Source organism: Hibiscus syriacus, unplaced genomic scaffold (assembly GCF_006381635.1).
Source record: "Hibiscus syriacus cultivar Baekdansim isolate YM2019G1 unplaced genomic scaffold, ASM638163v2 tig00110940_pilon, whole genome shotgun sequence".
Taxonomy (NCBI): domain Eukaryota; kingdom Viridiplantae; phylum Streptophyta; class Magnoliopsida; order Malvales; family Malvaceae; genus Hibiscus; species Hibiscus syriacus.
In genome coordinates, this window is record NW_024062923.1 from 1735782 (window position 1) to 1807323 (window position 71542).

Sequence of the window (71542 nt, forward strand, 5' to 3'; positions counted from 1 at the left end):
CATTGATCAAAAACAAGAAATAACAAGAAACAATAAACAAGAGAGAATCAAAGAGAAAACATCAAACCTCAAGTTTGAGAATTTTCAAGCAAATTCCATTCAATATTCATTTTTTGCTTTCATGAACACTTATTGTACTCAATTGTATTATTCTTGAAGTGTTCTTTCTTTGTTCTAGAATTGTGCAAACATCTTTCCTTGTGAGGATTTTCTTGTGAGTTTGCAAAATTTGTATTGTTCTCTTTGGGAGAGAGTGTTCTCAAGAATTTGGGGTATAATTCTTGAGGGATTTGTAAGGTTACTCTTTGTCCTCAAAATAAAGACAAATTAGTGAATTTATGGAAAGTCATTAGTGTGGATAGCTAAGGTAGTGGACGTAGACTTTGGTTGAGAAAGTCGAAAAACTCTAAATCGCTGTGTAAATATTTTTTTATTTTCTACAAAAGCTTCCACCAAAATTTTTATTGCCAATTCACCCCCTCTTGGTCGATTCCGTCGATCGATTAACTCAATAATTGGTATCAGAGCCTCACTCATTTAAAGGTTTAATTACCTCTTGAGTTGATTCGGGAAGAGTTACATCGATAATCAAGTCATCAATGGCCTCCACTTCAAACTTTAATTCCGGTCTCGATTCGATGCCCGTCAACAAGCCTCATCAATGGAGCTAACTATGCCTATTGGAAGAATAAGATGATGTATTTCATTCAAGCAAGTGACATGGGAGCATGAAATGTTGTAGAATATGGATATATCAAGCCTCTCACTCATCCACGATTGTGGAGTGAAGGAGAGACAAAAATGTTCTATCTCAACTCCAAAGCCATTCATATCATATTTTGTGCTCTTGGACCAGATGAATACGGAAGAGTTTCATCTTGTACAACCGCCAAAGAAATATGGGATAAACTACAAGTCACTCATGAAGGCACAAACGAGGTAAAAGAATCTAAAATTAGTCTTCTAACGCATAACTATGAAAATTTCAGGATGAAACCAAATGAAGATATCAAAGCTATGACGGATAGATTTTCAACGATTGTCAATGGTCTCAAATCATATGGAGAGATCATTCCAAATGAAAAGCTTGTGAGGAAGTTAGTTTACTCCCTTCCAAAATCATGGCAATCAAAGAAGACGACAATCATCGAGGCTAAAGTCCTTAACTCTTGAAGAACTAATCGGTTCACTCCTCACTCATGAAATGATGCTTGAAGATGAGGTGGACCTCGATAAGATTGACAAGACACCAAAGGAAAAGGAGAAGAAAAAGAACGTTGGAGTTGCTCTCAAATCCAAAAGATGAGAGTGATTCGGATGAAGATGGCGATGACGAGGAAATGACATTATTTGCCAAACGATTCGGAAAATTAATGAGGCCCAACCGAGGAAGAAAATTCAAACGCAATAAAGGCTTCAAAATTGAGTCGAAGGAGAAAGACCCAATCATTTGCTACGAATGCAAAAAGACGGGGCATGTCAAATACGATTTCCCTTAATTGAAGAAGAAGGGTCAATCCAAGAAGAAACACAAGGCTCATGTAGCTACATGGAGCGATGAAGAAGGTTGCGATGAAGAGAACAAGAAGTAGCCAAATTGTGTTTGATGGCCATTGGGGAAAACTCTCAGGTAACCTCTAACTCATTTGATTCAGATGAATTATCTTATGATGAGTTATTAGAGGATTATAATGGGTTGGCTTCGGATTATAAGACTCTATTTTCAAAATATAAAAATGATGTTTTAAAATTGAAAAACAAAAATAGTCTTATGTCCAAAACCAACAATGAGCTTGAAAGTAAGATTAAAGATTTGCAAATCAAAATTAATGATTTTGAAAAGAAAAATACTAATTTGCATAACTTACTTTCAAAAGTTCATGATGATCATCAAAAATAAATTGATGATCTTAAAACTTCTTTTGATAAAGTTGGAACAAAAAGATTTGAAAAATGTGAAAATTTAAAATCCAACTTTGTTAGAAAAAGTTTTAGAAACTACAATCATAGAGGTCCCCGAAGAACCTCAAATGAAAAAAATCATTAGAAGTATGTGGGTTCCTAAAGAACTCATTACTACTAAAGATAAGGATATCCTACACAAATGGATACCTAAGGGGACTAGGATTTTGGAAACTAATGAATATGGACCCAAAAGAATTTGGGTACCAAAAATTAGAAATTAATCTATGTTTGTAGGAAAAGGAGCATTGCTACAAGGCACGTGAAACAAATTCAAACTCATGGTACCTTGATAGTGGATGCTCAAGACACATGACCGGGGACAAAAACCGGTTCATAGAACTTAACGCCAAAAATGGAGGAGAATTGACTTTTGGTGATAATTCAAAAGGTCACATTGAATGTATAGGTACAATAGGTAATACCTCTTCCATACAAATTAAAAATGTTTTATATGTGAATGGATTAAAGCATAATCTTTTGAGTATTAGTTAATTATGCGATAAGGGATTCAATGTCATGTTTGAAACTAATGGTTGCAAAGTTATTGACATTGCATCTAATCAGATTATTCTTGTTGGTCATAGAATAGGAAACATTTACATGGTGCATTTAGACTCTATTGATATGACTAATTTGTGCCTAGTTGCTAAGGATGAGCATGATAGTTGGTTATGGCATAGGAGACTAGGACATGCTAGTATGAGTGTTTTGCAACGGCTAATTTAAGGAGAATTAGTTCGAGGGTTGCCTAAACTAAAATTTGATAATGATAAAATCTGTGATGCTTGTGCTAAAGGAAAACAAAAGTGAGTTTCTTTTAAATCCATTAATGATGTATCAACTAGTAGAATATTACAATTGATCCATTTAGATCTGTTTGGGCCATCTAGAACTACTAGCTTGGGTGGAAAACAATATGCATTTGTCTTGGTAGATGACTATTCTAGATATACTTGGGTTCTATTCTTAATTACTAAAGATAAAGCATTAGAAAAATTCATCACGTTTTCAAAAGTAATCCAAAATAAAAAAGGTTACTCTATAACTAGTGTTAGGAGTGATCATGGAACTGAATTTGAAAATCTTGGATTTACTGAATTTTGTAATTCTAATGGTATTAGCCATAATTTTTCAGCACCTAGAACCCTTCAACAAAATGGAGTCGTTGAGAGGAAAAATCAAACTTTAGAAGAAATGGCTAGAACCATGCTTTGTGAAAACAATTTGCTAAAATATTTTTGGGCAGAAGCCACAAATACCGCTTGTTATGTTATTAATCAAGTAATGATTAGGCCTATTTTGAAGAAAACTCCACATGAACATTTTAAAAATAAAAAGCCTAACATTAGCTATTTTTATCCTTTTGGATGTAAATATTTTGTTTTAAACAACGGTAAAGACAATCTTGGCAAATTTGATGCTAAAAGTGATGAAGGAATTTTCTTGGGTTATTCCTTAAATTCTAAAGCTTATCGAGTATTTAATAAAAGAACTTTAGTTGTAGAAGAGTCTATACATGTTGTTTTCGATGATAATCTCCTTCCGAGGAAGGATTCTTGTTTGAATGATGATATAGGTGTTATAAATACAAATGACGTTAGACATGACATTGGAGAACCATCATCAAAGGAAGAAACAAAAGATGAGGAAACTCATGATCCTCTCGAGAATACAACCATTGAAGAAAGGGAAGTATCTTACCCAAGAGAGTATAACTATGTCAAGGATTGTGAAATTATAGGTGATCTATCCAAAGGGGTAACAACTCGATCCTCTCTTAGAAATATTTGTAATTATGTTGCATTTATCTCACGTATAGAGCCTAAGAATATTAAAGAAGCATTAAATGATGAACATTGGATTATGGCTATGCAAGAAGAGTTAAATCAATTTGAAAGGAGTAAAGTATGTACATTAGTTGAAAGGCCTAATAATAAATCTACTGTAGGTACTAGATGTTATTTAGAAATAAGCTTGATGAGAGTGGTAACATAGTGAGAAACAAGGCTAGACTTGTTGCTCAAGGGTATACTCAAGAAGAAGGCATAGACTATGATGAAACATACGCTCCCGTAGCTAGGATGGAAGCAATTAGAATGTTATTAGCATTTGCATGTTTTCATGAATTTAAATTATATCAAATGGATGTTAAAAGTTCATTTTTAAATGGTTTTATAAAGGAAGAAGTGTATGTGGAACAACCTCCTGGTTTTGAAGATTTAAAATTTCCAAATCATTTTCTTAAATTGACAAAAGTGCTTTATGGCTTAAAACAAGCTCCTAGAGCTTGATATGAAAGATTGTCAAACTTTTTAATTGAAAAAGTTTTTTCAAAAGAGAAGGTTGACACTACATTGTTTTTAAAGCATAAAGGTAAAGATTTATTAATAGTTCAAATTTATGTTGATGATATAATATTTGGTTCTACTAATGATGTTCTTTGCCAAGAATTTTCTAAGCTAATGCAAAGTGAATTCGAGATGAGCATGATGGGGGAGCTCTCATTTTTCTTGGGACTCCAAATCAAGCAAAGAAAAGATGGCATCTTCATCAATCAAGCTAAATACGCCAAAGATATGCTCAAGAAGTTTGGACTGGAAATGGGAAACCTCATGACACTTCAATGAGCTCATCAACAAAGCTTGGCATAGATGAAAAAGGTCAATGTGTGGATGTTAAATTATATAGGTCAATGATTGGTTCTTTGCTTTATCTAACTGCAAGTAGATCGGATATTATGTTTAGTGTTTGCATATGTGCTAGATTTCAATCATGCCCTAAGGAATCACATTTACTAGCTGTTAAGAGAATCTTTAGATACCTTAAGAACACTCCTAGTTTAGGACTTTAGTATCCTAGAGACTCTACCTTTAGCTTGCATGCCTTCTCTGATGCGGATTATGGAGGTTGCAAATTAGAAAGGAAAAGCATCTCCAGTACTTGCTAATTATTTGGAAATATGATGATTTCTTGGTTTTCAAAGAAACAAAATTGTGTAGCATTATCTACCACTGAAGCAGAATACATTTCAGTTGGTAGTTGTTGTGCACAAGTTTATGGATGAAACAACAACTTTTTGATTATGGAATTGAAGTAGGTACCATTCCTATCAAGTGTGACAATACTAGTGCTATTTGTCTCACTAAAAATCTCATCCAACACTCTAGAACTAAGCACATTGAAATAAGGCATCACGTCATTAGAGACCATGTCGCTAAGGAAGATGTAGTTCTAGAATTTTTTGATACTTTGCACCAATTAGTGGATATTTTTACAAAACCTTTAGACAAAAAAAAATTTTGGACACTTAGGAGAGAATTAGGTTTAACTGACTTATCTTCACTTAGTGTTTAAAATAATTTTAGCATTTTTAAGAATAAATGAAAAATTCTTATAATAATAATTTTTGATTGCCCACCACCGTCACTCTTAGTGGGTAATCTTTAAAGTCCTATGTAAATCCCAATTGGGTCTTAGGTATGCCCTGACCCAAGATTGGGGGAGCCACCTCTGACCTAAATTTTTATGTACCAAATTTTTTTTTGATTGCATTCTTTGCTAATAGTTTGGGGGAGTTTATGTTCTTTGGTGAAAATTAACTTTATGTTCTTTGGTGAAAATTAACTTTATGTTCAAATGTAGTTTAAGAATTAATTTGATTGATTGAACATGATTAATTTTCATTATATGAGTTGCCAATACCACTAGAGCCAATTAATTTAGCATTTTGAGAGTTTAAAACGGATTTTTGACATTTTTGTGTTTAATGCATCGATACACTTAACAGTGCATCGATGCATCCTTGAATGTGCATCGATACACCATGAAAGTGCACCGATGCACTCCTTGAATGTGCATCGATACACAAGGACATGCATTGATGCATTCATCGGGTTTTTGGTTAAAAACCCTATTTTCTCTTTATTTTCTCATACTCTCTTAAACTCTCTCAAACTATCGTCGTCCCTCTTCCTCTCTTCTCTCTCAAAATTGCTCCATAACCTTCATTTTTGATCGGAATTCATTCATATTTCACCTCCATATCTTGCTTTTATCATCAAATCATGCAAAACATCACTACATTCCTCTCAATCCAAAAATTTCAAGGTATTTTTCTAAAAACCTATCTTTTATTGATTTTGATCTTAGGACTCATTTTAATTAGTTCTAGGATGAACATTATCGAGCTTTGATTATATTATGATTTTAAACTAGATTTTATAATCAATTTCGTCAAAACAAACAATTTTTCAAGATTTTTCTGAATTTTGAAATTAAAAAAAATGATATTTCAAATTTATTGATGTTTTTGACTTGATTGTATTGTTTGCATGAAAACTATACATATATAATAATATTTTCAAAAGTTTTCAAAATCATGCCCATTAGGATTCGGTTTAGAGAACCTTGAATTATTGAGGACTCAATTGAGTTTTGGGATTGATTATTGTGCATGTGTTTCAATTGTAGGTTTCTTTCCTTATTCTGATACCTTAACCATGTCCAATCCTAAACGTCCTAGGACTTCATCGAGTCGCCCGACCTCCTAATCTCATTCCACCTCCACCTAATAGTCTTATAGGATCCTATTTTAATATGCCTGAACGTCGTAGAGACGACTTGTACCATAGGTACATGGAGTCTTTCCAATCTTATAGAATCCGGGAAGAGCATATTCCTTCTCTTCAAGTCATTATAGATATTGACTTCAAATACCTTCTGATTCTTAAAACTTGAAAGTTTGATAAATGTTTCACCTCAAACCTCGTCTATCATCAGTTAGTCCTCATTTTCTACTCTAATGCGGTATGCATTCAAAACCAAATTCAATGTGGGACTATAGCAATTAGATCCTATCTTTTAGGCCAATATATTAATATTGACCCCGAGACTATAACTTTCCATTTTGGGCTAGATGATTATATAATAAGAATGAAACTATGGAATATCCCTATGTTCCAAACTCTAGTGTTAGTACTCTATGATCTCATGACGATCGTTTTCTTCATTTGATGATCTCTTGGTGGTTTAGACCATCCGGAGGTAGGTACTCCACTATTCGTGCTAGGGATTTATGGTGAATGCATTGTATCAAGAATAAGAACAAAATAAATCTGCCCCACATTATATTTAGTCAACTAGTGGATATCATAAACATTGTTCCATCAAAACATGTCGAAACATTAGTTTATGGATGTCTTCTTAGTAACCTTTTTATCAAAACTCGGTCTAAACATCTCTCTCGACAATCTCATTCCTCTCCAAAACCCATTAATCTCATTTCATTGAAGAAAGCGGATTGGAAACAAGACGAGGAAACCGATCTTTGGGTCTTTCGACCCAGTAAACAACTCCGGGAGTGAGTTCTTCACGAGATGCTCGTAGCTCCTCTCGTGCTCCTCCTCCTCCGGCACCGACTGCAGACGATGATCCAAATTTCAGCAGCTTAAGCAAGATATCGACGATCACGTACCAGATGATGAGCCTGCACCAGAACAAGCTCCACAGAGGATCAAGTGCTCCATATTTTCGTTCGTTTTTTGGAGATATTTGATCTACGGTATGCTTCCATCGAATCCCACTTGACTGCTATTCATAAAGCAGTAAATCATCGTTTAGACACTTTGGAAGCTCGACAGATGGAGTTTCAAAGGGAGATGCTTGCACGTATGGATGCTCTTACTCTTGAGATGCAAGCACGATTTCCCTCCTCCTTTCGATCCTTCTATGGAAGAGTAGACTTTGTTTTGTTTTGGAACAACTTAGAACTTTAATTGTTAAAACATTTTGAATGCTTTGGGATTGTTTTCTTTAGTTTGACGTTTGTTTGGATTTATGATTTATATGTTTGGATATTTAATCTTATTATCTATATTTGGTTTTAACGTTCAATTTGAGCTTAATGTTTATTAATTTTTGCATCATTAGACATATATGACCAATTATCCTTTACATGTTTATGAATATTGTTTATGAAAACTAATGGCTAATCTCTCTTTTGATTGTGATCTTAGCAGCTTAATCTATTTACTTATTATTAATTGGCTATACTTTTCAAAACCTTGTTTAAAACGTTTTAAAGTCTTTTGATTTAACAAAAGGGGGAGAAGTGTAAAAGGGGAGAAGTGTTAGAGTAAGGGGGAGTAATTTTTCAAAATTTATTTTCAAAGAAAATCTTAAAATTACACAAATGTTTTGTTATATCAAAAAGGGGAGATTTTGAAAACATTTTGATGTTTCGATATAACAAATTAAGTTTAAATGAATTTTAAGATTTTACAAATGATTTTCTAAGTGCATTCGATTTAATTAATCGAATATCAAATTATTACTCCAAGTCTTTCAAGATCAATTTCAAACCTTACTAAATGTGTAAAATTGTGTTTTATACTTAATATATTTTTGAAACAATTTTCACAAAGTATTTTGAACCAAAATCAAGCCTAAAATCAATTTTTCAAAGTGATGCACCGATGCATCAATCCATGCATCGATGCACCATGGAATAAATTGAACATCGAATGCATTTCATGGCATCAATGCACATACCATGCATCGATGCACTCAGGGTTTTATGAAAACATCGAATGCATTTGATGCATCGATGCACTCAGGCTATTTGAAACATCGAATGCATTTTATGCATCGATGCACTCAAATGATTTTATTAATTGTTTTCATACTTAAACGGCTCTATTGACTCCACTAATCATCCCCAACGTTCAGAATCAATTGAAGGATTATTTAAATAAGCTTAGAAGCCATTGATCAAAAACAAGAAATAACAAGAAACAACATACAAGAGAGAATCAAAGAGAAAGCATCAAACCTCAAGTTTGAGCATTTTCAAGCCTATTCCATTCAATATTCATTTTTGCTTTCAAGAACACTTATTGTACTCAATTGTATTATTCTTGAAGTGTTCTTTCTTTGTTATAGAATTGTGCAAACATCTTTCCTTGTGAGGATTTTCTTGTGAGTTTGCAAAATTTGTATTGTTCTCTTTGGGAGAGAGTGTTCTCAAGAATTTGGGGTATAATTCTTGAGGGATTTGTAAGGTTACTCTTTGTCCTCAAAAGAAAGACAAATTAGTGAATTTGTGGAAAATCTTTAGTGTGGATAGCTAAGGTAGTGGACGTAGACTTTGGTTGAGAAAGTCGAACCACTCTAAATCGCTGTGCAAATATTTTTTATTTTCTGCAAAAACTTCCACCAAAATTTTTTATTGCCAATTCACCCCCCTCTTGGCCGATTCCGTCGATCGATTAACTCAACAGACGCAACCACATACAATAAACTTGGTTGCACGACTTTTCGGGCATCCGAATCCCTCCTATGAGCTGTAATATGCAAGCTCGTGCATACATTTTAACTTGTTCCTCAGAGGCGTCGTGACTTAAATGTTTAAAATTTGTATCCAACCAATTTAACGGTATTCGACCACCATTGAAATTAGGCGGGACACCTCCAAGATACTCATCGCACAAGGAATGTTAGTCATCATTCGCCACTCCAAAAATCACATCCCTATCTACCGGAAGCCCCAAATGTATGGAACATCCTCCAACGTAATAATGCACTCTCCACATGGAAGATGAAATGTGTGTGTCTATGGTATCTACCTCTCAACCAGTGCAGAAATAAGGTTGGATTCAAGGTTAGAGTGCCCTTCATATTTCACTACGTAACTGAATCCAGTCTCGGCTAAATATGGGCAAACACGAGTAGATATCTCTAACTTAACGTTACGAATGAATGAATCTAATATACTGTCTCTCTTAATTTAATAACTAGTATACAAATTAAAATATAAACTAATACTAAAAAATTAAATAAATAATACATTCACAATAATTAAAATAACAACACAAATTAAAATTGTTATCGTATCGGTAAAATGCTTCGAGATATGATTCTCATCTAAACGTAGTAACCCGCCTTCCATTTTATAACTGCAAAAAGTAATAAAAAATTAGTATAATAAAATTTAATAAAATAATAAATAATTAAATAATTAAAATATAATAGAGAATACTTTACCTTCTTAATATGATTGATAATATGAAGAATGAGAGAATTTGAGATTTGACTGTGGTATTTTAGGAAGAGGGGAATAGTGAGACGAGTGATAATCAATGTAGGAGACAAACGTTGTGGAATTATTCGCGCCTTCCCCTTACATAGTGACAGTTGAGACAGAACCCTGTGAAGGCGCGGATGACGATCTGTGTTTTATTGTCACCATGTCAGAAAGGATGGTAGATAAGTAATTATTGAGAGGCCTTCAAATAGAGGGTAACGATCTTGGAAAATGGACAAGTTACGCCGTCAACATCGTCCCCGGCTTTCATTGAAGTCACCGGAATGGCGGTCTTTGCATCAGGTTACCTGTGAATCATAGGTGGGTAAATGCTTAAACTGGTACAAGAAGCACTATCCAATATAAACTAAATGACTGTCGAGAGTCGAAACAAACCTTCATGCGGACAAACCAGCGCAATTGTTTCGGCGGTCTGCAGAAGAATGCTGTATACGGTACGATTATTTGCCTGCACCAAAAGTATATAGAGTAGCATTTTGAATACTGTATATCTAGTTCAATATGAACATTCTTATGTTTAGAAGCCTTAAAGTATGAAAGAGTTCAGCATTATGAAAGTGAAGTGTATGCCATAAACAAGCCTTAAACCCAGAAAGGTTGCTTGTTTACCACCAGGGACAGCAACATAGGCATGGACAGGCCCCCGAACACATTGTAACACCTGAATTAATACTCAAATGGGTTCTTTTAGTTTTACTATATCTGCTCAAAGACTGGAGCTTTCCATGATTTAATCTGTAAAAGGTTCCAACTTGAACACATTAGTTCAATTAAGCTAATGAATGATACTTAAAAGCATTTCTAAGAGAGTGCATTAATAGTTTTGAACGTATAAGAACCTGAAACAGGGCAGCTGAGTTGGGGCTCTGACAAGAGACGCTGAAGCAGAGGACAACGATGCTATCGCCATTTTAACTCGATGGTTATGGTCGAAGTAATTGAGTTTTGATTTGGGGTTGAACTTGGACTTGTTTGCTGAGATTGGTCCAGACTGGATCTAATGGGATGGGCTTTCACTTGTCTTTTAATCTTTATCAGTAGGTTCTATAATTACTTTCTTTTTCTTTTAAAGATATAGTTATTATGTAATACTATTATTTGAAAAAGATGAATCCAATTTAATCATTTTGGACCGGTCCGGTGCATCAGTATTTAATTCTTTATATATAATATGTGTTCGGGTTGTCTGTTTAATATTTATAAACATATTTATTTCATATTTACAAATATATAATTTAATATATTTACAAATAATTAAAATTGTATTTATAAATAATAAATAAAAAAACATGTTTTTATTTTTCAGATATAATAATAAAAAAAATAAATATTAAAAATTATATTAAAAATAAATAAAATAAACAAATAATTTTAATTGTCTTTTATAAGAAAAATATCAACATTATATATACAAACGAACTAATAAATGAATTATAAACAAATTTATAAAGAACTAATAAACAAACTTGTTTTTGAAAAAATCGAATCGAACATACCACTATTCAAATTTGTTTGTTTAACTGAACAAACATAATATATTTATGATGGTTTATTTACTTAACAAGCGAACACAAACAAATAGTATACGAACATTCCACAGATAATTTAATTACAACCCCTAATTATAAGTACAATATTTAACTTGTAACTCAAAAATCATATTAGATCAAATTTAATAAAATAAAATTGAATATTATAATTAAAATCCATTTTCAAAATTAAAAAAAAATAGCACTACCGTCGGTGAAATTTCGGTCCTCTGTAACTTAGATTGAACTTTAAAACTCGTAGACTACAATTTTTGATGAGCTCAAGGTAATGTGATTTACAAAACAAGAATCGAGGGTTTCATGACTTGAGAATACCTCTTTCACTCATTCTGTTCATGATTTCTGATGCATCATTTAATCTGTTTGCTCTTTCATAAATGCTGGCAACAACAAGATGCAGCTCTTTCTTATTGATGTTGGGATCAGAATCAAGCTTTTCAAACAGCGATTCGATCATCTTAAAGTCTTTTCTCGCACCGTAAAGACTAAGCATTTGGAAGTGAACTTCATCAGGAAAAACACATCCTTCTTCCTGCATCTCCCTATACACAGCATCTGCCTTGTCAAACTCTCGTAGCTTCCCGTATGCGTTTAGCACCAGCGCAATCACATTAGAATCCGGAAAATACCCCGCACTCCTCATTTTCTCAAACACCTCGATGACATTTGTGTGCTTTTTGTTCCTAGAGTAAAGATCAATCATCAATCCGAACACGGATATATCCTTTACCTCACCAGCATCACATGCCTGCCTGAAAACCCATGTAGCTTCTTCAATTCGACCAGCACGAGCAAGAATGGTGATCGCAGTATCCCTAGGGAGATTATCTGGTTGCTTAAGCTCATGAAGCAAACGCTTTGCATGAGCAACCAATCCAGCCCTTTCATAGGCGACGATCATCGTTTGATAAAGCACCTGATCTATCTCAACTCCGGAGCTCCTCAACTTCTGAAACAACATAGCGGCCCTATCCAACTTCCCTGCCTTACCCCATATCGATATTATAGTTGAAAATGTAATGGCATTCGGTTCGATCCCTCTATTTTGCATCTCTTGCATGAGATTATTAGCCTTTTCATGCTCCAACGACTTGCCATAAATCTTAATCATCGTATTATAAGTAACAACATTCTGCACGATATCCTTCCTCTGCATCAACCTGAAAAGATGGATCGCTTCTCCGAAAAGCTCGGCCTCACCGTAAACTTTCAAAAGGTATTGTAACTAACAACATTAGGCTCAATCCCCATCTTCCTCATACTCCAAAACAACCTATCTGCCTCCCTCGCCATATCAAGCTGACCATAAACATCAATCATGATATTACAAGTAGTAAGATCAAGGGGACATTTCACTTCATTCATCTCAGCAAACACTGATAATGCCTCAACAAATTTAGAGTTCTCCACAAACATAGTCAAAATAGTTGAATAGCTAACCGTATCAGGCATAACGCCAACATCCCTCATTTCCTTCACTAGCAACCGTGCTTCTCTGAACAATTTAGCCTTTCCAAAGACATTAATCATCGAGTTATAACAAACTAGATCGGGCACGATCCCTGACCTCTTCAATTTATTAAAAATCGAAATGGCTTTGGAATAATCACGCAACTTCCTTGATAATTCAATCAAATTACTAAACAAAACAAGATCACCCGAAACACCATCATTTTCCATCTTTTGAAGCCAAGACAAAGCCAAATCAAACATACCCTCTTTCCCGAAATACGTTATCAGCGTCGAGTATGTAAACCTGTCGGGTGTTAACCCTTTCTCACGCATTTCTTCGAACAGGCCATGGGCGACTGCCCATTCTTTAGCTTTCACCACGTTTCGAATAACAACGTTGTAGGCGAAGAGCGAAGGCGAGTAACGAGCTTCTTCGTTGATCCAATCGAGTAAAGCCAACGATCTTTGCCAGTCCTTTTCGCGGGAAAGGAGTGAAACCATGAAACGGATAGAGAGTTGCCGGGTTTTGTATGGGGATAGAAGGATAAAAAGGTCATTTTCGTTTTGGGTTTTGGATATCGAAGCCAAAAGCTCGTCCATGTCGACGCTGTGGTCCAAAAAGGTCGAGTTTGGAGGCGATTTGGGTCGGGGAAACCGGGTCGTTCCAGGTCTTCTCCAAATGTCTTTGGCTGGTGAAGAAGAAGAAAGCGAGCGGAGGATGAAATGGTTTGGGGTTTCAGTGTTAAGGGTATGGTGGTGTGAATTTGAGGATTGTGGAGGGGGATAAATGGAAAAGAAAAGCAATGAGATGCTGCCATGGCTTCCCATTGCATGGAAGAGAAAGATAGAGTCATCATCCGTCACACAAGGTACAGAAGCGAATACAAATTACTAGTATTATTTAATTCCGTAAACCCAGTTTGTTGCCATTATTTTATGAGTTTTTAATCATTCATTCTTTTATAAATAGATAAATAAAAAACAAAAAAAATCTTGTCTCTAATTAAAAACTTAATTTTAAATATTTTTTTTTCATTCAGATGCTTTTTTATACATATAATAGGTTATAATATTATTTTATTATTATTTTAAAATCAATATCGTTAAAAAAATCTGTCTCTAAACGAATGCATGACACTTTTCCTAATTCCTCTTCTTTTAACTTTTATTTCAAATTAGTCATTTTTTATTGAGAATTGTCCGTTCAATTTTATTTCAAATGAATTTTAAATCAAAAGAAAATTCAAAATACATGAAAAGATAAGGATTAAGAATATTTTGATTAGCCTTATTTCAAATTGATTTTTTTCATGAAGGATAAGAATCAATAATATGTTAAAAGGATATTGTGAAAAGGTTGTATTATGTACGAGAAGGATCGATTATTATTTATGTCCACAACAAATCTACAATATTTTGTATTCAATTTCTCATAATTGAAGTAAAAGTGTATATACAAAATACCATTTTATACAAAAATATAGAGTTCATTTTTTACATAATTAAGAATAAATTGATAAATATTTTTACAAAGTCATTAAATGTATTTAATAGATTTAAAAAATTGATATGAAAAGCTGAGATTGAGAGAGAATGTTGGAAATCAAATCCAACCAGGTTTCTTTGAGTCGGCAAGGCAAAGAATTGTGAAGAAGATTCATAATTTATATATCAATTACATGAAATCTCTACTTCTGGTTTTGCATTTTCAAATATAGTTTAGTACAAGTAATCATAAAAAAACTGTAATGTGAGATTGGTATAAGCATAATTGTTGTTGCTTTCGGTAGTTAAAGCAAGGATTTTACAACGAAAGCTAACTTTTTTTTAAGGGATCTTATTCAAGTGAGAATCTTTGATGGCTTAAAAACTTAGTTTTACGTTTGTTTAGTATGTAAATGCCCATTTTTACTTACTGATTTACTGTCTTTCTTTCCTATAAAAGCCGGCATGATCTTCTCTGAACAAATCTGAATGTCCAAGAATTATATATGAACAAATCTACATGATCCGATTCAAATTGAGTTTAAAAGGGAGTGTTAAAAATCAAACGCTTGACAAATATAAGTTTGTGAGTTTTTGAGTCGAATTTAGTTTTAAATTTTTTTGGTAGAGTCGAATTTAGAAATACTCCAATTCAACTTGACTCACTTACAACCAGTAGCAGCAGAGGTGTGCCCACCCTGAAATTAGATTTTCTTTATGTTAGTTGTTTATTTTACTGATGTCGTCCACCTTGAAATTTTATTTGTATTTACCCCATACAAAAAATTTCTATTATTAATACATGTGTGTCCATCCTAAAAATATTTTTAGAACTAGCACGGTTTACAACCCTACATATAATGTCTAATTTATGTATTTTGACTTGAAATTTATTTAGATTATGAACAAAATTTTATTATAATATATTTATTAATTAATTCAGTTCAAATAAATATACTTAATTCGACTTAAAAAAATTAAATAAATATTGAACGATAAAATACTATTCATAACTCAACTAAAACAAATCAGTTCACCTAACCTGACAATCGAATGTGCATCCATCCATTGTCGTCCAGTGGTTAGGATACCTGGTTTTCACCCAGGAGACCCGGGTTCAATTCCCGGCAATGGAATTGTTATGTTTTGCTCTTTTTATTTTATTTCTTTTGACAAAGTTTTTGTACTGCAATGGCGTCCATGTCTAAAAATTTGTCTGTAACAAACTCTAGCTTGAAGAACATTTTTGGAATGTGCTATTCATATATATGTATATGGATACCGTAGTAAATATGATATTTCCACGAACATGCATTTGGACTTCAATGGATTTGAAATCTGCAGGGTGAACTGAAAGCAATCATTATATACGTATAGTGAGGAAATGCATGGATGCATTAAACTTTGTATGTATGTATGTGAAGAGCCTCCATGCATGGAGGTTTTGATGGCTTGGGAAAAGGGCGGAGTATTAAGCCTACAAGAGGCAGTTGTTGGTTAACCAATTATACTGATCATGCATGAAAGTAATTTTCAAATTGCAGTAATGGATGTCTACGTTTCAACTGAAACCAATTGTGGATAAAATATGAATTATATTGTTGATATTGTTTGCTTTTGACCCACAAATTGAATTTTGATACCCGTTATACGTCTGTAGATAGTTTTTCACGTCGTTCGAGTTTGATTTGCGATTTTTCGGTGATCTTTCAGTAAATTTATCCCCTTTTTGTGATTCGTTTAATAATGTGATCAAATATGTTTGTATTTATCTTTGTTCGAGTTTTCTTGGTTAGATTTTAATATTTCATTGTATGGTCTATGATTTTAAGTTGCTAGTTTTGTTTCAATCATTATAGGAGATTGTCCTAATTATATGTTTAATTTACGATTACGATTGTAAATTGTAATTTAAGATATTTTCTATTTTAAATAAAATTAGTTATTTAAAAAAAACAGACTCAACCAAATTTCTTTGAGTCGCCAAGGCAAGGAGTTGTGTAGAAGATTTATGATTTGTTTAGCAATTACGTGAAAAAATTAGTTAATATGTTGGCAGAATAAAAGCTCAACATCAAAGATATCAAAATATAGATTATGGCAGCATTGTTTGAAACTTCATAAAGTCAATGAAAACATGCGACAACAATCACACGAAAATCAAAGAACAACACTAGAGTTGTATTGAAGTGAAAATAAAAAGAAAATTAGCAGTAATTAATTAATGCAGTAAATATTTTTACTCGTATCTTGATTCGTAATTGTTGGAAGTGAATACAACCTCTATATAATTATTTTATTGGAGATATATTTTATAAATATTCTAAAATAATTTAGATATTTATAACATTCTAAAATCCTTGACGGTAAAAATATTATTGTTTTTATTTTGAAGTTTTGAGTTTAAATACCGTGAATGTAGTACCGTGAATGTCAGGGTGTCCTATCCTTTTTTAGATCAGTATCTTTTCGATTCGAAAAAAGAGATGGAGAAACAGAGAACATGAAAAAAATTTAGAGAGGAAGGTCAAGTGTTTCAGATTTGAAAAATATATTTCAAGGTCGGAGAAGAGTACGAAGATCTCTGGTTTTAAAGGTTCTTTAAAAAGAAGCTAATGTCATTGTTTGGTTTTAATCGAGGTTGAGAGGGTTAGATTTTGGAAGGGGAAGTTCGCGCCCTGAGAATCGGACCATACTTATCCGAAAATTTCTTTGCTGGGATTGTAGTACCGACCTCTTACTTTGATTTGATTCAATTCATCTAAATCAAACTTCTAATTTTGTTTTTATTTCAATTTTGTTTTTTTTTTAATTGTCTTTTAATTTCGATACCGAATTTTATATGCTTGTGATTTAATCCTAAGGAACATGGCAAGGGTAATAAAAATTGACAATCCGACTAATCTACCTCTTTCATCATCGCACTTGGTTTATAAAATGCATATATACCGGAAATACTGGACACGTTTGAGACAGGAGAAACTATTTTCTTTGAACATTAGACACAGATGAACGTAAAATAGTATTAGTGGACATTGATTTTCCTTTTCTATTAATAATTGAAATTTGGGTGCTTAAAATTCGGGGTCTCCATCGACAATATAAAACTTGTTGGCCATCAAGCTTCCCTCAATTTCCTTTCTGCCAACCAATCTCTGCTATTCTTGATCATCTTTTATTGAAATAAGAAACTTTTCTATATATAAAAAAAACTTTAGCATTTGCTTACAAATCCCATTTTTTATTAATCAATCTTATTGCATTTTTTTTATATTTGATTTAGAGCAGTGGCCATGGAAATCTTCCAGACAGCTAGCGTTGTTCGTTTATGTAGCCACCATGACAAATTCTTAGTAGCCAACGACGATCAGGAAACTGTCGGCCAAGATCGAGACGGGTCATCGACGAAAGCGCGGTGGATAGTGGAGTTCCCGGAGTCAAGCTCGATGCATATTCGTCTCAAAAGCTGTCACGGAAAATACTTGACGGCTTCGAATATGCCATTTCTCATCGGAATGAAAGGGAAAAGGGTGTTGCAAACCTTGCCGAGACGACTAACATCTTCAGTTGAATGGGAACCCGTTAGGGAAGGCGTTCAGGTTAGGTTCAGGACACGTTACGGCCAGTATTTACGTGCGAACGGCAAGTTCCCTCCGTGGAGGGGTCACATTACGCATGATGTTCCGCATCTATCCGTGACACAAGACTGGATTCTTTGGACCGTTGAGATTTTAGAAGAACGGCAACCAGGAGCTTCGCCTCATCTTCTACCTCCACCTCCTGTCGAGACGTCTTCTCCGCAGCATATCGATTCGAATTTGGATTCGGATTCAGAGATCTCACTTAGGGGCCCTAGAGAGTCTACCCTTGAGGTTCGATAAACATGTTTTCGTTTGATTAATGAATTTATTTATGTTGTAAAAGTCTATTGGTCTGAATAATTTATTTTGACATGTAGGCTGATGAATCAACAGAAGGTTCAGGAGGGACATTTGAAGGAAGGATAATTAAGTACGAGGTAGTAGATGAAAATGGTAATGTTGATAAGACAATTGGAGAGCGAAGCTTCACATTTAAAGGCAATGGGGTGGAGGAATTGAAGAAGATGTTGAAGAAGGAGGCAAAGGTGGATGAGGAGTTCACCATCTGCTCGCACAACACTTTCAACGGCAAGCTTTATGCACTTCGAGTGGGTCTTCTTCCCAACAACTCCGCCATGCACGTTGTTCTTGTTCCTCAATCATGTAAAGGTTGTCAATTCGTAATAATCAGAGTAATATAATGTTATATTAAATTGTGTTTTTTCCATAAACTAATGATATTGTTTCGTGGAACTTGTACCAGCCGCGAAAGATCTTGGGAGTGGTTGAGTCTTACAGAAATCTCACCCGACTGTGCTGCATTTGAATCAAATGAAGCACCAACGACAGGCTACTAATGAAATGTATGCATAGGGAAGGAAATTTGGAAAAGGAATTATTTCAACCAAGGATTTTTTTTTGAACAGTTGGCAGATGTATACTGAAATAAATTTTGTAAAGTTTAAAGCTTAACTACTTTATTGTTATAATATTAAACATTTCTTAAATATGAAATGATAACTGTTGATTCAATGTTAGTTTTATGTATGATTGTAAATTATTAGAACATATATTATCTTGTAATAACTTTAAATTAATAAAAAAAATTATACCACACAATAAAAAATAAATCAAATAGTATGTATAGTCAAATCAAACTAAATTAAATGTGACTAGTAAATCTTAATTAAATTAAATTAGAATTTTTATTTGAAAAAATCACTGCATGAATCAAGTTACCTAAATGATTAAATGATTTGTTATTATCCTTTGAAATTTCATATTTGAGTACCGTAAAGATATGAACATTCATTATCAAAGTTTTGAAAGAATTAAAACATATGCTACTTGTCTTCACCCAATATATATATATATATATATATATATATATATATATATATATATATATATATATATATATATATATATATATATATATATATATATATATATAAACACTGCATAGACCTAACCTCGACAAACTACTTCAATTATACGCATATTATGTAGGGGTTTCCACTTGCGTATTGGTGTAAACAGTCGAGCTCCCTACAGAGCGAGTTGGGGGGCACCTTGTCAATTTATCTGTTTGAGCCATTCCACAATAATGCGCCTGCACCGATACTTGCGGTGTTCTCATGCAAGCTGACATTTCACGCTGGATTGAAGGTTTGGTTCATAGCATGTTGTCAACCATGAACGCGCACGCGATATTACACTGCCCACTTTCTATGTGGTCCCTACGAATGTTCTTAGTTGGAGTGTCACTCTTCTGGCACTTATTCGGCTCGCTCAGGGTATAAATGGCTGTTGTGGAGCCCACTTTCTATTATGGTTATTCTTATCCAGACTCCCTACGTTGCCTCAAGTCCGACTATTCGGGTGGTGTACAACGCATGAAGCTTTGATCGTCGGTCGCCGGTTATTCCTTGTTGGAGTTGCCTATCCACATTGTTGTTTGTGTGGGTCGACTGACGAGTCTGTCTCTCACGCTTTGTGCGATTGCCTGAAGGTACGTATGATTCTTGATTCCGCCGGTTTTAATGAGCTTGGAGACCACCATAAAGCCATGTTATTTTCCAGTTTCGGTGGATGGCATGAGCATATAATGTAATCCTTCACAATGACCGGATTCACGACTATCTTCATTATCCTTTGGAAGGTATGGCACAGGTCTTATTTCATGAGGCTCATTGTTTACCGGGTTGGCAGCTCCTTGCTACCGACGAAGTGATGCAAACCGCTTACCTCGATGCCAATGTTACAGCCTCCGGTGGTTCACCATCATTTTCCTTTTGAGTTATATACATGTCACCATTATCGGGGACCCTCAAGATTAATGTCGATGGGACATAGAGACGGAGTCAGATATTAATTTAAGGGGTAAAATATAACTAACAATAGAAATTGGAATGGGCAAAAATGAAACTAAATTAAAACTAGAAGTACTAAATAGATTTTTTTCCATATATTTTTTAATATTAAAAAATTGTGGGGAGGTGGCCCCCATGCTTCGTCCCTGATGGGGCATGTCCTAGACTCACAGATACACAGACCATCGGGATCATCATCCGTGACTGTACGGGTCAGTGGTGGAGGATTGTGTTCTTCCTATCTCGGGACCTTAGGATGTTGGCCTCCTTGAAGCTCATGTCATGCACTATGCTACGGGGTTTGCTTGGCAGTTGATAGGGACTACACCCACGTTGTCATCGAGAGTAACTCCATGCACATTGTACAACAGTTGGAGCAACACCACTCGGATCGTTTGGCTCTGCGCTTCTACCTATCCCGGGCCCGCCGTCTTTTCGACTCTCACCCACATATCTGCATTACTGCATTTGCCATGTGCGCCGGGAAGTTAATGCCGTCGCCCATATGTTAGCTACTTATGTTTCTCAGACAATAGTGCTTTTGTATTCTAATACTGTAGTTCCTTCTTGCATTTCTTCTGTAATTGCTTATGACGTTAATTTCGATTAAATGATTGCATGGTTAAATTTTAAAAAAATAGTAATCTAAATTAAATTTCAGAGACAAATACTAATTTAATTAAATTGGATCGATTTATATCATAAAATAATATCGAGAGCTGTTAGTGTAAATTATATTGGACTGGAAGGACTCTGAAAATTTTCGCAAAAGTTTTGATATCATAAAATAATATCACTTGGAAATTAAAATAAATTGAAAAATCTAAAAACTTTAAATATATATTTAAAAATTATAAAAAAATAAAAATAGATAAATATTTTAAAATATAAAAGATACATAATATATATATATTTAAAAATATCACCCAAAAAAAAATCTTGGTGAATCTTCCTAAAACGAAACCTACGTCTATTTGAACACAAAAACCAAAATTTATCGTCTGAGCTAACACTGTTCGACGCCACTTCCAGCCCACTCTCGTCTGACGCCGCCAAACAAGCCTCTCTCCGTTGTCCTACTCATCCGGTCCCTGACCCAAGGTCTCTTTTCCCCAAAAATCAAATAAAGGTAATTTTTGAAATCCTAAACTTACCTTGAAGGTTGATTTCGACGTGAGATTTTGAGTTACTGTTCGTTTTGTGTTATCTGATCTCTGCTATATTTGATTTTCTGTTTTCGGTCCTTCTGCTTGATACTCTGTCTCATCTTTCTTTCTTCAAATATTAATCTATTTCTTTCTTGCCACAAATATGCATGTGGGTACAAAAACAATAGGGAGTGTCTTGTTGAATCATATGTTTAACTCTGGGGATTTTCATTGTATTTTATCTTTACTATACGCTTTTTTGATTATGTTTTTATCTTTTTTTAACTTAATATTTTGTTAAAAGCAACAGCTTTTGAGCCAACCCTTTTGTTGGATAACTTGGTTATGTCCAAAAGTTTTTTATTGGACTTTTCAGCCTTTGATTTATGTTGCTTTGAACTGTTATCTACCCATTATCTTCCTTTTGTTCTGTTCTTCATGAACTGGTAGGTATGGCTGCAAATATGTTCGTGGTTCCTCAGACACAAGGCACTGTCTTGTGTTGCAAATGTGGTATTTTGATGGCGCCAAATCCCGCAAACATGTGTGTGACATGTTTGAGGTGTGAAGTTGACATTACTGAAGGTTTACGAAAGCATGTCACTATCATGCATTGTCCAGAGTGCGATTGCTACTTGCAGCCGCCCAGAACTTGGTTAAAAGCTCAGCTGGAATCGAAGGAGCTATTGACATATTGTGTGAAACGACTCGAGACTGATTTGAAAAAGGTTAGGCTAGTAAATGCCGAATTCATTTGGACTGAGCCTCATTCTAAGAGAATCAAGGTCAAGCTGAAAGTTCAGAAGAAGGCTCTTAATGGAGCAATTCTAGAGCAATCTTATGTTGTTGAGTATGTTCAGCAGGATCACATGTGCGAATCTTGTACCAGGTTTCAAGCCAACCCAGACCAGTGGGTGGCTTCTGTGCAGCTAAGACAGTGTGTTTCGCACCGACGCACTTTCTTTTATCTGGAGCAGGTCATTCTGAAGCATGATGCTGCTGTCCATGCCATTAAAATCAAGCAGATGGATCGGGGTATCGACTTTTTCTTTGGCAACAATAGTCATGCCTTGAAATTTGTTGAATTTTTGGGCAAAGTTGTTCCAACAGATAAGGGTAAGCGTTCCCAGCAGCTAGTTTCTCATGATACTAAGAATAATAGCTACAACTATAAGTACACATACTCGGTTGAAATATCCCCTATCTGCCGTGAGGATTTGATTTGTTTGCCTCCAAGATTTGCTGTTAGTTTGGGGAATTTCGGTCCACTTGTAATCTGCACAAGAGTGACGAACAACATTACATTGCTCGATCCATTTACTCTTAGGCAATGTTTCTTAGACAGGGACCAGTTTTGGAGGTATTCCTTTAAGTCTTTACTTAGTAGCAGGCAGCTGGTGGAATATGATGTCTTCAATGTCGAAGTTGTTTCTCCAGAATATAATGTTGGTGGCTGCAAATATGTTATAGCTGATGTTGAAGTGGCTCGTGTTAACAATTACAGTAAGTTGTTTTGCGTAAGAACTCATCTGGGCCACATATTAAAGCCTGGAGATCGTGCTCTTGGTTATGACCTTTATGGTGTCAACTCTAATGATAATGAACTAGACAAGTACATAGACCTTGTAGTTCCTGATGTAATATTGATAAAGAAGAGCTACGAAGAGAAACGCCAGAAGAAGCGCGGGAAGCCTCGTCCTTGGAAGCTTAAGTCCCTCAACATGGAACTCGATGAATCCAGCGAAGAGAAGATGGGCTTAGAGTACGAAGAATTCTTGAGAGATCTGGAAGAGAACCCTGAACTAAGGTTCAACTTATCGTTGTACCGCGACAGAGATTACCAACCATCGGAAATTGCATCCATGGCTGATGATGATGATGATGTGCCTTCTGTTCCATTGGAAGAGTTGCTTGCTGATCTGGAGTTGAGTGATGTGGAAGATGGTGAAGATAGCATGAGAGAATGATGATCAAAGTTGGAATTTTCATGTAATTTCATTTATTCTTTTTATTCCTCGAGACTTGCATGGAAGAGGTAATTTGAGTTTTTTGTTTCGTGTTCTATGTTTCTTTGAGTTTTGCTACCCGGGACTAAACCAGGGACCACTGGTTTGTAAGACTTCATAATATCTTATCATAATCTATTTTTCTTTAAGTTTTATTCAGAGTTACTGAGCTTTGAACCTTTAAATGGCAATAACCACTAATATCATTAAGCTGATCATGGGTTGGATTGGAATTGGATTGAGATTAAAATTATAGTAGTATTTGATATTTGAGTCTTAGCTCGGCTTGAAATATGTCTTGGTTTTTTTTAATATATTTTTATTTAAGGTGTAGTAATTTTTATCTTTCCTTCCCGTTTTTAAAGATTGCATCGTAATATATTTTTAATGTTCAGTGTAGAGTGTTATATATATTTCATATTGGTTTACATTTAAACATATAAAAAACCAGTAAGAAAAGCACGCCTCTAACAGTTATGAGAGAAACAATGATCCTTGGCTTATAAAGCCAGGCAACTCTCTTTATCTTTCCTTCATTAATTTCATTTCATGTAAAACCACCTCGGTAAGAAATGATTAAAAAAGTTACCACAGTTTTAACCGCTATGCCGCCTCTATTGTTTTTTATTAATGAAACCATTGAAATTAAACAGTAGATAGAGATTCGCAACATCCTCAGAAAAATTCTTAAGCCTCTACCATACTCTTCCCCAAAAAGACCTTATCATCATAACCTCTCAAGGCTTGAGTGCCAAAGCAAGTCCCACCTGGGGGCTCTTGTCAATGGACTTGGTATCCACCTCTCCTGAAATTGTAAACAGGGACTTTGGGCGCCACTCGTGCTGGATGACTGCACTTGCCTTGCCTACATTGTTCACCCGTGCCTTGACGGTGGTCAATGGGTCCAGTGCATGTTGTGTCCCCACAGTGATGGTGTTCACATTGGTAGAGAAGCTATGGGTCACCTCAGCACCAACAGCAGTATTCGTCAACGGATTCACGATATGATAGTAGGATGCGTTAACAAAGTCACCCTTTTCATTCCTGCATCAACAAAACAAGGAATTAAATTATAAATGTACATATATACACACACTCGGGAATTTCAGCTGCAGTAAGGTGCATAGAACATAATCACATACAAAGCCAATGAAGCAATTAGATCTGCATTGGAGAAGCTCAATCCAGCATTGCATTTAGTGAAATTCCCAGTCTTCATGTCGAAAGATATATCGGTTCCGAGTGCAAGAACATTTGTCCCCAGCACACCTGAGAAATTAACTACTGGGTTTGCAGTCAATCCAATGCTTGAGCTTATCCCAGCGTACTCATGCAAATACTGGAGTTCAATCTGGTATACATAGAGAGGAAATAGACATGTCCAACAGTATCATGAAGCTGTACCCACGCTAGAGGCAATTGTAACACGTTCTTGAGCTAAAAGCCAAAACAAGAAGGAAGTTTCTGATGCTACAAATTGAAATTTTACAACAGAATCACATACCTTTCCAGATCTCTGATCAGGCACTCTGATGCTAAAGATTGCCTTCAGACCAGGTGCAGGTTCATCAACCGTTATGGTGGTAAATAGCTTATAAACAAAAAACTAGTTTAGCACAACAAATAACTTATAAAAGATGGTACACATACGTATCAATAGCCAAGGAATACAAAGGGAAAGAAAGGAACTATGAACTCAACAAAAAGGATCCTTTAATTGCATAGCATTTTCTGCCAAAAAGATCAGATCCCCAAAAGTTACATCATGATCTAGTGATATGATGTTCTAAACAATGATATCAAGCACATATTATCCTAATTAAAGCACATGTTTCAAATTAGAGGGGATAATCCGTGCATGGGAAAGGTAAAACCAATTGAATTGGATATTCCAATGAGGTTGTTTTCAAGGTCAGAACCCTTCTAATGCTTGTATCAGGGGATGATAATTGATTAGTAATTTTCTTAGAAAGAAAGAACCTCGATATAGGACAAAGGATATATATATAATTGAGAAAAGAACCAGGGTTTTAAAAAACGGTCTGCGACCGCGATTTCGACCACGATATAGCGGTTTCGCCGCCGTCCGAGTTACCCGCGACGGCCGCAATAGCGTCCGCGACAGCCACAATCAAGGTAAATCCGAAATAACCGAAAACGCGACCGCGATTTGAAACCCTGAAAAGAACATCATATCTCACTCGTAAAAAAGAAACTGTAACCAGGCCAGTCAAACTTATATATCAAATAACAAATAAACAAAAAGAACAGAAAAACTACTTACATTGGAGTTAGTGCCCACTTTGATATCAGTCGTGACATTCTTATTCTTCAGCTGGGTGTTAACATCAGCCAGAAAGAGTTCACCTTTCTTCGTTCCAGCAGAGGTAATTGCCTAAAGATAAAGAGGAAAAAAACCAACCCCAAATGTTAACACAAGTTCTTAAAGCAGATCAGAACATCAAGCATCTCCCATGATACATTGCAGTAAAAAGGATGAGATAACCATGGTGAAATCTAACAACATAATAGCCAGAAACGCACTAAATTACATATATGTACATGTCTGAAGAACATATTAGCTAATAGCTAGGCCTGTAAACGAATCGAACGCACACGAACGAAGGTATGTTCATGTTCGTTCATTTAAAAAATAAACGAACATAAACGAACACGAACATAAACGAACAAAATTTTTTTTGTTCATGTTCGTTTATTAAGGAATATAACTTGTTCATGTTCGTTCATTTAATAAATAAACGAACATAAACGAACACGAACATAAACGAACACGAACATAAATGAACACGAACATAAACGAACATAAACGTTGGAGACCCTACCTTCCATTGTTCTTTCATGAAAAATAGTCGACAATGCAAATCAACCAAATCTACAGTGATAAATAGCGTAAGAGCTTATTAGCAGTGATGAAATGTTTGAAGATATCAAATATTTCGATCTATCTTTTAAAGATATTAAATGATTCACACGACTTTAATTTAACGCTATAACATTTTATCTTAGTGTTCCATGATTACATATGAACAATCATTTTCCGCTATTACACTTTTTTTCAGAAATTGCATAGAAACCTTTGTTTTGTTTTCTGGCAAATTCTATATAATTTTTCTTTTTACTGATGCTCATATACTTCCGATTTTTACCTTTATCTTCCCATCTATTTCTAGAAAGAAGTATTATGTTTTCTTGAGTTTTAGATGTGAAGATACCCACAATAACTTTACATATCAACTATTAAGTCAAATAAAACAGAGAAAGAGATGAAAACAGACATGTAAAACTTCATATTGCACTATAATATAACTTGTTTTGAATCTTTCAGAGATCGTCTCCACTCTCCAGTGAACAATAAAGTTTGGGAAAAAAAGGGGAAAATGAATATAAGTGCGAGGTGCCTCACAGGTTAACATATTGGATTTAATCTCCAAATAAAATTGGGCTAATTATGGAGTTGGTCATCAAAATATCAGATTAATATTTTTAAGATACTTACAAATTGGTCACCAAAATTGATTTAAGAAGATTGTGTTAAACATAAATGAATGAACATAAACGAACATAATCGAACGAACATAAACGAACATAACCGAACGTTCACGAACGTAAATGAACGAACGAGACCTATGTTCATGTTTGTTCATTTAATTAAACGAACAAAAAATCTTGTTCATGTTCGTTCATTTAATAAATAAACGCACATAAACGAACTTCCCGCCGCACGATTCATGAACGGTTCGTTGAACGTTCAGTTCATTTACAGGCCTACTAATAGCCTTTAAGGTCAGCTGAAATTATTCATTCTTTTGTTTGTAATTAACATAACTTTATAATAACACATGCATAAAAAGATCCCACAAAATCTAAAAAAAATCTAAAAAATGTAGACAAAAACAGAATTTTGGTTCACGGAATGCATTTTATCGAGCTGAAGAAACCCAGAAAGAAAGCTAAGAAAATCTCAACAATATCATAAAACGTGATTAATTTAAAGAAAACCTTGGGTTCCACATAACACAAAGCATCTAAAGTTAATGCCTTAATTTAAAGATCTCAGAAAATAAAGACAAAAATTTAACCCCAAATAACGAAGCACAAAAAAAAAAACTTACAACTCCAGTGGGAGAGGTAGTGGTCAGAGTGAACTTTTGGTCAGTCTGATAATCCTTGTAAAGAAGATCTATAAAATCCCAAAAAAAATAAAGAAGAAACATGAATTACAATTTGAAGCTTCAAATAAGTACAAAAATGCGAAATTACTGTTAAAGTAAATCGTATTTTTATACCTCTGGCTTTCTTGCCGATTTCAGCGTAGAGACCCGGACCCTTGCCCATCTTATCTCCTTTGGAATTTAAAACCTCTAGAGGAAAAAGACCATTCGGGAAGAATTTCGGTGATAATAAAAGAGAAAAATTAGAAATTAAGCTTCTTTTGAGGATGATAAATAAATAGAGGAATCCAAAACCCTGAGTTCCACCACCCACTTCGGGGATTAGGGTTTTGGGGTTAAAATATTATTTTATTAATGGAAAGCTGTGAACCGTTGGATGCTAGAGTTGAGTCGGTTTCGCTTCGCTTTTATCGTTGATCCAATTGAAGGTATTTGCATAGCCATCAAGAAATGATTTTCTCAAATTTTTGTGTGGCTTCGATAAAAAATAAAATATTCTTTTAAAAACTTTAAATTCAAACCATTATATTTATAGAGTATATATTATCGATAAATTAAAAAAATAATATTTAAATAATATTATTTTATAATTATTTAAATTTTTAGAAATAAATTTTCTCCATAAAAATATGTTCTTACTATAACATCAACATTAAATTTAAGTTCATATTCGTTGATGAATTTTTAAAATGTTATATCTCCTAATAGTGAAAAAACATTTTTATATAGGTATTTTTTTTTTACATTTGCGTGTGTTTAAAAGATGTTTTATTCAATAAATATTTTTTTATTTCAAAATTAAAATTAAAAAATTAAAAAATTAAAAATTAAAAATTCGACAAATAATATGTTTAATTAACTATTTTAAATATAACTATATCATAAAATTTTGAAAAGTTATAATTTTATCCTCACATTTCCTATTAAGGTAACAAGAAATAAATCTATATAATTTTTTAAGATATACACGCTAAAGAGCAAAAATTTTCTTGATTTGGTTTTTATTATGAAAAATATTATTTTGACTTTTAATTTTTTATTAATAGTTTTGAAGTTTGACTTTGTTGTTTTTTTATCCAACCGGACTTATGCATTTATTTGTTGAATGCTTTTATGTTCTTTCATTTATTCCTCTCAATGTCTGGGCAAAGCCGAACATCAATATTGATCCCTCGTTGAAAGTTATTGATCTTTGTGAACGCGATGGATGTTGGGACTACTCCAAGCTTCATGACTTATTCCTACCGGAAGCATTATTACCATTACAAAACATCCATGCGCCAAGCCCCTCTCTCGGCAACGATTGCTGCTATTGGAGTGTTGATCCAAAGCGAAGATTCTCGATTAAAGGCGCATACAACATACTTTCAAAACAAGATTGGGAGGAGTCGAAAGCATCATGGAAGCTAATCTGGAAAGCTACTGTCCCTGAGTGTATTCGAAGTTTCTTATGGCTCGCCTTCCACGACAGATTGCTCAGTAACCAAGAGAGATGCCGACGTGCCATATTTGCGAGAATTCGAGCGAACCTCTTTTACATATCCTCAAGAGACTGCTCCCAGACTCACTCTTTATAGAACTCACTTCTTGAAGGCCAATCATCACTTCTTGAACCCCTCTTCTCAGACCCGACTTCCTTTCTTCATTCGGCTATCACCTGGGCACGTCTATATTCCTCACCTACATTGAATTCTGTTATCGACGACCATAACATTGATGCTTCTTCTATTACTCAGACACAATGGCACTCCCCTCCTATGAATTGGATTTGCCTAAATTCAGATGTCGTCGTCTCTTTAGAATCATGTCTCGGGATAGCAGGGGGTTTAATCCGTTATCATCGTGGAAATTTTCTTCTAGCTTACAACAAGAACTTAGGCATGTCCTCAGTCCTTCACGCTGAATTTTAGGGTGTTTTTATAGGTCTCAAACTTGCTGGTTGCATGATTTTGAACGAGTTGTGGTGCAAACCGATAACTCCGATGTACATGCCTTGTTCTCTCCTCCCTCGGCCGAGAATCCATTCTCGTTGATTTGTTCAATTGCGGCTATGGTCCACAGACCACAAGGCTTGGTTTATTAAATTTGTCTTAATCCCACGGGAAGCCAATTAGGAAACTGTTTTCTTAGCTAAAACATCATTGAGATCATACTATTCACTTCAAGTGATCGAATCCCCTCCAGCTCCTTTCCTCCCGATTCTATAAAGAGATATGGTTGATCCTTCTTATAACCATGTAATATGTTAATCTTCTGGCTTCGGCCTCATTTGCATTAAAAAAATGTTCTTTTCTTTTTCCTAAATTTTCAGGAGTTTACGATGATGAAGAAGCTGGCTGCAAGGGCATACGATTTAGCTGGCACTACAAGTATTGGGGGACATCGACTTTCACCAATTTCCCGGTAACTAGCACCTTCTATTAGTTTCTTCTGATAGGAAAAAAGGGTTGTAAATATGGAGATTCGAACCTCAAACTGGCTTATACCCGGATTCCGAACTTCTATTAGTTTGAACACACATTAATGGGTGTAACATGTAAAGATGCGATCTAACTCCCTTTGATGATTTTTGCAGATATCAGACTATGAAAAAGAGATTGAAATCATGCTAACTGTGACAAACAAGAGTACTTGGCCTCATTAAGAAGGTAAACTCTTTATGTATATCAAATCACAAATATATATACTTATCTAAATTCTAAAGGCTATTATTACTAAATAATGTATGCCAATTTGAATTTCTTTGATCCAGAAACAGCAGTGGGCATTCAAGTGGGGTATCACAAGTATAGGGGAGTTGCAAGGTACTTTGCTGGAGTCTCTGGTTATTAATTATGTTCCCCTCGTTCGGAAAGCATGTATTATGATAAAAATAAAAAGTTTGAATAATATAAATAAATAAATGATATTTTCAATTTTAAGAAGAAAAAAAAGATTAGTTGCACAAACCAATCTATCTCAGTAATTAAATTGATGGTATCCCTAGAGGCCACATGATTGAACACCGGAGACTATAAAAGTATTTGAACTTTCATTGTTAATTAGTTAATAATCTTTATAACATATACTATTTATAATCGCTTTAATTACTCTTCAAGTTGATAACATTTTTCTAGGAGTATGGTTAAGATAACATTGAATTACAAAGAAAGAGGTTCCTATTCAATTTATGAATCTACAAAGCAAAAGAAAACGCTAATAATGTGCAAAATGTAAATAAATTAGGTATAAAATTTATCTATAATTTCTTGTAAAAACTTTTTAATGTATGTAAATCTATTTTTATTCAAAATTATATATAAAGATATATAAATATTGATAAAAAAATGTTTTAGAATGATAAAAGGACTCTAATGGATTTGAAATTTCATAGATTTGGATAAATATTTTAATTTGATAAATTATGTAATGTTTAAAGGACTGTTTAGTAATTTCACAAAACACGTAGATTTCGTTCTCATCTAAACTGTAATTTCCAGACCCCCTTCCCCTTCTCTTGCCAGAAATCCCCCCCTCCCCCAAAAAATAAATTTCCCAAATCTGCATCTTTAGGGTTCGGTGTTTAATTCCAATTACCAATTCAGATCTTAATTGCTCAAATCAGTTGAAAAAGGGCCAAAATGTACGGATTCGAAGCTATAACATTTAACATCCACGGCGGTTACTTGGAAGCGATCGTGAGAGGTCACAGGGCCGGTTGACTCTTAACCGCCGCTGATTACAATAATCTTTGCCAATGCGAAACCCTTGATGATATCAAGATGCATCTCTCCGCCACCGAGTACGGCCCTTATCTCCAAAACGGTACGTTCCTTTCGTGATCTTCAATTCTCAATTTCAAATCTTCTATGATAATTCAATGATTTTCGTTTGAATTGAGTTGAAATTGATATTAATTTCAACTTCATGGAGTTAATTTAAAGTGCATCTTATTCACATTTTTGAACTATGGATCCCTTTATAATTTGATTATAAAACTTGCTGATCCTTTGTAGAACCTTCACCATTGCATACGACTACCATTGTGGAGAAATGCACTCTTAAACTTGTTGATGAGTATAAGCATATGTTATGCCAAGCTACGGAGCCATTGTCCACCTTCTTAGAGTATATCACGTATGTAAAGATTTGTCTTTGTTTTCCCCATCTTAGAGTATATCACGTATGTAAGCATATGTTATGCCAAGGTGATTTATTTCACATCTCATGATCTGGGTGATTTAATTGAATATTAACGGTGATCAGCTTGATCACTCATCTGAGTACTGGTGGATTTAATGTGGTGGTGTGAATTGTGTACATCATTTTGCTGCTAATGCATTTTTGTTAACTATTTAGCCTGTTAGATGGGGGGAGGGGGGCGCAAACAATGTGATCTTATATTTCCATAAAAGGGTTGGTTATTCCCTCATTCCATGATCTGGTTATTAAATTTTAAGCTCTAGTTGTAAGGTAGCTGACTTTGGTTGAGCTCTTTTGAGTTGTCTCAGTGATATTCAGAAAGCTGTCTGTTAAGATGGTGTTGTTTGCACAGATCGAACAATAGGTTGTTGCGGATTTTGCGAAACCCTAAGAAAATCTAATATTTTGATTGTTCCATTTAGATATGGTCACATGATCGACAATGTTGTCCTGATTGTTACTGGAACCTTGCATGAGAGAGATGTTCAGGAGCTTTTGGAGAAGTGCCATCCTTTGGGCATGTTTGACAGGTAATCTAAACCCTTAATAGAGATCAGGTTATTATCTCACCTCACATGATACATATGCTTACTTTCCTGTTTTGTTGCTTCAGCATTGCAACCCTGGCAGTTGCTCAGAACATGCGTGAACTCTACAGATTGGTTCTTGTTGACACTCCACTTGCTCCATATTTCTCTGAGTGTATTACTTCTGAGGTACATGGTTCTAACAACTTTTCTGATAGTGTTTCTTCATGTTAATTTTCTCTGATTACCTTGTCTGTAACTCTCTGTATAAGCATGCATGTCACATTGTTAGTAGCTGTGCTAGAGTGTTGTTTGTGCGATGATGTAATTTTCTAAACCTTTGATTTCGGGTTCATTCATCTTGGATTCTTTCCAGGATCTTGATGACATGAACATTGAAATTATGAGGAACACACTCTACAAAGCATACCTTGAAGACTTCTACAAATTTTGCCAAGTAAGGTTCTAATACAGAAGAAAGGTGGCTTTTATATTTGTATATGGCATATGTTGTTTTCAGTCCTTACTCGTTAATTTAAACATTTTCTTTTCATTACAGAAACTTGGTGGTGCAACAGCGGAGATCATGTCTGACCTCCTTGCCTTTGAGGCCGACAGAAGGGCTGTAAATATTACCATTAACAGGTACTTTTAATTATGGAAAGGGATTATTTCTTGTAGTTTTCTAGTTTTACTCTTGATACTTTCTTACCATGTATTTTCTAATAAACATGTTTGGTGTGGTTTAATTTTTACAGCATTGGCACTGAACTTACTCGCGATGACCGGAGGAAATTATACTCGAACTTTGGTCTGCTGTAAGCTCTTTCTCTCAGGCCTGATTATGCTCCTTTAGTTTAGGTAACATATTCATCTGTGTTTGTTATCTCTGAAAGTGCTAATTCATGTTAAACAGTTATTCGTATGGCCATGAGGAACTTGCTGTCTGTGAGGATATTGACCAGGTTTGTTTCATATGCTATGCTTGCTTGGATGAAGTTACTTCGAGATCTTATCTTCTGCTTTGTTTGCTTTCTAGGTCCGTGCTGCGATGGAAAAATATCCTCCATACCAATCAATTTTCTCTAAATTATCTTATGGAGAGAGCCAGATGCTTGACAAGGCATTTTACGAGGAGGAAGTGAAAAGGCTTAGCTTAGCTTTTGAGCAACAGGTTTATACTTAATTTCTCAAGGCATCAATTATCTTTGTTAGTAACAGTAAATGAGGAAGGCACAGCGGCGGCATAGCTTGCTTTTGTTTATTTTTTATCCCAATTTTCTTCATCTATTAAACAATGTATCAAATCTTCTCTGATTTGCTTTTCTTGGATGATGATCATGCAGTTCCATTACGGGGTTTTCTTTGCATACATGAGATTGAGAGAGCAGGAGATCAGGAACCTGATGTGGATCTCTGAATGTGTGGCTCAAAACCAGAAGTCTAGGGTTCATGACAGTGTTGTCTTCATATTTTAGATGATCCGGGAGTTGGTTACGAATAATTTATCGGATTGCGTTTTACCTAATCAGCTGTAAATTTTAATTCATCCGCTCGGTTTATCAATCCGCGTTATCATAGGAGTGGTTTAGATGCATTGTTTCCAGACATTTTTTGTTAAAAATAAACTCCATATTATATTTATGTTTGTTTTTTTTTGGGTTAAATTGTTGTATTAAGAATGATTAAAATGTATTATTGCCTTGACAGGTGGTTTTCAATAATTCTATGATGATGTTTCCAGGAAACTGGAAAGATCAAGTTCTGGTATCTATGCTTTGAGTTGTTATGATTTTATAATTTATCATTTTTGAATTTGTAATATTTTTATTTTTGGAAATTCTCTACAGTGTTCTAGGATTTTTACTTTTCAATAATGTATTTTTATTACTTTTTATTATTTTTAAATTTAAATATTTTTTATTATTTTAAATTAAACAAGCAATCAAACTTTCTACGAATCAAGACTCGAACTTTTCTTAAAAGACAGTTTAAGTTTTTCAACTTTTTAAAAGAATTAATTTTCACTATTATATTATCATCTATCATCGTTTATTATCTTTATTGTGACCTATCACATTAACATTATAATGATTAATGTTATTTTTTACTGATTAAACGAAAAATTGATTTTTTTTAATTGAGTCACATTCAGTAAAAAAAATAAGTTTAAGGGTAATATTATTTTTTTCCTAAAAGTTTGAAGATCTCATAGACCATTAAGTAATGTATATCTATATGATAGAATCCAATTATATAATGTAAATTTTTTTAGGACCGATGCCAATATAATAATATATGTTAAATTTGTTATTATTTTTCTTCATTTCCCATTGCTTGTTTTAAAATAGAATAATTAAATTATAAAATTAAATAATATTTCAAATGATTTTTCTTAAGAATAATTATTTTTCTTCATTTCCCTTTGCTTGTTTTTTAAGAATAAATTTTGTTATTTGTACAACTATTGGTTTTCTATTTATTAATCGATTCCGGATTATATATTGCAAAGCCAAGGGCGACCCTCCTAACCCAGTTTGCTCCATTTGTAAACACCAAAATTCGAACTCCTGGCCTTACTTAAGGGATCTAGTGCCTCGTCTTACTAAACCTACTTGTTGTTGGTTTTATTTCAAATGATTGTAAAAATAGTTTATACTTTTTAAAATACAAAACAATTTAAGATATAAAAATTGAGTAATTTCAAGAGACAACACTTCATTTATGGGATTTAAATTATTTACATCAATTTATCTAATCACTTCACACATGCTTAAATTAATTAACATTATAATGGAGATAAAAACAATAAGGAGATTAAAACAAATATTGTAATTTGAATTCCAATGTTGAGCCTTCACTCTCAACCTATAGAGTGGGTTTAAATAATTAAAATTCACCTAATTGTAATATATAAGTATGTAATAGTAATGTTGTGAGTTAATTGTGTATTGTAATTCACGGAATTACTTACGGCTAAAGGAATCTTACAACCCACAAACGTAAAACAAATTTAATGCATAAACATTGAAATCTATGTCTCATCTCATCTTTTCCTGAATTTTTTCATCATTTTATTATATTTAAGAATTATATATTATGTTTGTATTTTATTCATATTATATACATATATAATGTAGAGACAGACGCATGATTTTATGTTACAGAATGAATTTATAATATTTTATAGAGTGATGAATTTATAAAATTTTAAAGGAAACAAAAAAAGATATCATCAATAAAAATATAAAGAAAATATCTAAAACATATGAAAAATTAAAACTTTTAAGATCCGTCTCTCATCGTCCCCATTCGATCCATCACTAATAAGATGGCATATACTTATATATGGTTTTTTCCTAGTTACTAACGCACTTATATACTCAGACATTTACCATGAAACTTACAAAAAAAAAAATGCAAAAGTCCAAGAAGCCGGCACTTCCTAGGCCTCGTTTATATAATAATAACATACACATATATATATATATATATATATATATATATCTATATATATATATATATGCAATCTATTGGAAATTCTGTGAATCAACTCAGTCATGGCTCTTTGGTTCTTCTCTTTGTTTATGTTAGTGTTTTGTTGTTCAAATTACTCGAGGGCTGAACTGATACCATCATTGCCAGGGCAACATGAGAACCATTCATTTAGGCAATATTCAGGCTACATTGTAACAGATGCCGATCATGGCCGAGCTCTTTTCTATTACTTTGTCGAATGTTCTGCCAATACTGATGACCTCAAACCTGTCACACTCTGGCTCAATGGAGGTATTTTTTTAAAACCAATAAATTTATTTTCAAATATGTTAAAATTTTGATGTTATTCATTTTTTTGATGTAGGTCCTGGTTGTTCTTCACTTGGATATGGTGCATTCATGGAAACCGGTCCATTACAACCAGGAGAAAATGGAACCCTCATCAAGAATCAATATTCATGGAATATAGGTGCATCAATTTTTCATAAACTTATATATTCACAGTCTAAATTCCTTACTATTCTTTAATGAGATCCTTAAATTGATAATTTTGATAGAATCTCACATGTTATACCTTGAATCGCCAATCGGAGTTGGATTTTCATATTCAAATGATAGCCATGATTACATCTTATGGAATGATACACAAACAGGTTTGTAACTCATATTCATGCCTTCACTGTGAGTTCATCATATTCATGCCGAATCACATGACTTGACTTCATATCCATGATATTTTGATTGTGGCAGCTCAAGATAATTATAGGTTTATTTTGAAGTGGTTGGAAGAATTTCCGCAATTCAAAGACTGTGAGTTCTTCATAGCTGGTGAAAGCTATGCAGGTACACAATAATAAATGTTTTCAGCTTTCACCACCATTATAATAACAATCGTTTGGAAATATCGATGAAAATTAATATACTTTGCTTTGTAGGCCACTATATCCCACAGCTTGCAGCGTTGTTGGTGGAGCACAACAAGAACCCTAACCACGAACCAGTCAACCTCGTAGCCATTGCTGTAATACACGATTCACAAATTATCACCTTAATGCAATAAAAATTCATTAATTTACAAACATCATCCATTGTTCATTTATAGATTGGAAATCCACTCTTGGATCTGGACATCAGTATATTGGCGGGCGACTACTTATGGTCTCACGGTGCAATATCGGATGAAACCCTGTTCTTGGAGAAGACAGTTTGCAATGACTCAAAGTACATGCACGAATACGTTCATTCAGGATGGTCCAAAGGATGCAATGATGTGTTCAATAGAGTTTTCAGATGAAGTGGGTGTCGATGTTGGGTTCGACGATCTTCTCTTGCCGGTTTGCCCTTCATCCAACCACGCCGAGCAATTCAGACTTAAAGGACAGCTTGGGAAGATACATACGGCTGTATGTCAATCATTTTTAAAATATTAGTTTATATTTTGAATTTGAAATACATTTATACTTTGGTTTTAAAACTTGGACAGGTTTCTAGGAGAACAAAGAAGGGTGACCCATGCCTTGCCGGAAGAATATTTACCTACCTTAATAGGCCTGATGTTCAAAAGGCACTCCATGCCAATACAACTCACCTCCCTTTCCACTGGGATTTCTGTTTAGGGTATCCTTATATCTATATTCCATTCTATTTTTTTAGGGTTAATTATTTAATATTACATAGTACTGAGATAACAAAAACAAGGGTATTGCAGGCCTCTTGTCTACGATGAAGTGAACTTGGAAATCAACGTCATTCCTCTTGTCACAAATCTTATCAAGGAGGGTCTTCCTGTGTTTTTATATAGGTAAACTCACCACTAATTTCATTAATTATACAAATTTCGCTAGTCGGTAATTCATAATTAAACAATTTTAATGGTAATTTCTTTTATAAAAAAATAAAACAGTGGGGACCAAGATGCAAAAATCCCACTCACTCAAACAAGGATAATTGCAAATAACATTGCAAAGGAGTTGAAACTGGTTCCACTTACAGAATATGGGACTTGGTATGATCCTTGGTATAGTGACCAAAAGCAGGTATTATCCAATTCTACAGCTCTGTCTGTTGTTTTTTAATGGTTAATTAGAACTAGAGAGAGTGGAACATCGAGTTTGATATAATTTTAAAAAAATGAAGGTAGGAGGATGGACGCAAGCATTTGGAAAGAAGAAGGGTGAAGCAGCAATGCTAACATATGCGACAGTGAGAGGAGCAGCTCATGAAGTTCCATTCACTTCACCTTCACAAGCACTCACATTGTTCCATTCCTTTCTCAATGGAATCCCTTTGCCCACCAGGCCTTCCCATTAATATTGCTTGGCTTTTAATGTCATTTGGGAAGAAGGGTGTGATCATCCTATAGCCCTTTAATGTTTTTCATAATAAGATTTGGGTGTTTGTACACATCCATCAAGGATGGATGATAATAATGCTATTTTCTATTCAAGTTCAAGAGCGTTTGCGTTTATACTCTTCAGCTGCCTACATCCAAATTGCAGGCAATCTATTGTAGTAAATATTATTACATAGAAAATCACCATATATTGGGGTGTTTATGGGGATGATATAATATTACATAGAAAATCACCATTTTATTTTTATTTTCTTAACATGTACGCATGTATTTGATACATATTCCGTAACATTGAAATCGTGTCGTATCAAATACAAGTCCGTGTCTCCATCAAATAATATTAAAGAGATAGGTTTGTTTCATGTGAGGGCATTGGAAGAGGATCGAATGCAGGCCCAGCCAGGGGAAGCCATTTCCCACGGTGAAACTCTTTCAGGAAGATGTGCTGTTGAAGTTTCATTTTGATCCCACTTCACCTACAAGGAAAATTTCTCAACATTATTCTACCACCACAGAATACTTCATGTCACAGTTAATTTACCCTAATCTTTTATTTTTCTGTCTAAAATATATGAAAATTAAAAATGTTAGATATGTTCGTATATTAAATCAGGGTAAGCTTAACATGAAATGGATGAAAGATAACACTACCTTAAGGCATCTCCATTTTGAATCCATCCACCTTATAGGATCAGCGTCTTCGATTCCAACTATGTAACCATTAATTCTGCAGTATCAGAAACAATGAATATCTATTTTCACACCACAGGCAGCCATTAAAAATCCACAGGAAATTTCGGAAGCCATACTTATGCTCTAGAGCTTCTTTACTTTCAATACTCATTTGAAATCTCATCCCTATTGAGTAATTGTTATTCATAGATTCCATGAACCGATCAAATGGAACTATAAACTCTGCGGGCATCTCCCTGAAATTAAAAATTCATAATTACAAGATTAAAAGAAATGGGGAAACAATAAACTTTAACGAATTTGCAGTAAAATAAACCTTGGTTTGTAATATATGGTGAATAAGGTTCTTCTTGTGTAGGCCTCCCATGCTTTTGCAAGCACATCAAGAGGATCAGTTGAACTTGTAGAAGAAGTAGCATTGACATTTGACCTCATTGCTCGTCGTATTCCAACACGTAGCTCTTCATTCTCACCTCTATAAAATGGATTTAGTTTATTAATATTGAACCCTCACATTTCAAGTCAATGCCATGTAAGCCAACCAAATGTGGTCGTAAGTTTTGAGGAAGAAAGCCAACCTTAAAAAGACAAATGCATCCCCAACAACAAGCCTCTTGGAGACGAAAAAATCCCTCCATCCTCCTATAAGTAAGTGCCTTCTTGGTTGACCTATGATTCCCATTTTCAGGTGAAGCAATTTTCTTTTTCTTTTTCCTCACAATAAGAAATGGTTTACAGATGTTGGTACGAATCTAATATTATTCTTATTGTAAGTATTACCCTTTAAAACATGCTCAAAACGCCACTCATTCCCGTGCAAATCTTTGGCAACCAACTCTTGTTTTGGATTCTGCATTGACATGTCCTGTGATACAAAAAGCTCAGAATTATTTTAGACCAAAGAAAGGACAGAGTGGGAGAAAAGATGAAGACGGACCAAAGGTGGGAAACACTGGACCATAATATCTTAGATCTAACGTAATATAAACACTGGAAGGCAATCCTCAAATGTATGATGTAAAATCAAGCATTAATAGTTAACAATACAAGGACTGCAAAATAGAAGAGGTATTTCTAATGAATTTTATATATTAAAAAAAAAATGTTGAAATACTGAAGCTATTCAAACCTATAATTGTTCATGGATGTTTAGGCTTGTTTTGGGTTAGGCCTGAGACACCAAATTTATTATTCATTTAATATTAAAAATTAAAATTATTTTATAAACATTAAATTTAAATAATAAGTCAATTTTTTAATTAATGAATTAACCAAGACTTCAATTTAATAAAGAATTCTCCTCCATGATCAAATATATATAATTTGGGCTGAAACTTTCAGATATTAAAATTACCTTGTCCAAGCCTAATTGAACTGGGGTCAAAATATTTTCCAACTACATTCCTCTTTGACCGAAAACTGAAAGAGCAGAAGCTTGAACATAACCTGTTGCAAGTGTCCTTGAGGAAAGTAAAAGACACGTTCTCCTTCCCTAGGAACCCTCACCAAAGGACCAGCACACGCATGCCCTAGTACCGTATAAAGGGCTGTTTCAAGGTCATACATAAAAAACCCCAAACCCCAAAGATCATTAACACCAGACCCTCAAGTTTTAATAATTAATAACAAAGAATTACAAGTAGATGAATATATATTTACCTCTGGGATTAGTGAAGGGAGTGTTTTGGAACTCCATGGGAAAGCTGGTTCGATGTGATGATTGTTCTCTTAAAAGGTTACTGAACTGGAAGAGCTAAGAGAGATATATACAGAATCATTTGTGTTTGGTTAGTGGAAGACTTGGGAAAGAAGGTATATATAGAGGTCAACGGGGGCAAGGATTGATTTCTACGACGACTGTGATCATGGGTTGGTGGGTAAATGAACCATTGGACTTTTCTTTTTGTTTTTCACGATAAAGATAAATCCACAATGATAAATAAGTATATGGTTTGAGGATTTTTTTTGACATGGTTATGATTACACAAATCCGTTTTCAAACAATGTTTCTTCCGTTTACGAGTCAACGTCATTAGGTCTTCTTCCAATGTTTTTTTTATATATTTATATATTTTGATACATTAATAATTTACATTCAATATGTTGATGGTGTATAATTTATTACATCGATAGTAAATTATACTGATGTATAACATGTCGGATAGTAATATATATGATAATAAATATAGTGAGAAATAAGGTATGCAAATTGACGATGTGTGATTCATCCCTCCTAGTAAAAATAGAGAACTGCATGTATGTCGTGGGTCAAGTTAAGAAATAAAGTAGGTTCTGAGAGTCTGCCTATTTATAAAATATAATTAAACAAATTTAATCTTGTTGTATTTAAGATGAAACTGAAAGATTCTATTTGTAGATATTGTATCAAGGATTTTAGTGAGAACATTCATTTCTATAATAAGTAGTAGGAGGAGAAAGGTTCCCCTGCCTAACACCTCTATATCCTTTAGAATACCACTGAACTTTCATTGAAAGATATTGAAATTACTTTTGAAGTGGGGCAGACAGAAGTTCAATTTCTAAACATGCCAGTAGAGGTGTCAGGCAAAAGGAACCTTTTTCCTCCAATCTTCTTGTTTAAATAATTATAATACTATGATTTTAATTTAAATGACTATCTATAATCGTATATGATATACATATATATTTTTTTCATATGTAATTTAGGTATATATATCGTGTGGAGTTGAGAGCCTCAAATCGAACTTAAAAACTAATCAACTAATTATTATAAATTTCAAGTTATTCTAATCTTATAACTCACACTTTATTTAAATTTTTTTTAAATCGAATCAAATTCATAAAATCACGAGTCGAGTCAAATTAAATCAAACTTTTTAACTTAGAATCGAATAAAAAAATTGATTTTTTCTAGTTGAATTTTCTTCACCCTACTTGTCAAGTAGACCCAAAGCTTTTAAAATAGTGAGGGTCAAATAAGTAACTTGACCCTTTGATAGGTCCAGTATCAACATTCCCTTGAAAAAGTAATCCAATTGTATCTTTTTAGTTTTTAGTATAAACTTTATAACAGCATTTTGAAGATTAAAATATCGGAACATAAGCAATTGGCTAAATTGGCAAATGATCTTCTAACGTAATTTTTGTTTATATATATACCATTAGGTCCTATTAAAGACTTGAACATTGATAAGCTGGGAGAAACTAGAATAAAGGGTTGACTTTATCAATGCACGCAACTCAATGTTTTAATTAATTAAGGTGACTTGTAATTTAGAAAGTAAACACGATATTAATCCTTCAATACATATGCTACATTTTATCCCCCAAGTCTAATCTTACAAAGCTCGCACATTATCAATTAACAAATGCACTAAATTTATCCGAAACTAAGATTCTATTTAGACAAACAGGCTTAGTTTGCAAGAAACGACAGTGTCCCTTCACGTAAACCTTAAAACTGATCCATGTAATGCTCCTAAAACTCTGTTGATATAAAACAAATGCGGGATTTTTCCAAGTCAAATTTCCCCTCGTATACATATATGGATAGTTGGATTTTATGTTAATGTTTTGAGCATATTATAAAGTCAAATATTATTTTTAATGATAGCTGATATAAAATCTGTTTTCAGCATATTATAAAGTCAAAATTTCCCTTGTATACATATATGGATAGTTGATATAAACTCTGTTTTGAGCATATTATAAAGTCAAAATTTTCCCGTGTGGCTCTTCATTTGATTGCAATTGGTCATGCTTTTACAAAACCTTTGGGCTTTATTATAGCAGATGTTCGTAGTCTGCGTGATCAGGAGTGGAATGTCGAATTCCAGCACCAATTTCGTGAAGGGAATTTTCGTGTTAATATTCTATCAAAAATGGGTTGTGAAATTGAGGAAGATGTTGTTACTTTTACCCAACCGTCAGACAAGGTGAAGTTCATGCTCGAAACTAATTGAAGGGGTGTTCAACTCCCCAAGGATTTCATTTTACACTAATTATGTCTTTCTTTATTTTTCTCTTTGCAAAAAAAAAATTGCTAACATCAAGATATCAATTCTCAAATTCCCCTCTAGTGCTCTCAAAATATAAATAAAACAGGCTCAAAAATTTTGTTGATAAAAGCAACATTTCAACTTCAATGGAGATTGTTCTCTTACTATGCCTTCTTTCTTTACCGGTTTCTACACCTTCAGCAGATTCAAATGTAAATCTCAAAATCTCCTCTACCAATTGTTGATATATAGAGTAAAAAATTCAAATTATCATATATTTTTTTATATTTTGTATTGATAATCTTTTTTCCCTTTTAGCATAAAATTTTGTATTCAATGGATAGAACATGTTAAAATTGGGTAATATCAGCGGTCACTTTATGCAAGACTGTTAAGCCATGGTGGAAACATCCTGAAAAGGAGATATGCCAACAAGGAACACAAGATAAGCCCCGAAACATTTTCGAAGCTGAGATTGATATTAGTTGTCATGCAACTAATAATAGTTGCATAATGCATAATAATGGTTCATAATGCATTGTAAGTTGGCAACAATAATGGTTCATAGTTGGCACTAATAATGGTTAAAAAGTGACATGGCAAAATTACACATTTTAGTCATTGTACTTTAGGGTATTTACAAGATTAGTCCTTAAGCTTCAACTATAAATACCCTAGCTCATTTAGCTTCAAAATCATCTTAAAGCATTCTAGCTTTCTTCCAATACTAGAGAGAATTTAGAGAGTTTCTTGAGAGTTGTTTTTTCTTTTTTATCAAGAGAGAATTATCATTGTTTTCTCATTGGTAGATCGAGAGAGGTTGTAATTCCGATTTTCTCATAGTGAAATTCTTCTACCGTTGCCCGTGGTTTTTACCCTATATTATTTAGGGGTTTTCCACGTAAATTTTGTGTTTTCTTTATCTTCATTTTTATTTTCTCAAATTATCATTTGCGATTTTGCTCTATCCGATAGCCGTCTTCCGCAACAATTGATATCAGAGCTAGATTAGAGTGTGTAATATCTACTTATTGTCTTTGTGGTTGCCACCAAAAGATGGATCCTCCAACATAAGAAAGTAAGAAGTTATTACTCATTCTTTGAAGGTTCCAAAGAACTATTCACGATAGTGAAATAGTGGGAGTTATCCGTAAAAGAAACTATGGCAACGAAATTTGATATTGAAAAATTCAATGGGAGAAATTTCTCATTGTGAAAATTGAAGATGAAGGCCATCCTGAGGAAAGACGGTTGTCTAGAAGCTATCAGTGAAAGGCCGGTAGATTTCATAGATGACAACAAATGGATCGAAATGGACGGAAATGCTATGGCAAACTTTCATCTAGTATTAGCAGATGAAGTATTGTCAAGTATCGAGGAGAAGAAGACAGTTAAGGAGATATGAGATCATCTCACCAAACTGTACGAGGCCACATCGTTGAACAATAAAATTTTCCTTAAGAGAAAATTATACACTCTCTGTATGTCAGAATATACTTCAGTGACGGAGCACTTATACACACTAAACACATTATTTTCTCAGCTTACATCCTTAAGATGTACAATAGGAGAGCAAGAACGTGTTGAACTTCTACTTCAAAGTCTACTGATTCGTATGATCAACTCATCATCAACTTGACAAACAGTAATGTCACTAGTCTAGTCTTCGATGACGTTGCAGCTGTTGTTCTACAAGAAGAAAATCGGCGCAAGAACAAGGAAGATAGACAAGTAAATCTGCAACAAGCAGAAGTGTTGACAACGATGAGAGGGAGATCAACAGAACATGGCCAAAACAACAGTCACAAACATGGTAGATCAAAGTCGAGGAGCAAGAAGAATTTAAAGTGCTATAACTGTGGAAAGAAGGGTCACTTGAAGAATGATTGTTGGTGTCTAAATAAAAACTCCAATACACAAGGCAATACCGCAAACACTTCAGATGATGGAGATGCTCTATGTTGTGAAGCGTCAACCACCGTGGAAGGTAGAAAGAGATATACAGATATATGGCTCATTGATTTCGGAAGCAACATATCACATGACCTCAAGAAGAGAATGATTTCATCATTATGAACCTGTCCCAGGAGGATCTGTGTATAGTTTCAATGATCATGCCTTAGAGATCGTTGTCGTGGGAGCCATCAAATTGAAGATGTATGATGGAACAATCAAAATTGTTTGAGATGTGCGGCACGTGAAAGGGTGTTCTGAAAAGGTGAAAAGATAGCAGCAAACTTGTATATGCTGAAGGGAGAGACTTTGCTAGAAGTAGAAGCCTTTGTTGCCTTATGTAGTTCAGATTCTGCAATGCTATGGCATCAGAAACTTGGACACATGTCAGTCATTATGAACCTGTCCCAGGAGGATCTGTGTATAGTTTCAATGATCATGCAGAACTTGGACACATGTCAGAACAAGGAATGAAAGTCCTTATGGAGCAAAAGCTACTTCCAGGCTTAACAAAGGTAATACTTCATTTGTGTGAGCATTGCATAACAAGTAAGCAGTACCGATTGAAATTCAACAAATCAAATTCTAGAGGCAAAAGTGTTCTAGAATTGGTTCACTCTGACGTATGACAAGCAACAGTTACATCCCTAGGCGGAGCAAATACTTTGTCTCATTATTGATGACTACTCCAGGAGATGTTGGGTGTACCTATTAAGAAGAAGTCAGACGTGTTTTCAACTTTCAAAAACTTTAAGGCGCGGGTGGAACTTGATTCTGGAAATAAGATCAAGTGTTTCAGAACAGATAACGGAGGAGAATACACAAGTGAAGAATTTGATGACTTTTGCAGGAAAGAAGACATCAAAAGACAGTTCACAGTGGTAAACACTCCTCAACAAAATGGAGTGGCAGAGCGAATGAACAGAACCTTGTTAGAAAGAACAAGAGAAATGTTGAGGGATGCAGGCCTAGAAAAATCATTCTGGGCAGAAGCAGTCAATACCGCCTGTTATTTGGTGAATCGAGCTCCATCAACTACAATAGAGCTGAAGACATCAATGCAGATGTGGACTGGTAAATCAGCTGATTATTCAAACCTCCATGTATTTGGAAGTATTGTGTACGTGATGTATAACTCCCAAGAAATCTCAAAACTTGATCCAAAATCCAGGAAATGCAAATTCTTGGGGTATGCTAATGGTGTAAAGGGGTATCGCTTGTGGGATCCCACTGCCCGCAAAGTGATCATCAGTAGAGATGTTATCTTTGTAGAAGATAAACTAAAAAGAAAAGAAGAATATGGTAGCGCTGAAAAGTCAGAGACTACACAAATATATGTGGAAAAAGGATGTTGAACAAGGAGATTCTTCTGAAGCAGGACCAGCACATGAGGAACAAGAACCAGAGAGTTCTGAAGCTCCAACAACTCGTCAATCAGATCGTATGAGAAGACGTTCCAATTGGCACTCAGATTATGTTATATAAGGAAATATTGCATACTTCCTTTTAACAAAGGACGGTGAGCCATCAACATACCAAGAGGTAATAAACAGCTCAGATGCTTCACTATGGATGATGGCTATGTAAGAAGAAATTGAAGCCCTTCATAAAAATTATACATGGGACTTTGTGCCACTACCACAAGGAAGGAAGCCAATTGGTAACAAATGGGTCTTCAAAATCAAGCGAAATGGTGACGATCAAGTTGAGAGGTATCGTGCAAGACTGGTGGTCAAAGGATATGCTCAAAAAGAATGTATTGATTTCAATGAAATCTTTTCTCCTGTGGTTCGACTAACAACATTTCAAGTAGTTTTGGCAATGTGTGCTACATTGAACTTACATCTAGAGCAACTAGATGTTAAAACAACTTTTCTTCATGGAAATCTTGAAGAAGAGATTTACATGCTCCAGCCTGAAGGTTTTGAAGAAAAAGAAAAGAAGAACTTGGATTGCAGGTTGAACAAATCTTTGTACATTCTAAATCAGGCGTCGAGGTGTTGGTATAAGAGATTTGATTCCTTCATTATGTGCCTTGGATACAACAGACTTAATGCAGACGCTTGTGCTTATTTCAAGAGGTCTGGTGATAATGATTTTGTTATATTGATGTTGTATGTGGATGACATGTTGGTTGCAGGACCCAATAAAGATCATATTGAAGAATTGAAGGCACAACTGGCTAGGGAATTTGAAATAAAGGACTTGGGATCAGCAGACAAGATTCTAGGGATGTAAATTCACCGAGACAGAAGTAATAGGAAGATTTGGCTTTCACAAAAGAATTAATTGAAGAAGATCTTGTCAAGATTCAACATGCAAGATTGTAAGCCAATGTCTACCCCTCTTCCTATTAACTTCAAATTATCCTCCAGTAATGAGTCCTAGCAGTGAAGAAGAGAGGATGGAGATATCTCAAGTACCGTATGCATCAGCAGTGGGAAGTTTAATGTTCGCTATGATATGACCAGACATTTCACAAGCAGTGGGAGTGGTTAGTCGGTACATGGCGAATCCAGGCAAAGAGCATTGGAATACAGTAAAGAGGATCTTGAGATACATCAAAGGGACCTCAAATGTTGCATTATGTTATGGAGGATCAAACTTACTTATCAATGGGTATGTCGATTCTGACTATGCATGAGATTTGGATAAAAGCAAATCTACTACATGATATGTGTTCAAATTTGCTGGTGAAGCTGTAAGCTGGGTTTCAAAATTGCAGTCAGTTGTGGCTACATCCACAACAGAGGTAGAATATGTAGCAGCTACACAAGCCAATAAATAAGCAATCTGGTTGAAAATGTTATTGGAGGAGCTTGAGCCCAATCAAGAGTATGTCTCTTTGTTTTGTGACAGCCAAATCGCCTTACATTTAGCAAGGAATCCAACATTTCATTCAAGGACAAAGCACATACGAGTTCAATACCATTTCATTCGTGAAAAGGTAGAAGAAGGGATGGTATATATGCAGAAGATCCATACTAAAGACAACATAGCATATTTAATGACGAAAGTGATCAATGCTGATAAATTTACTTGGTGTCGATCCTCTTGTGGTCTGTCAGAGACGTAAGCAACATGATGGTACAAGGTAGAAAGAATGGTGTGAAGATATTGTTCCAATCAAATCTTCAAGTGGGAGATTATTAGTTGTCATGCAACTAATAATAGTTGCATAATGCATAATAATGATTCATAATGCATTGTAAGTTGGCAACAATAATAGTTCAAAGTTGGCACTAATAATGGTTGAAAAGTGACATGGCAAAATTACACATTTTAGTCATTGTACTTTAGGGTATTTACAAGATTAGTCCTTAAGCTTCAACTATAAATACCCTAGCTCATTTAGCTTCAAAATCATCCCAAAGCATTCTAGCTTTCTTCCAATACTAGAGAGAATTTAGAGAGTTTCTTGAGAGTTGATTTTTCTTTTTTATCAAGAGAGAATTATCATTGTTTTCTCCTTGGTAGATCAAGAGAGGTTGTAATTCCGATTTTCTCATAGTAAAATTATTCTACCGTTACCCGTGGTTTTTACCTTATATTATTTAGGGGTTTTCCACATAAATTTTGTGTCATCTTTATCTTCAATTTTATTTTCTCAAATTATCAGTTGCGATTTTGCTCTATCCGATAGTCGTCTTCCGCAACAATTGAAATGGAGATTCAGTGCCGGAAGAGACATCACGTCGACTCCATCGGTATTTGATGGAGCAGCTTATTTCTCAATTTGGGATGGATATCTTTATGCGGTCAAAGAATCCGATGGATCTCTTATTTGGAAACAAAATTTGCAACAGTTGACCGGCATTAATTCTACCGGAGTTATATTCAATGTTAATGTCAGGGCTTCAAGAACAACGCCGACCATTGCTGATGATTTGGTGATCATTGGGATCAGTGGACCGGCTTCTGTTGTTGCAGTGAAGCAATCCAGTGGCGAGCTTGGTTGGTCTACCCTTCTTGATGCAAACCCAGCTGGTACTATCACCATGTCCGGAACTTACTACAATGGGTTAGTCACTTTATTTTATAGAGTTTTTCCATTCAAATTTCAAGATGAATCATTGTTATTTGATACCGCTAGACACCACAAATAATAGGTGAAGAAAATAATAAGGTGATGTTATGCAATTTTTTTTAAAGTGTTTTCGAGGTCAAAAGAATTTTTAAGGATTAAAAGTAATGTAAAGTATGTGATCTTTCGAGTCGAAAATGTTTTTCAACTTTTTATTTTTTTCCAAATCATTTTTTTGACAAAATTACTTATTCATTTCAATTTACATTATCAAATCTCTTATATTTTAAAAAAACCTTTTAACCATAATCCTATTCACCTAGATTTTAAATAAAATAATTCAACAGAATCACTTTTTAAACGTTCTATAAATAAAATAATCAACATGACATAAATACAATAGCCATAATTGTTTTAGAGAAAATATGAATCTAAAGGTTTAATTTAATCAGATTCCGGATGACTGTTGATGATTCAAAAGCAAATGTAAGGCTATATATTTATTTAGTGTGGCTGACTTGATAATCCTCGCAATGTTTTGGTCCGTTATACCATATCTATTCAAATATTAAGACGAATACAAAATTTAAACTATATCTAAGTTACCGTTAGGAAAGAAACAACCTACACCGCTGTAAATTATTATTTTTATTATAAAATAATACAAACAAAACCAAATTGATCGGAATGATAAATTATCTTATGTAAAACTCGAACCAAGTTAATAATTTAGTTATTTTTAAAATTTAACTCTTTAGAATTATTGTTAAAAAGTGATTTTAAAAAGATAAAATATTTATTTTAAATATTATATTATAAAATATCAATTTTTTTGATGATTTAGCATTGCTAACGGGATGGAAAATTACTTTTCCATTACCAGAAGCATACACAAACCGGTTCTTTATAAAAAATTAAAATTTGGGATCAAAATCAACAATGTCAGGCGTATATGCACTTGTAACAAATCCCAGTGCAATCTATTGTCTCGTTTATTTGATTTAAACTCTGGAACTTCTACGTGGGCACATCTTCACAAGAAGAAGAGCTAAGCATTGTTGCATCTTTCGTGGAAGTTTCGTCAAACTAAACGCGAAAACCGGAAAAATCTTGTGGCAGACCTTCATGTTACCGGACAATTTCGGCAACAGTGGCGAATACGCAGGCGCCGCCATTTGGGGCAGCAGTCCACCGATCAATGTCGTGAGGAACCTCATGTACATTGCCACCGGGAACCTATACTCGGCGCCCCAAAACATAACCGATTGCCAAGAGAGACAAAACAATCAAACCCAAGTTCCTCCTACTCATACGGATGAGTGTGTTGAGCCTGATAACCACTCAGATCCATTCCTGGCTCTTGATTTGGACACTGGAAACATCAAGTGGTTCCATCAGCTGTGGGGCTATGATGTTTGGTTCTTTGCCTGTAATAATCTTTCTGTTCCCGATTGTCCTCCGGATCCAAACCCTGATGCCGATTTCGGTGAAGCACCGATGATGCTAAGCATAGACGTGAATGGAACCGAGAAAGACATTGTTGTTGCAGTCCAAAACAAGGGATTTGCATGGGCTTTGGATCGTAATGATGGCAATATTATATGGTATACTGTAAGTTATCTGACCCCTTCATCAAGTGGTAAAAACAATGATTAGTCATTAATCGGTGATGTAGGAAGCTGGACATGGTGGTCTCCGAGGAGGCGGAACATGGGGCGCCGTCACAGATGAAAAGAGGGTTTACACCAACATAGCTAACTCCGACGGCAAAAATTTCACCCTGAAACCATCTACGAGGAACATCACTGCAGGTGGATGGGTGGCAATGGATGCTAATAATGGACAAATCCTTTGGTCAACAGGCGACCCTAACAATGATACAGCCAGTGGGCCTGTGACAGTGGCTAATGGGGTCCTTTTTGGTGGTTCGACATACAAGGAAGGACCAGTGTAAGCAATGGACGCTAAGAAGGAGAAATTTTATGGTCATATAACACAGGAGCAACTGTTTTTGGTGGGATGACTGTGAGCGATGGGTGCATTTTCATTGGACATGGATATAGGGTTAGTATTGGAAGCTTCAAACCGAATTTCACCGCTGGAAACTCACTTTTTGCATTTGTATCTTTTAAGTCATGATTCAAACACTGAAAAAAATGTAATTGAATGTGTTAATGATGTATATGTTTGGTGAATAAGACCATGATTCTTCATCGAAAATAAAATTAAGTGAATTTAGCTTTAAAAGTTGAATAATAAAATGTTTGTTTGATTCTCTATGGAGAGATTATTATTGTTGAATGTTCTCAAAAGACCAACATAACGGAAAAGTTGCTTTTACCTTAACTTGATCAAAGACAATTGTATATGCCTTCGTTTTTTGTTGTTATGTAGGGTTTTTCTCACTTTAGAGGTATAGTGATAAATATGTATTTCTCCCCTCTTTGGTTATTTTAATTTATGTGTCATACGGTCAGGTTTTTCAATCAACTTTTTTTTTAAGAAAAGCAAAACCAATTTATGTCCACTTTATTATTTAAGTAGACGAATTTTGAAGAATTATGTTAATAATTTATATCCAACATCCATACATAATAGCATTAATCAAGATGGATTTGATTCTATAGAACACCTAAACATTTTTTATTTCCTACTATCTATTTTTGATCAATACTAATGATTTATTTTATCCTAATCTTATTTCTAATAAAACACAAATAAAAATTAAAGGTCGGAGTTAATATATTTATTAGATACCCATGAGTAATATACTAAAATAGTTTGGTGGCTGAAGTGAGGTAAAAGCAATAGCTAGGCAGAAATTTTACAATGTAATCAAAGATTAGAGTAGAGTAGATGAAGAACTAAGCCTGGAACAGCCATCTCTTCTTAATTAAACTAGCATAAAATTTCTTGCCTCTTTCTTCCTTTGTTTTTTCCTTTTCAGCTTTCGGCTTTGCCTTCTCTTTGGCATCTTCAAGAGCTTGAATCAGGCTCTTCAAACAAGAATCCGGGTCTTTCTTCTCACGTTTTGGCATCAAGTTCTCCGCAACATCAGCTGGAGTCATCTCTGTTTCCTTCAACAAAATCCCAATCTTTTCAAACAGTTCATGTGAATCAAGATCCAAGTAGTTCTTGGCCAACATCTTGAATGCTTCAAAACTGCAATACGAAAGCTCAATGTGCATATCCATCCGGCCTCGTCGGGTTAGAGCTGGATCGAGTTTGTTTATGTGATTCGTAGTGAACACAAAGATCCTCCCAGTTCCACAAGCTGACCAAGTCCCATCAATGAAATTCAAAAGCCCCGAAAGTGTAACTTTACTGGTGTTTTCATTTACAGGGTTCTTCTGATCTTTCTCATTGCTTTTTGATCTTTCTTTCCTTCTTTCACCAGTTACATCTAAAGAACAATCAATGTCCTCGATCGCAATTATGGACTTACTCGATGTTTCAGTCAATAGCTTCCTGAGCTCGGTATTGTTTTTAACAGTAGTCAACTCAAGATCATAGATATCATAGTTCAAGAGGTTAGCCATTGCAGCAATCATAGTAGACTTACCGGTTCCCGGCGGTCCATAAAGGAGATACCCTCGTTTCCATGGCTTCCCAAGCTTCATATAATATTCTTTGGCTTTAATAAAACTCACTAGGTCGTTGATGATTTCCTCCTTTTTCTTGGGATCCATTGCTATTGTTTGAAATGTTGCAGGGTTCTCAAAGGCAATGTCACTCCACAAGTTCTTCTTGTAAGAACTCCAATTATCACTAGGATTGTTCATATAAAGCCTCCTCTGCTTGTTCCTTGCCTCAATGGCCTTCCCTTGTTCAAGAACATGATCCAAGTATGGCCCTGTAATCAAATCGCGATGCTGTCGATGGAAGGTGAGCTGAAAATACTTGTCCTCGGAAGAAGTCGAAGGAGAAGGGTCCAAAATCCACCAAACCTTAACCCCATCAAATTCATCAGACACCTTACGGTCATCCCTTATAAGAACAAGAGCCTTGCTGTTTTTGATGAGACTACCTTTGAGCAATGAAGCCTTGGTGGCGGATAAAGCTCCGACGTATGTTTCGATGGCGGTGAAAGCTTGATTGCTCCAATAACCAGAGTATTCAGGGAATGTGATTTGGATATAAGGTGAGAAAAAGCTAACCAAATTATCACACAACTTTTGAACAAAAGAGAATTGTTGAAGTGAGGCCAAAACAAACTGTTGCAATGAAACTCTAAGTTGGTGGGGGAAGAATTGTTGTAATGTAGCTAAAGTAAACATCAAACCAGCAACTGTTGATCCAATTTGAGCCCATGAATTCATCATCATGTTTTCTTTTTCCCAGACTTCAGGAACACTATGGGGTTTGAATGTATTGTTCTTTGGCTAAGTTGTGTTATGTAGCTAAAAAGAACAAAAGCTGGGGTATTACTTATACTTTTCCTGCAAGCTTCATAAACTTTTCCCTACCTTTTTCTTTTAAACTTTTTAGTCCTTTTCTGGGCTGTGTTCTATGCAGAAACTGGAGTGCTAGCTTCGGGGGAAATTAGTCGCAAGTTTCCATAACTTTGAAAGGGAAAGCACTGACCTCTACCCCACAGTTGCAGACTTGCAGTGCCTTTTGTTTTTGGTTAAATGGGTGTGAACATTCACACCATATTCATTATTTTTTTGTTTTATAAATATTTTCAAGTCAATTTTTTATTTATGTTCTTTGTCTCATATAAACATAGGTGTACATATTTGACCATACTTACCTTATTCAACAAGAAAAAGGTGGGGACCAATGAACAGAACCATTTAAAAGGGATGGCCTTTTCTCATATAAATGGATTCTCAAACAATTTATGAAAATGTAAAAATCATTTACTTTTTATAATGGGTAAATTCTCATATAAGGAAAAATGATAATATTTTTTTCAAATGGCAAACTTACACGACTTATTTAGGTAAATATTGTAAAAAACTTAAAATCAAAATATTAGGGATTCGCAAAAATTATTTAAGAAAATTAATTAAATTATTTTAATGTTTAATAAAATCATCCTTAAATGAATATGACTTTATCATAGCCATCTGCTGGGGTAAAACAAATTATTGTCACATCTCAAAAAATGAACTAATAATTTTGGGTAAATTTTTTTGCATATCATATTTTATGTTGTATTTTAATTATCAGCCGATGGATGCAATTAAATTTATAAACAAATCACAGCTAAATTCACCAAATGAATATATAAGTAAGGGTAAATTAAATTATCATTTAATTTTATTATGATCAATGAATTAATTTTTTAAAATCATATGTAACGTTACCTTTTAAATTTCATTTTAATTACCCATCATTAATAAATAAACAGAACTACTGATGTGATAATATTTTTAATTTTAACTATTAGTGACAAAAACAGAACGTTAAATATGATTTCGAAAAAAAATAGTTAGGTGACCAAACCTGAACTAAAGTTATAGTTGCATGACAAATTATATAATTTACCCAAAAATTTGATGCAGACCGTTTTAATTCAATGGGTCGAGAAAATGGAACAAATGATAGGAGTTGAGAAAACGAGCTGTAAATCTCGTTAAGACCAAAATGAGGAAGTGAAGCCTTGTGTCCAAGAATCGACTCCCCCAACTCTTCCGTTAAAACCTTGAATGGAACTACGGATCTGCTGCCTGCAGCCGTCTCACCGTCCACTTAGGGAAACACCCAGAATTAGCCGTCGGAGTCGCCATCTCCGCCGCAACCACAAATCCCATGATAATGTGAAGATTTGAGAAATAAAAGCAGAACGAATTGTTTTAAATATATTTGCATAGAACGGTTTGTGATGGTTGAATCCGAGCTTAGTTCGGTTGGTAAAGCGGAGGACTGTAGTAGGAACTTTTCTAACCTGAGTTCCTTAGGTCGCTGGTTCGAATCCGGCATGTCGGATATAGATGTTTTTAAGACCAATCTAGTTCTTTCTGTAGAAAACTACCATTAAGAGGTGCTTTTATAAACTATACAGGAAACAGCATCTTAATGCAAACTTCTTGGATCCAACATGACATTAACGAAATGAAAATTGTTGTTCCCCGCAAACTGAACTTCCTGCAAGTACTCCATTATCTAGAAACTCCGAAACTGGTTAGGACTTAGGAATCCATAAATTACTTAGCTTCTTTGGAGTTAGTAAGGATCCTTCAGAAGAATTGTCTAAAGATCAAACTAACTTTAATAGTTTTTATAAACTATTAAAAACTGATGATCAGACAAATCATAAAAAAGATTTAGAAAAAATAAAAAATCTTTTAAAATCTCAAAATGATAGGATTAGAATCCTAGAAAATAAAATTGATGACCTTAAACCTAAAGAGTCACCAATTACTAGGGAAGAAGTTAGAAATCTTACCCTAAAAACGGAAGAAATTAATAGTTACTCTCAACCTAGCGTTGGGGGCAGCCTAATATCATACCTCTGTCTTACCCCATTATATATGAGAATAAGGTCAACTAATTTTAATTTCAATTTCTTCAAAGACGAAATGAGAATCGGGTTTCAAATAATTGTTTGCTTCAAAGCATTGTATATATGTGTTTGTCCATTCTTCCTCTCCTCATTAGAGCTTCTCAGGGTAATTTGTGGTGAAACAATGATTCTTTCACCCCCCACATGATGACCAAAGTTCATCAATGCAATTCAAAACACCCGATGAAGTAATTGATAGGGAAGCAGTGGCGGGTTAATGAACGTTGCTCTTGTTGAAGAATCAAACCTAGAAAGCTCTAGACTCGATTAAGAACAAAGGGGATGAATAGGGGGAAGGTGGCAGCAATAACTAGGATTCTTTAGGATTTCTTCAAGGCAATAAAATTAGAACAAAATAAACAAAAGATAAAGAAATTGAAAATAAAATAAGATAAGATAATAAAGAAATCAAAAGATCTCCCTTATGAAGGTGGACGGTAAAGATGATTGATGGTGCAGATGGATTTGTGGAAAAATAGATGGATAAGTGTCCTATCGAACCCTCCTAGTCGCAATGAAAAGGCAAACTCGATAAATGGCTCTAACCAACCCTCCTAGTCGCGATGAAAAGGCAAATTGGAGTGTGAAGATTAATCTCCCTCACAAGAACTTGAAAGAACTCCAGGAGAAGAAGCTTCGAAGGCACAAGGCAATCAACACTTGCAAAAACGAACTCTCGTTGTATTATTAATCAAATAAATCTGATTTAAAAAGTTGAATGAAGCCTCCTTTATATAGGGGCTGAATTCTAAAGGTCCTAAATAACTAAAGAATAAAATATTAATAAACTAAACATGTTTTAACTCTAATTCCTAATAAAATAATAATAACTAAAAATATTATTTTAACCCAACCTTAATTCCTAATAAAATAATAATTCTGATCCTAAAAGATAATTAATCATCCTATATTAAATTATATTACAAATAATCAATATAAATATTGAAAATTCGTAATATTTACAAAATAACGTATTAATCCCGTATAGGATTTCCTGCATGCACCGTCTTCAGTAAAATGGTCATATCTTGAGTTCCCGATATCAGATTGATATGATTCAAGAACCGTTGGAAAGATAAGAGATATACGGTTGTATCTCCAGAAGACATGTCGACCGGATAACAACTGGATACCCTTCAAAAAAGTTGTTTCAAATCTACTGCTATTAGACCCTTACGGATGAATGCTTGAACTGCGATTTGAAGCTTGTCTTTAAGAAGTTTTGTCCGGCCTCGTGTGATAGGGCCAAGTGGTATAGTAAATTCATCATCCTTAGCTTTAGGGCATGTGGTGCATGTATCATCTCCCCCTTCCTTAAAAGGATTCGTCCACGAATCTAAAATATCAAAAGGAGACAAGTCAGAAACATTAAAGGATGCACTCACGTTATACTCACCGGGAAGATCAATGCGGTAGGCGTTGTCATTGATTCGTTCAAGGACTTGGAATGGGCCATCGCCTCGTGGGTCTAGCTTGGATTTCCTTTGTGTCGGGAACCTTTCTTTTCTCATGTGAACCCATACCCAATCTCCTGGTTCAAAGGTGACATGTCGTCGGCCCTTGTTAACTCGGTTTGCGATTGCCTCGTAGGTTTTCTCCATCTTGAGTTTGGCTTTGGCGTGAATGTCTTTGACAAGGGCAGCCTTATTTTCACCATCTAAACTGACAACTTGATCTAAAGGTAAGGGAATAAGATCCAAAGTAGTTAATGGGTTAAAACCATAAACTATTTTGAATGGAGAATAACCTGTTGTGGAGTGAATGGATCGATTATAAGCAAACTCAACAAAAGGTAAACATTCTTCCCAATTACGGGTATTTTTACCTACCACAGTTCTTAGCAAAGATCCTAGAATCCGATTTATTACTTCGGTTTGTCCATCGGTTTGAGGATGACAAAAAGTGGAATAGAGAAGTTTTGTGTCAATCTTACCCCACAATACCTTCCAAAAGTGGCTTATAAACTTAGTGTCACGATCAGACACAATGGTGCGAGGAATGCCATGAAGGCAGACTATTTCTCGAAAGAATAAATCAGCAATATGTGTGGCATCGTCCGTTTTATGGCAAGGAATGAAGTGTGACATCTTTGAGAATCTGTCCACAACCACAAAAATACTATCTCGTCCTTTCTTAGTGCGGGGTAAGCCAAGTATAAAATCCATCGATAAATCGATCCAAGGAGAAGAAGAAATTGGTAAAGGCGTGTACAAACCATTAGGATTTACCTTTGACTTTGCTTGTTTGCACGTGATGCATGATACACAAATCTTTTCCACTGTTTTACGCATATGCGGCCAAAAGAAGTGTTCCATGACCATATCAAGTGTTTTGTGAATACCGAAGTGTCTCATAAGTCCTTCGGCATGTGACTCGTGAACCAAGAACTCTCTTAAAGAGCCTTGTGGTATACACAACCTGGTCATGCGAAAAAGAAAGCCATCTACAAGATAAAACTTGTTAAAATCACCTTTTACACATTGTTTATAAATCTCAGAAAAATCTGGATAATTAGGATAAAGTTCTTTGATATGTGCAAAACCCAGAACAGTAGCATGCATTCGAGTGATAAGTGTGTATCGTCGAGATAATGCATCAGCTACAATGTTATCTTTCCCTTGTTTGTATTTGATGATGTAAGGAAAAGATTCAATGAACTCAACCCATCGAGCATGTCGTTTGTTTAACTTACCTTGTCCATTTAACCATTTGAGTGATTCATGGTCCGTGTGAATGACAAACTCTTTAGGGAGAAGATAATGTTGCCACACTTCGAGTGCTCGGACGAGTGCAAGAAGTTCCTTGTCGTAAGTAGAGTAGTTCAATTGTGCACCTTTTAACTTTTCACTAAAGTAAGCGATAGGTTGTCTTTCTTGCATGAGGACGGCACCAATGCCTATGCCTGAAGCATCACATTCTAGCTCAAAGGTGTTAGAAAAATTGGGAAGACGAAGAATAGGGGCAGAACATAACTTATCTTTAAGAAGTTCAAAAGCTTTTTGTTGTAGTGGTCCCCATTTGAATTCAACTAACTTTTTGATGATCTCGGTTAATGGTGCATCAATGGTTGAGAAATCTTTGACAAAGCGACGGTAGAAACTTGCTAAACCATGAAAAGATCTTACCTCGGTGATAGAAGTAGGCGTGGGCCATTCTTGAATTGCCTTGACCTTCTCTTTATCTACATGAATACCTTGTACACTAACTATAAAGCCTAAAAACATAAGCTTATCACTGCAAAACACACACTTATCCATGTTAGCATATAAATGTTCTCGTCGAAGAACTTCGAGAACCATTCGAACATGAATGACATGAGAATTAAGAGAAGATGAGTATATAAGAATGTCATCAAAGTAAACGACAACAAATTTACCTATAAACTCCTTAAGAACGTGATTCATTAATCTCATGAAGGTGCTTGGAGCGTTTGTGAGTCCAAAGGGAATAACAAGCCATTCATACAAGCCGAACTTTGTCTTGAATACTGTTTTCCATTCGTCTCCTTCTTTCATTCGAATTTGATGGTAACCACTCTTCAAGTCAATTTTGGTGAAGATACTTGCACCATGTAGTTCATCCAACATATCATCTAGGCGTGGAATAGGATGCCTATACTTGATTGTTATCCGATTGATAGGTCGACAATCTACACACATTCGGAATGTGCCATCTTTTTTTGGAACTAGAATGACGGGAACTGCACAAAGACTAAGACTCTCACGGATGTGTCCTTTTTGTAATAATGAATCTATTTGTCGTTCCAATTCCTTCGTTTCCTCAGGATTGCATCGGTAAGCGGGGCGGTTTGGTATGATTGATCCAGGGATAAAGTCGATTTGATGTTCGATTCCTCTTGTAGGTGGTAAACCATCCGGTGGGTTGCTTAAGACATCTTGAAACTCTTGTAATAGAGAAGAAAACACACTAGGCAAATCTGTGATGTTAGTGATAGTTGATAAAATAGAGTCCTTGAAACGGACTAGAATGCACGGCCTATTTTGAAAAAGGGTCTCTCTCATATCTTTTGCACTCGCATAAATGTTTTGAGACACTCTTTTATTTTCACATTGAGGTTCACTCACCACCCGTGGATCATTTGTTTGGCTTTTATCGGTTGTGATCTCTTTTCCTTTTGTTTCAAATTCCCTGTTTCCTTGAGAATTCATTGTTGATCTATGAGAATCTCTTTGGGGGGTAGGGGGGTTAAGTCGGAACGGTTTACCTTTTATTGGAATTGTGTAAGTGTTCTTTTGACCATAATATGTGGCGTCGTTGTCGTATTGCCAAGGCCGTCCTAGGAGAATGTGGGATGCTTGCATCGGAATTACATCACACCATACGTCGTCACAATACTTTCCCATCTTGATATTAACGAGGCATTGTTTAACCACCTTCATCTCGGCACTCTCATTAAGTCATTATAAGCAATAAGGTTTTGGATGTCGTTGGCAAGGAAGTTTGAGTGATTCAACAACGTTGGAGCTAATGACGTTGACACAACTACCATTGTCAATGATGATGGAGAATGGTTGTTCCTTGATTAGGCAGCGTGTGTGGAAGATGTTGGAACGTTTTATGTCAGACTCGTCGGATGCTTGGATGTTCAATGTATGACGGATCACCAAGATTGTGCCATTGTACTCATCGCTTCCATAGTCATCACTATCTTCTTTGGCTTCGACATGTACTGGTATGTCGGCGATGTCGTCATCGGAGTCAGAATTGTAAGATCCATCACCTAGTATGGTTAAGGTCCTCGTGTTTGGACAATTGCGGCTGATATGGCCTCTTCCTAAGCATTTAAAACACTTGATGTCTCTTGCTCGGGTGTCGTCTTTAGGGGCTGAAAGTGTCTCATTCTTTGCTGGTCGTTGTTTCTCTTTGTCGAGTTTGTCATCTCTCGATTTTTTTTAGAAGATGGAGTAGAAGATGAGGAAGGATTTGAAGGATTACCTTGGTAAGAGAATGAAGTACCTTGGTAATGTTCTCTGAATCGGAATCTCCTTTGTATTTGTGATTCGATTGTCATTGCTTTCTTCAGTGTATCTTCGAGGTTTTTGTACCCATGGAGGTCAAGAAGATCAGTGATGTTTGAGTTCAAGCCGACGACGAATCTTGACATGGTGTCATCTTCTTCTTCAGTTATGTTAGCCCTATTGAGTAAGGACTGCATCTCCTTGTAGTAATCTTCAATTGAACTTCTACCTTGTCGAAGTTGGTGTAGTCGTTGTTTAACTTCTCGTGTATAATGTGTCGGTAGGAATCGGTTCCTCATGGTATGTTTGAGTTCGGTCGAAGAAGTGATTGGTTGAATTTGGTAGTTGTCGATCTTTTTCCTTGTTTGCATCCACCAAGTGTGAGCATATCCTTCGAATTCCAAGGTGATGAGGGGAACTTGTTCAGCTTGGGGGCAGTCATGGTATGCGAACAAGAGATAAAATTTTCCTTCCCAATCGATGTACTTGTCTGGATCGTAGTCTCCTTTAAAAGACGGGATCGTGAACTTTGGTTTTGCAAAGAGTTCGGGTGTTTGAAAACGTGGTTGTGCTCGCCTGGGGGCCAAAAGTTCAGCATTGTTTGGCCTTGGATTCTGGTTTGGTAGATCCAGTTGTAGTTCTTGTCATTCTCTCAAGGCATTGTTAAGTTGATCAAATTGAGTTGTGAGTCGTTCAAGTGCGGCTAAGATGGCCGTAAGTATCTCATTGTTATTGTCGCCCATCTTGCAATTATAACACTCAAAAGAAGATTTTAAAGTAGAATAAAAATAAAAGAAAATAAATTTAACAAAGCAAGAAACCTCACAAGTTACTCCAAGAAAGTAACACAATGAGAGGCAAGTAAGCCGATCTTGTACTCTTTAAAACTCACTTTACCAAGTAGTCTTTCACAGTTCGTATCGGAGTTTGATTACTAGCAAAGGCGATAAGAAAAACCTAAAAGCTCTAAGAGGCCAAACAAAGGTTAGACTCCAAGAGAACAAGAATGCAAAGAAGGAAGAAGTATGCAAACTCTTTAGTCCTACTAACACAAGGAAGATAATGTGTTAGATAATGCAAAAGAACAATAACAGGGAAAAACAAAAGAACCTAAAGAACTAAGAGTTAAAGAAAAAAAGGACCAAACCAGAAAACCTAGAAAACTCTGGATCAACTTGAGCAACGTTTTTTAGGGGGTTACTGGTATCCAAAAATTCTGGAAAAATTCTTGAATGTCTTTCGATGCGTCAAGAAACCACCTGTAAAATTTCAGAATCAAATACCTTCAGTAGTATACAGTAGACTCTGTTGAACGGTGAGTCCTCAAACAATCTGTTTTTCTTGATCGCTTTGTTCGAAGTTGTTCTTGATTCCAAAAATTCTGATTTTTTGTGTGAATGATATTCAATATATGGAGTTTCAATCTGAAAATTTTCACCACAAAATTGCCCTGTAGAATTTTCAAGAAATTCGACAATATTCTAGACCGAATCTGCCGATAAAACTTGAATGATGTATTTGAAGGATCTAATGAACTCTGATCAAAGTGAATTTTTAACTGGAGATTAAACTTAAGACGAATATGATATCTAGAGAAAATCAGCCCTAAATACCTTCGTTTGCAATTTTTTTTGAAATTTTGGCTTTTTTGTTTTTATTGTTTTTTTTTTAAAAAATAGCAAACTAACAAGAAGGATTTGAATCTAAATTAAAATTAAATAAAAATAACCTGAAACGATGAATTTTCTCTGAACTAGCTCCGTTGGGGTACCTTGACGGTGTTGTGTGCAAGAACAAACAAGATTGTTTGTTTCTTTTCAAGAATCGGCCCAAATCTGATACCAATTGATAGGGAAGCGGTGGCGGGTTAATGAACGTTGCTCTTGTTGAAGAATCAAACCTAGAAAGCTCTAGACTCGATTAAGAACAAAGGGGGTAAATAGGGGAATGTGGCAGCAGTAACTAGGATTCTTTAGGGTTTCTTCAAGGCAATAAGATTATAACAAAATAAACAAAAGATAAAGAAATTGAAAATAAAACAAAATAAGATAAGATAATAAAGAAATCAAAAGATCTCCCTTACGAAGATGGACGGTAAAGATGATTGATGGTGCAGATGGATTTGTGGAAAAATAGATGGATAAGTGTCCTATCGAACCCTCCTAGTCGCAATGAAAAGGCAAACTCGATAAATGGCTCTAACCAACCCTCCTAGTCGCGATGAAAAGGCAAATTGGAGTGTGAAGATTAATCTCCCTCACAAGAACTTGAAAGAACTCCAGGAGAATAAGCTTCGAAGGCACAAGGCAATCAGCACTTGCAAAAACGAACTCTCGTTGTATTATTAATCAAAGAAATCTGATTTACAAAGTTGAATGAAGCCTCCTTTATATAGGGGCTGAATTCTAAAGGTCCTAAATAACTAAAGAATAAAATATTAATAAACTAAACATGTTTTAACTCTAATTCCTAATAAAATAATAATAACTAAAAATATTGTTTTAACCCAACCTTAATTCCTAATAAAATAATAATTCTGATCCTAAAAGATAATTAATCATCATATATTAAATTATATTACAAATAATCAATATAAATATTGAAAATTCGTAATATTTACAAAATAACGTATTAATCCCGTATAGGATTTCCTGCATACATCGTCTTCAGTAAAATGGTCATATTTTGAGTTCCCGATATCGGATTGATACGATTTAAGAACCGTTGGAAAGATAAGAGATAGAAGATTGTATCTCCAGAAGACATGTCGACCGGATAACAACTGGATCCCCTTCAAAAAGTTGTTGCAAATCTGCTGCTATTAGACCCTTACGGATGAATGCTTGAACTGCAATTTGAAGCTTGTCTTTAAGAAGTTTTGTCCGGCCTCGTGTGATAGGGCCAAGTGGTATAGTAAATTCATCATCCTTAGCTTTAGGGCATGTGGTGCATGTATCAGTAATCTTTGATTTCAATAAGTTCGAGATCATACACATCGTATTGTAAATGATTTACCATAGCACCAATCAAGGTTTATTTTACAAATCATACGATTTTTCTATAAATATTCTATTAAGATTTTCTTAAAAATAAGAATTATAGTTTTCAATTGAGTTTGTTCAAATGGTAAGCAACTTGATATTGTTTAAGCATGTTTGAGTTCGAGTCCTTATATATGCAGAAATCTCTGTTGGGAGACTCATCCATCATAGTTAGGTGTGCAACCCGTGTCTGTCCGGATTAGTCAAGTCCGAAGCTTTGGGAACTGAAATGACAAAAAAAAATAGTAACAAATCATAAGTTTTACAATATATACAATAATTAGACAATTATCCAAATTTCCTCCCTAAAGATGTACTATTTATTATAAATTTTAGTATCAAATGTATATATATCAAACACTCACCTTGAATCGTATCCATAGCTAAGGTTCTTAGAATCTTAGTTTATTATTTATAGTCAATTCATCTATTAGCATATCGATGTTCGCACCTTGTTTTTTTATCAATAGATCTTGTTCGTACATGGTTATATTATCAATCATGATCATTATTCAAATGAATTATGAATGGTTGAAGTGTTTTCTCGAGTCGTTCATGGTTACTTGGTGAACTTGTTCTTTTTATCAATAGATCTTGTTCGTACATGGTTATATTATCACTCATGATCATTAGATAAATGAATTATGGATGTCTAAAGTGTTTTCTCTAGTCGTTCATGGTTACATGGTGAACTTGTTCTTTTTATCAATAGATCTTGTTCGTACATGGTTATATTATCACTCATGATCATTAGACAAATGAATTATGGATGTCTAAAGTGTTTTCTCGAGTCGTTCATGGTTACTTGATGAACTTGTTCTTTTTATCAATAGATCTTGTTCGTACATGGTTATATTATCACTCATGATCATTAGACAAATGAATTATGGATGTCTAAAGTGTTTTCTTAAGTCGTTCATGGTTACTTGATGAATAAATTTGTTATCAACTATAATATATATATATATATATATATATATATATATATATTTTATAAAAATATAATAAAAACTTAAATTAACTTAGTAGTTAAATTTTGTACCTTTATTTTAAAAAATCTAGAGTCCAAATTCCTCGAACACAATATTATAAAATTTATTTCTTGGGCAAAACGACGTTAACTTGGTGTGGCAGTCACATCAGCAACTGTTAGTCATGTCATTGTATCGTTATTATGATAGAGTGATATGATTGAATGTAAAACTAAAGTTTAGTGGTATAAACGAATTAACTGACAAAGTTCAATGGTATCTGGTATAATTTACACTTTATTTTATTAATCCAACAATGTTTTTATTCTTTTATAAAATAAAATAATATTTTAATATATTTTAATTTTTTTGAAATTTTAAATTATATTTTTTTTTTGAAATTTAAAATATTTATATTTTTAAAAATATTTTAATATAGTTATATATATTTGATTTTCTTTATATTTTTTAAAAATATCAATGCAACATGTCATTTTTTAAATGGTGTAATGATAAAGTATATATTTATCAACTTGACTAAAAAAGTAAATATATCAATATTGAAGAATGGGCCAAATAGAAAGGTTAGATTAATTAAGCCTTTCCTTATGTATATATATTTCATATATTTAGCATTTATGGCCTCTTTTTAATAAAAAAATTCTAAGATTTAATTTGCACTAAATATTCTTTCAATGTCAAGTCCCAAACTAATATGAAATTTAAACTTTGGGTATCATTAGATCTGGGAAATTTGGCTCGTATCCGATTATTCGAACCGATTTATCCGATTCAAGATTCGATATAGACCCGAATATTATAACCTAAAATTGATCTGAAACTCGAAATAAACCAAATCGGACCGAAACCGACCCGAATTTTAGTTGAACCAAAAGTAACCCGAACCAAAAACAACTCGAACCAAAATCAACCCGAACTGAAATCAACCCGAATTGAAATGCAACCCGAACCGAATGCAACCCGAATTTAATTTACCCATATTCAATCCGAATCGAACTTTGACTCGATTTTAACCTGACAATTAAGTCTAATTAAATGAATAATTTATTATTATTATTATCTATTTTTAATAATTTGATAAATAGTAAAATGATGTATATTTTATTCCCATTTTGTATTATACAACTAGTTAACCATCAATCTATCACTTTTAGTAATAGTTGAATGATTCAATATAACATTTCACATTTAGAAGATCTTCTCTTTATTTGATTAAATAACTTTTAAATTATTTAAAAATTATTTATATCAATATTCATTCAAATATAATTATTATATTACTTTTTAAAATTCAATAAATATTATATTTATAATTAGACATCAAACATCTAATTAAAAATTTTAATTGAGAATGAAATTTATAATTTAAAATTTAATTCTTCACCAAATAGTTACACCACAAACTTTTCAAGTTAAATCAATATGAAATTCAAGTCACAAAATCTAACATGTCTTATAGGTTCGAGTCCAATAATCATTCATAAATGATATTGTAATTTAAAACATTGAATATTTGAAAATTGAACTTGAACTTAAATGATAAGATTGACAAACAAAAATATATAATTTTTATAATAATATATCAATAATTTTATATATATTTGATTTAACTCATACTTAACTCAACCCGAATTGACCCGAATCGATACTGATCAATCTGAAATTGACCCGACCTAAAAATCGACCGATCTGATACTGACCTGACCCGAAAACCAACACATCTAATTTTGACCCGACCCAACCCGATTTACCATTGACCCGAATTAAAACCAAACTCGAAATGGCCCGACCCAACCCAACTCGAATCAAGTCTCAAACTAAAATGACCCAATCGGAATGACATGTTTGCCACCTCTAGATTTCATAGATTTTTATATAAATATCGAAAAATAATATTTTATTTTACATATATATAAAATGTTATATAAAATGTGGAAAATATAATTGTTTTACTTATATATAATTACTCGTCAAATATTCTTTTGAATTGACGCATCAAATTTATAAATAATCAACATGTAACTGTAAAAAAATCAAATAAGATAAACTTGAATCACGAAGCTCCTCAATATCCGAAAATTTGAAACTTTTTGAACTTATTAAATAACATAAGTGGTTAAGGAGAGTTTTTTTAGAGATTTTGGATTCAAACAACTATTTTTATATAATGTGTATACGTTGTTAATGATTTAAAAAAAATTAAGCATATATTATCTTATAATCATCATTTTAAATAATAAAAAATAAAAGCTTCATACGTGTTCGATAGACATTAATTTAATGTCTGCCTAAACTAGTTAATGAATAACAAATTATGTCCACGTATAAACTTATGCCATCCATGATCCAACTTATCCAGAACTACTATAAAAATTGTTGTCGAAACAATTTTTTTTAAAGTGAAATTTTAAAAACCATACCAATTTTTAATTATCTCTTTATGATTAGTTTTTAATTAAAAGTAATGTGATTTTAAAAAATCTCTCGCTTCGAAAAATTTTGCATTCTTTAAAAAAAAAACAAAATGTATGGTTTGAAGAGTCACCACCAATCTTTGATTAGAGTATGATTGGGCACCCAAAAACGTTTTGTCATTTTAAATAGAAATTAATTTTAATTAAAACAACAAATTGATGTTTGCGTTACCAAAATTTGAGTTCGGGAGTCGGTTATGCGTGAGAAGGATTAGCACCCCCACAGCGCCTTAAATCGGTACCTAGTCGATTAATTAATATATTTGCATTGAATTTTATAAGTTCGAATTTAATTTAATTTATGATCCCAATAAACAACAAAATGTGAATTTTAAAATGAAATATAATAATATTAAATTATTTCCTATTGAGAAGAAATAAATCCCTCATAAATTGAGGTAATTAATTCTTACTTCAATCGAAATAAAGAAATATTATAATTCCATTATAATATTCAAAAACACCAAAATAAATTAAATTAAAATTACCAATCCTTTTTAGAAATATGAAGAATATTTGATTATTTAAAAATATCGATACCATATCTTAGATAAGTTTTAACAATTTTTTCTCGAAAAATTTAAATACCGAATATTTCTTTTTCTTTTGTTCCCAAATTTTAAGTGACGAATCATTTTTTAGGTTTCACTGTTGGGATACACTTTTAATTCAAAATCGTCAAAAACGACTCTCTAAAATGAGGTCCATGTTTGTGTCCGATTTTGTATTTGACTCGATTCTTAAATACAAAATCAACATCTTTCAAAAAAAAAGACAAGTCACTCAAAACAATTTTAAATTAAAAGGGAATTGCCCTTAATTAAATTATATAATTTTGTAGAGTTATACACATGAGGATAACATGCAAAAATTAATTAAATAATGCCACACATTTGAATAAATGTTTAAGTCTAAAATAATACATGCACAACATAATAACGAATTCTTAATACTTTAAAATTAATAAACCTATTATGGTCATGTTAACATGTGATAAATAACTTTCATTTTAAATCAATTAATAACTAACAATATAATTTGTATCTCATTACTTAAGATCAAAAATAAAATTTAATGATATGATACATACATGCATAAAAAATGTACATACCACATACATTAAAATAATATAAATGTCATTACTTATAAACAAAACTAAATCTGATGCCAACAACCTCTTCTTATATTCATTACTGACATAAAGGACCAAAATAACAGAAAATCACAACCAGACATACAAAATAGAAATTAACCAATAAAATAAACAAGCCTACTAAGTGATTAAAATATCAAATAACAAAAGCTACAGGTTAAATGAGAAAATGAACAAAAATGAAAAATAACATAAACTCAGGACTAAAATAAAAAGCGCTTACAATATGAAGATTAAATTAAAAAGCATACAATACCCTATTTCGTGGACTAAAATGTAATGATTCTAAAACTAATGGACATCGTATGAGATTACCCCCACTCACCAGCGCGAGAACGATATCGTTTTGACTAACACTTAAACGACGCCGCTTGGTTCAACGTATATATGTGACGGGTAAAACGCTTACCCTAATTCATTTTCATCTTCTCTAAAAAAAAATCCGCCGTTCTTCCTGCCTTTCTCTCTTTTGGCTCAACAGAAAACCCTAAAACCTTCCCTCAGCCTCCTCGCGCTCCGATGAGGAGTTCAATCTTCTCCTAAACAGACTCCGATGAAAATCCATCTAAAAAAATACATCCCTAAACCAAAACTCAAACCATATTACCTTTGAGACCCACTCTGTCTCATCCTCTAATTATACTCAAAACAAACAAGCTACCACTGATTAGGGACTCCGATGAAAAGTTTAACCACTGCAAAATCCGACCTAGAACCAACCCTACTCTCTCTTGAACCAAAACTTTAAACCCCAAAACCACTCAACAAAATCCAAGGAAAATAGACAACTTACCTCGCTGACTCTTTGGGGATGCTGCTGCTGACCTCCCTACAGGAAAGGTAAGATATTTTTTTATTTGCTTTGACTGCTGGTTACGAGGGGATTTGGTCATAAAAAGGAAAAAAAACCCTGTTTCCTTTTCTTTCTATGCTGCTAAAATGGCTCTTTAGGGTTTTTTCCTTCTGTCACTCGTTTTCCCTCTCTGGTTTCTAAAGTATGTTTGATAGGGTTTTTCGTGCTTTCCTTTTTCTGGTTGTTGCTGATGGCTAATGGTTTATCGTCTCTAGGGTTTTTCTTCTGTTTTTTCTCTGGTTTTTATAATGTATTGCTGATGGATCTCTGGTTAATAGCTGATAGCTGATGGCTAATGGCTAATGGCTAATGGTTTCTGGTTAATAGCTGATTTCTGTTAATAAATCATACCCACGTGCTTCTCTCTATCTTTGCTAACCATTTTTGTTTTTCCTCGCTTTGTTGGCCTCGCTATGTGGCCCAGAGAATCTCTAATTTGTTATGGTTTGCTGCAGGTATAAGTCTAGGTGGCTGCACAGACGGGACAACTGTCCTGTAAAGGATTCGGTGTTCATCACGCGCCACCCATGATCTCCATCTGTTGGTAAATAATTTGTTAAAAAAGTAAAATGATGTATATTTTATTCTCATTTGTATTATACTACTAGTTAACCATCAATCTATCACCTTTAGTAATAGTTGAATGATTCAATATAACATTTCTCATTTAGAAGATCTTCTCTGAATTTGATCAAATAACTTTTACATTATTTAAAAATTATTTATATCAATATTCATTCAAATATAATTATTATATTACTTTTTAAAATTCAATAAATATTATATTTATAATTAGACATCAAACATCTAATTAAAAATTTTAATTGAGAATGAAATTTATAATTTAAAATTTAATTCTTCACCAAATAGTTGCACCATAAACTTTTCAGGTTAAAATCAATATGAAATTCAAGTAAAAAAATCTAATGTCTTATAGTTTATGGTCAAATTGTAATTCATAAATGATATTGTAATTTAAAACATTGAATGTTTGAAAGTTGAACTTGAACCTAAATGATAAGATTGACAAACAAAAATATATTTTTCTTATAATAATATATCAATAATTTTATATATATTTGATTTAACTCATACTTAATTCAATCCAAATTGACCCGAATCGATATTGATCAATCTGATATTGACTCGACTTAAAAATCGACCGATCTGATACTGACCTGACCTGAAAACCAACACATCTAATTTTGACCCGACCCAACCCGATTTACCATTGATCCGAATTAAAACCGAACCCGAAATGGCCCAATCTGACCCTTCCCAACTCGAATCAAATCTCAAATCGAAATGACTCGATCTGAATGACCTGTTTACCACCTCTAGATTTCATGGATTTTTATATAAATATCGATAAATAATATTTTATTTTGCATTTTATAAAAAGTGGAAAATATAATAAGTTTTGCTTATATATAATTACTCGTCAAATGCTCGTTTGAATTGACGCATCAAATTTATAAATAATCAACATGTAACTGTACAAAAAATCAAATAAGATAAACTTGAATCACGAAGCTCCTCAATATCCGAAAAATTGAAATTTTTGAACTTATTAAATAACTTCAATGGTTAAGGAGAGTTTTTTTTTTTTAGAGATTTTAGATTCAAACAACTATTTTTATATAACGTATATATGTTTTTAATGATTAAAAAAGATTTTAAACATATACTATCTTATAATAATCATTCTGAATAATAAAAAATAAAAGCTTCGTACGTGTTCGATAGACATTAATTTAATGTCTGCCTAAACTAGTTAATGAATAACAAATTATGTCCACGTATAAACTTATGCCATCCATGATCCAACTTATCCAGAACTGCTATAAAAAATGTTAATTGTAATTAAATATTAATTTTAATGATATCTAATTATTTTAGTAAACAATACATTAAAAACTAATGAAATATTTTATTACTAAGTTATAATATACTTTAGGGTAAGTTACACCATATACTACCATACTTTAAGCGTTGACTCGTTTGTACCGTCAACCTTTTAATTTTACTAATTTTAGTATTAATGTTTAGTTTTAATTGCAATTATACAAATTCCGCCATTAATAATCTAACGGGACGATGATATGGCAGTTGTGCGTCGTGATGTGGCTGACGTGATTGCCTCACCAAAACGATGTTGTTTTGACACAACTATTTTAATACCCATAAAACCCAAAATGACATCGTTTTGTTAATTGAAAAAAAATGATTTCTATGGGATTTGAACTAAAAACTATCAAACAAGATGAAAAGCAACCAACCAACCATCAAACTAACTTAAGAATTTAATTTAATTTTAACAAAACTAATATATAACTTAAATAACAGTTTGAATTAATATAATTTATTTAATATTATTTTATAATATATATGATTTATAATAAAAATAATTTTCAAAAAAACTTTTAAAATTTTTGAAATCCTCAAATTTCTTTCAAAACCCAGAGCCCTAAGTATC

At 34.0% G+C, this 71542-nt stretch overlaps 7 protein-coding genes, 1 non-coding gene and 2 pseudogenes across 10 annotated transcripts; 6 read left to right on the forward strand and 4 right to left on the reverse strand.

Moving 5' to 3' along the window:
- Window positions 1-11806: 11806 nt before the first annotated feature.
- LOC120147768 (pentatricopeptide repeat-containing protein At5g39980, chloroplastic) lies at window positions 11807-13888 on the reverse strand. Its single transcript, XM_039161077.1, is given in 3 exon segments — window positions 11807-12831; window positions 12834-13773; window positions 13776-13888. Coding segments are annotated over 3 exon segments (1968 nt in total). The 5' UTR covers window positions 13887-13888; the 3' UTR covers window positions 11807-11914.
- Window positions 13889-15617: 1729 nt separating this feature from the next.
- Window positions 15618-15689, forward strand: TRNAE-UUC. The gene has a single exon. It is a non-coding gene; the product is annotated as a tRNA-Glu (tRNA).
- Window positions 15690-17648: 1959 nt separating this feature from the next.
- LOC120147488 lies at window positions 17649-21018 on the forward strand. Its single transcript, XM_039160857.1, has 7 exons — window positions 17649-17735; window positions 17823-18425; window positions 18512-18826; window positions 18933-18997; window positions 19983-20145; window positions 20307-20406; window positions 20819-21018. Exons 2-7 carry the CDS (start codon window positions 17847-17849, stop codon window positions 21016-21018), a joined length of 1422 nt encoding a protein of 473 aa, XP_039016788.1. The 5' UTR covers window positions 17649-17735; window positions 17823-17846.
- Window positions 21019-21511: 493 nt separating this feature from the next.
- Window positions 21512-23697, forward strand: LOC120147543 (60S ribosomal export protein NMD3-like). 2 transcript variants are annotated; one of them, XM_039160890.1, is made up of 2 exons: window positions 21512-21635; window positions 22101-23697. In XM_039160890.1, the coding sequence occupies exon 2, from the start codon at window positions 22107-22109 to the stop codon at window positions 23619-23621; it is 1515 nt and encodes a 504-aa protein (XP_039016821.1). In that variant the 5' UTR covers window positions 21512-21635; window positions 22101-22106; the 3' UTR covers window positions 23622-23697. The 2 variants fall into 2 exon arrangements, with proteins under 2 accessions (XP_039016821.1, XP_039016822.1); XM_039160891.1 differs by having other exon boundaries at window positions 22105-23697.
- A 431-nt stretch (window positions 23698-24128) lies between these two features.
- Window positions 24129-28124, reverse strand: LOC120147410 (mitochondrial outer membrane protein porin of 34 kDa-like). The gene is made up of 6 exons (XM_039160786.1): window positions 27968-28124; window positions 27794-27861; window positions 25945-26055; window positions 25165-25251; window positions 24803-25011; window positions 24129-24704 (listed from the first exon to the last, which is right to left on the reverse strand). The coding sequence occupies exons 1-6, from the start codon at window positions 28014-28016 to the stop codon at window positions 24398-24400; spliced, it is 831 nt and encodes a 276-aa protein (XP_039016717.1). The 5' UTR covers window positions 28017-28124; the 3' UTR covers window positions 24129-24397.
- Window positions 28125-31349: 3225 nt separating this feature from the next.
- On the forward strand, window positions 31350-34177 carry LOC120147550 (V-type proton ATPase subunit d2-like). Its single transcript, XM_039160896.1, has 10 exons — window positions 31350-31657; window positions 31849-31969; window positions 32458-32565; window positions 32649-32751; window positions 32939-33019; window positions 33122-33207; window positions 33321-33380; window positions 33479-33527; window positions 33602-33736; window positions 33909-34177. Exons 1-10 carry the CDS (start codon window positions 31615-31617, stop codon window positions 34038-34040), a joined length of 918 nt encoding a protein of 305 aa, XP_039016827.1. The 5' UTR covers window positions 31350-31614; the 3' UTR covers window positions 34041-34177.
- A 1912-nt stretch (window positions 34178-36089) lies between these two features.
- LOC120147552 lies at window positions 36090-38387 on the forward strand (annotated as a pseudogene).
- A 285-nt stretch (window positions 38388-38672) lies between these two features.
- Window positions 38673-40864, reverse strand: LOC120147544 (auxin response factor 2A-like). 2 transcript variants are annotated; one of them, XM_039160892.1, is made up of 8 exons: window positions 40766-40864; window positions 40553-40653; window positions 39887-39971; window positions 39685-39775; window positions 39423-39581; window positions 39221-39342; window positions 39065-39138; window positions 38673-38889 (listed from the first exon to the last, which is right to left on the reverse strand). In XM_039160892.1, exons 1-8 carry the CDS (start codon window positions 40800-40802, stop codon window positions 38773-38775), a joined length of 786 nt encoding a protein of 261 aa, XP_039016823.1. In that variant the 5' UTR covers window positions 40803-40864; the 3' UTR covers window positions 38673-38772. The 2 variants fall into 2 exon arrangements, with proteins under 2 accessions (XP_039016823.1, XP_039016824.1); XM_039160893.1 differs by lacking the exons at window positions 40553-40653; window positions 40766-40864 and adding an exon at window positions 40044-40069 and having other exon boundaries at window positions 38701-38889.
- Window positions 40865-43232: 2368 nt separating this feature from the next.
- LOC120147581 lies at window positions 43233-51210 on the forward strand (annotated as a pseudogene).
- Window positions 51211-51847: 637 nt separating this feature from the next.
- LOC120147489 (AAA-ATPase At3g28600-like) lies at window positions 51848-53388 on the reverse strand. Its single transcript, XM_039160858.1, has one exon. It carries the CDS (start codon window positions 53386-53388, stop codon window positions 51928-51930), a length of 1461 nt encoding a protein of 486 aa, XP_039016789.1. The 3' UTR covers window positions 51848-51927.
- Between the last annotated feature and the right edge of the window lie 18154 nt (window positions 53389-71542).

Bases quoted from the DNA above. Each gene is read 5' to 3' on its own strand.
- LOC120147488 (XM_039160857.1), top strand. From the start codon at position 17,847: ATGGAAATCTTCCAGACAGCTAGCGTTGTTCGTTTATGTAGCCACCAT. The intron at 18,426-18,511 runs GTTCGATAAACA...TTTGACATGTAG, and splicing joins CTAGAGAGTCTACCCTTGAG to GCTGATGAATCAACAGAAGG. The intron at 20,146-20,306 runs GTACGTATGATT...GGTATGGCACAG, and splicing joins CTTTGTGCGATTGCCTGAAG to GTCTTATTTCATGAGGCTCA.
- LOC120147543 (XM_039160890.1), top strand. From the start codon at position 22,107: ATGGCTGCAAATATGTTCGTGGTTCCTCAGACACAAGGCACTGTCTTG.
- LOC120147410 (XM_039160786.1), bottom strand. From the start codon at position 28,016: ATGGGCAAGGGTCCGGGTCTCTACGCTGAAATCGGCAAGAAAGCCAGA. The intron at 25,012-25,164 runs GTATGTGATTCT...TATGTATACCAG, and splicing joins CTGATCAGAGATCTGGAAAG to ATTGAACTCCAGTATTTGCA. The intron at 24,705-24,802 runs GTATGTGATTAT...TTGTTGATGCAG, and splicing joins CTAATTGCTTCATTGGCTTT to GAATGAAAAGGGTGACTTTG.
- LOC120147550 (XM_039160896.1), top strand. From the start codon at position 31,615: ATGCATCTCTCCGCCACCGAGTACGGCCCTTATCTCCAAAACG. The intron at 31,970-32,457 runs GTATGTAAAGAT...TGTTCCATTTAG, and splicing joins ACCTTCTTAGAGTATATCAC to ATATGGTCACATGATCGACA. The intron at 33,020-33,121 runs GTAAGGTTCTAA...TTTTCATTACAG, and splicing joins ACTTCTACAAATTTTGCCAA to AAACTTGGTGGTGCAACAGC.
- LOC120147544 (XM_039160892.1), bottom strand. From the start codon at position 40,802: ATGGAGTTCCAAAACACTCCCTTCACTAATCCCAGAG. The intron at 40,654-40,765 runs GTAAATATATAT...ACCTTGAAACAG, and splicing joins TCCCTTCACTAATCCCAGAG to CCCTTTATACGGTACTAGGG. The intron at 39,972-40,552 runs GTTATGTTCAAG...TTTGTATCACAG, and splicing joins CTCAAGGACACTTGCAACAG to GACATGTCAATGCAGAATCC.
- LOC120147489 (XM_039160858.1), bottom strand. From the start codon at position 53,388: ATGATGATGAATTCATGGGCTCAAATTGGATCAACAGTTGCTGGTTTG.